Below are 71779 nucleotides of genomic sequence, written 5' to 3'. Positions count from 1 at the left end.
ATTCAAGAAGCAGAGCCGCAGCTGACTCACAGAGCCCCTGCTTATTGACCTTCCGTTCTCTACGCGCTCTCCAGGGGTAACCACTCTTCTGCTTCTTCAGTACTGTGGATTCATTTAATACGCTTTTAAATTCTGCAAATTTCAATCAGTCCATATGTAATTTTTATATCTTATAATATTATTTATAATTTTATATTTGAAATATTATGTTTATAGTATTCTATTTTTAATATTCCTCAATGTCATTCTATATAATTTGGCTCTCTGTATGGCAATTATCAATTATTATTATTACCATATAATAATAATTGATAGGATATAGAATATGTGTATTTTAAATTGTATTGTTAGAAATTGCCAAAAGGTTCTCCTATGTGAATGTACAAGTTTATATTATAACTGATTGAGCACAATAGTTAACAGTTACTCTAAATCTTTCAAAAAATTAATATTGCCTAAGTTTTCATTTTAGTTTTTAGTGAGTGTGTAATGACATTTTATTGAAAATTTTCATTTCTTTAATAATGATTTTTATTATCTCTTTAGATGTTTATTAGATTTTTTAAAATATTTTTTATCTTTAATTCTTTTTTCATTTAAGACTTTTGGGCATACTTTTGCCTGATTCTTAACATGCTAAATTAAGAGTGTTAGCCTGACTGAAGGGATTTGAGACATAATTTGGAGAAATCACTGAATATTAGCAGTTGTCAGAGATATTCTGGGCCAGATGCCAACTTTAAGAGTGAATACTTTTTGTTTTTTCTGGATAGTTTTTTAATTTTAAGCTTTCAGGTGAAAGTCCACTTAGAAGCAAAAGGATCCTATAGTAAAAGCAGACTTTTACAATGCAGAACACACTAGTCAGATAAAGGGAAAAGGTATTTTAAATTCTAAATCCTACTCTGACTCACTGAAGGGTTATACTTAAAGATATATTTTTTAAAAATCAGTTAACAGGAATAATGATTCTCTTTAAATGGCTACAGGTCAAAGAAAAAACAGATCAGGTCAAATTGCTTGGATTCTATGGTGAAAGACTTGAGAAATATTAAGTTAGATACTTATTCTTTTAAAAAAAATCAGTGCTTTCAGAATTGCCTGGAAAATGTTTGATAGGATGACTCAGGTGCCGAGGAAGCTCTGTAAATACCGTAAATAACTTAGAATAGTTTAAGAGCTTGCATCTCCTATGTTTCGTAGCATATAGAATCTTGAGTTCTGAATTAGGGACTTAGAACCCGGGGGACTGGGAGAAACCACTTTAGATGAGTGATGGACAGAATTTAGGGTCCTGAGTTCTTCAATCCACACATACACCCCTGAAAGACAACCCAATCTACAGAGAGCAAGCACGGATCAAGAAGGCAGCTGGCCTGGCTTTACCTCTCACTTCTGTTCCTTCCTTGCTGTATGACATGGGGTTAGCTAATTAAGCTCTGAATCTCAATGTCTTTAGCTATGAAATGAAGGCTGTAATAGCTGCCTCCAACAAGTGTTTTGCCATGAAGCAAAAAGACAAGTTCAATGTCTGGAACATGATAGGTTCTAAATAAATATAAATTATTTCTCCCAAAAGAACAGATTTGGTTACTGTGTCCAACATCTGCTATCAAGACCCAGAAGAACTGCCTCTTTGCCCATAGGGAAAAGCAGCCAATACAGATAGTTGTTTTCTTGGGAAAATAGACATCAGTCTGTTAAGAAGCAGTCATTAAAAGTGGCTTCATGTTAGAAGGTGCAGGATCATAGGCTCCATGAAAGAAATGATGCAGGCCTGAAACCTAAGGTCCCTCACTCCTCCCTGTTCCTCACCCCTCATCCCAGCAGCCACCAAACCCTTGCTTATGATATATTCTTAATTTGTTTGGTCTCCTTCACTGTAAATAAAACTAAACAAAAATATTTTCTCAATATCACTAGAGAAGCACTATCCAGGAGAAGCAGAATTTGAAGCACATATGTAATTTTAAATTTTCTAGCATTATGTTAAAATAATAAAAGAAACAGAAAAAATTAATTCTAATAATATATTTTACTTAACCCAATATTCCCCAAATATTATCATTTCATCATGTAATAAAAATTAAAAAATTAATGGTATAATTTACATTACTTTCACCAAGGCTTTGGAATTCAGTGCATATTTTAAACTCACAGCCCTTTTCAATGCAGACCAACCACATCAATAGTCATCTGTGGCTGCTGCTTTAGTCTGCCCTCTGTCATTATATCAATTTTAGCAACAATAACAATGTCAAAAATAATTGCTATTTTTATTTATTGATCACTTGCTATGTAATAGGTCTTATGTCTTTTGTGTATTACATTGACAACCCTGTCAGATATGTGTTATTACCACCCCATTTTATGAATGAGGATGCCGAGGCTTAGGGAGGTTAAGTGATTTGTCCAAGGTCATGCAAATGTTTAAGTGTAGATCTGGGATTCAAACCCAAGTTAGTTTGACCTCCATACCTATCACCTTGCTTTTCCTGAAATACTCAACTTGTCTCCTGACTGGTTGACTTGCCTTACAGCAGGACATTTTGCTATGGCTGTGTCAAAATAGCCGTTTCAAATTATAATACCAGTATTTTGTTATTTCTACCGACCTGTTAAGTCACAGGCGTCCCTGGGCTTCAGCTGTCTTTGAGCCTAAACTGACTTGTCACCACATTCATGAGGATCTTTCCATCCCTCATTGCATCCCTGAATCTCAACCGGGAGGCATGGGGTTGGGGTGAAGTGAGAAATGCAATCGGCATCTGGATGGATTAAGATTGTTGGAGAAAATGCCAGCATTGTCCCTAAAAGGAATAAAGACTCCTTAGGGAGAAGGCTGATTCCAGGTGTGGGGCAGGAAATATGGAAGATGAATTATACTAGATAGTGGGGCATCTAAAGACTATCAGGATTGCTTCAAAAGAGCTCGGGGGCCAACCTGAAGATGGAGCAAAGAAAGGGCAATCTAAGCATCAATCAGGTCAACAACTGAAATGGACAGAAATACAGCAAATGTATTTAACCCAGAATTTCATGGTGCTATTTAAAAAAAAAAAAAAACTAATTGGTCACCATTAGAAGATGCTTGAGAATCAACGTATTATATTGAAACCTGGTAAGTACAGGAAAAGAGTCTATCATTTATCCTATATTTCTTATATTTATTAAAGCACCGGGAAACTGAATAGCAGGTGAAGTAAAGTTTTTTCTTTTTTCTTTTTGGAGAGGTGTTTAACCTGGCTAATGACGATGGGATAGTAGAATTAAACTGTCTTCACTTCGCAACTCTTAGTGGGTTAATGTACTGAGACCGTGATCGTGAATGATTTTTATCATCAAAAAGAGAACAACTGCAATATCAATTATGATTTAGTCTTGCAAAGAAAACCCTCAACCTCAATATAATTAATCCCTTAGATCCTATGAACAATTTACAGAACGTAAAGAGGACAGAGGAATATGTTTTAAAATATTGTGGGGGTCAGTCATCAAAATTGATACTAAGAAACTCTACAGTACAAAGTGGAACCTTTAATAAATAAACTGAAAAGTCAAAAGGAGAAAGAATCTATAAATTCAATGTAACTTGAAGGACATATTGACTATGATGTTTGAACTTTTTCAAATTCTAATTTACAACCTATAAAAAAAAAAGTCATGTTCTCCCTTGTTCTCCTTAATTTTCATTTATGCCAGTACGATTCTTCTAGTTTACTTCTTTACTTATATCCACCAATGGCTTTCCAATATCTGTAAGTAAACCCAAGAAAGAGTTTGCAGCATCTCATTTCAAGGAGGGGATCATAAATACAAACTCTAGAGAGAGTCTCCTGGAAGAAGCGGAAATTGATCGCCAAAGAAAATGAGTCACAGTGGAAAGATTTTCTGGGAAAGGCCATCACATAGGCTCACTGAGATCAGCATTTTGGGTGAAGGCTGGGTGGGAGGCTGAGGTCTTATGTGCAAGGTCCATATCGTGCAGCTGGAGAATAACCCGCTGTGAAAAGTCCAGAGTTGGGCCTGGGAGGAGCTGGTACTTTGTACAGTGGGATTCGTCACTGCACGTTGCTGTTGCCGCTTGAGTATCGTTATGAGAGGATGCTTTCTTAATTCTTCCCCTCACGTTTCACATATTTTCTTGTATTTCATTTCATGGAATTTCCAGGTCCTAAAGATCAGGCCGCAGTTATGCATGACTTTACGCTGTGCCATTCATAGTCAGTCACAGCATAATATGTCTTAATACTGCAGCTGAAGTGGGCGATCGAATGACTAAATTATGTGCAGGTGGTGGTAAGGAACGCCCAGCAGCCAGGTGCCAGGAGTTGGGCTGGAGGGTGCTGGAGCCACAGGGAGGGAGAGCCTTGCTGACTAGTCCTGAGCCAGGGGACAAACCCAGGCAAGTGCAAGTGCAAACTCTAACATCAAATATTATATTCAAATCCAAAGACTGGCCGCGGCGTGTTCCTCGGGGTGAAAGATGTTTCAGGACTACAGAGAATAGCACAGTGGTTTCTCCTGCCTTCGAGATTTGAGACGTGCTTGGCTCTATGATGCAGGGAGTGAGCCTGGAACGTGTGTGTGAGAGACAGTGTGTGTGAGAGTGTATGTGAGTGTGTGTGTGACTGTGACTGTGTGCGTGACTGTATGTGAGAATGAATGTGTGTGTCATTGTGACAGTATGTAAAAGTAAGAGTGAATGTGAGTGCAAGTGTGCAAGTGTGTGTGGGGCTTAAAGGGTAGGAATCAGGCATATTTTTGACATCAGACTCACACGACTGACTCTGCTTTCCTCCTTATTGACCATGTGGCTTTGAGTTGATCATTAACCCCTTCTTAGCCTCCTTCCCTCCCTACCTCCCTCCCTCCCTCCCTTCCTTCCTTGCTTCCTTCTTTCTTTCCTTTCTTATTTCTTTTTCTTTCTTTCTTCTCTCTCTCTTTCTTAATATTTTATTGTGTTTTAGGTTTTGGGGTACATATGAAGAACATGCAAGATTATTGCATAGGTACACACATGGGAGTGTGATTTGCTGTCTTCCACCCCATCACCTATATCTGGCATTTCTCCCCATGTTATCCCTCCCCAACTCCCCACCCCCCACTGTCCCTCCCCTATTTCCCTTTGACAGACCCCAGTGTGTGATGCTCCCCTCCCTGTGTCCATGTATTCTCATTGTTCAACACCAACCTATGAGTGAGAACATGAGGTATTTAATATTCTGTTCTTGTGTCAGTTTGCTGAGAATGATACTTTCCAGGTTCATCCATGTCCCTACAAAGGACACAAACTCATCGTTTTTATAGCTGCATAGTATTCCATGGTTTATATGTGCCACATTTTCCCTGTCCAGTCTATCATTGATGGGCATTTGGGTTGGTTCCAGGTCTTTGCTATTGTAAACAGTGCTGCAGTGAACATTCATGTGCATGTGTCCTTATAATAGAACGATTTGTAATCCTTTGGATATATACCCAGTAATGGGATTGCTGGGTCAAATGGAATTTCTATTTCCAAGTCCTTGGAATCACCACACTGTCTTCCACAATGGTTGAACTAATTTACACTCCCACCAACAGTGTAAAAGTGTTCCTATTTCTCCACATCCTCTCCAGCATCTGCTGTCTCCAGATTTTTTAATGATCACCATTCTAACTTGCATGATATGGCATCTCAATGTAGTTTTGATTTGCATTTCTCTAATGACCAGTGATGAGAAGCATTTTACATATGTTCGTTGGCCTCATATATATCTTTGAAAAGTGTCTGTTCATATCCTTTGCCCACTTTTGAATGGGTTTGTTTTTTTCTTGTAAATCTGTTTTAGTTCTTTGTAGATTTTGGATATAAGTCCTTGGTCAGATGGATAGATTGCATAATTATTGGTACATAGGAATTCAACTGGGTAGCTCTTTCTAATGGATTTATCTTAAAGCTTCAGTGGTATTAAGGTCAAAAGATGACTCAGTTTCTTCATTTCTGAACTTTTCCACCTTCTTGAAAGTGATACATATGGTCAAAATAAACTCTCAAATTCTCTTTGCCATATTGCTTTCAAAACATGTTAAAGGAATGAAAAGAAACACTGCAAGCAAATTGTAGAGGTAAAAAACAGTCATTGTGTTTTTAAAGAAACTTCCTTGGGAACAAAAGGAAATGCAGCTGGAATAGCCAGGGATGGGCAGCACTTGCGAGCACTTGTCTAGGGTTGTCCGCGAGGACTCATGGAGCTGTGGAAATAATTTCAGATGATGTGATACAGCTCTAGATCTGCATTTTACCCATCACTGGGTAAACAGGGTTATTAAGGGCAACTAGATGACAGACCCACCTAAGCTTGTGCCATGAGTATTTATGCTTCGTGGACTTTGCTAAAAATAATTACTATAAACACCTATTTACTGTTAGGTGACATATCAAGCCCTTTGTCATCTGAAACTCCTAAGGCCCTTAGAAATCATTTTCCTCCCCTGAATTTTTTTGTATCAGTTTCTCTGACATATTGTAAATGAGGAGTTATCCAGCTATTGGTTAAATACCTTTAGTAGAGGGGAGCCCACTTCCTCTGGTGACAACCTGTCTTATCGTTAGACATTTCTGTTCGATAAAAAGTGTTTCTAGAATTTGAGCTGGAATTTGTTTCCCAAGAGTTCCACTAATGTTCCTGGTTCAACACTCTGGGTTACTTTCCAGATATTTTAGTACATCTTGCCATGTAATGTCTTGCTAACATTTCTTTGCTATTCACTGCGTAGAACTACAACTGTTCTTCACATGGCATAATACCAGAATAGTCACCTAGTCAGGCCCTGCTCCATTGGTTAATATCTCTCCTAAAGTATTATGGGCATTACAATAGTAACATGTTGCTTTGTATATTTTAATTAACTTAGTTGCCACAAACCCCTATAAGATAGGCACTTTTATTATTTCTATTTTACTAACGAAGGTTATGTAACTTGCTCAAAACTGGTAAGTAGAGGAGCCAGGATATAAACTCCACAGCCAACATTAACAGTCTACACTTTTAAACACCGTACAATTCTGTTTTTCTGAATACACAATTCTAGTGCCATCTAATTACTTCTGAGGATGGCAAAACTGTCACCTCCTTTTATTTATTTATTCTGCAATCATGTAACATTCCTGGCTGGCATGGTTGACTATGATACATACAGGAAATTGTGAGTCAAGGGTCAGATTCTGAAACTCACCAACTGCCTGGTGAAGCCATGCAGAGGGACCTAGCTTTGTCGTGAAAAGTGATAGTGTCACGTTAAACATTTAAATTATTAAAAAAAATTTTGAACTTCATCACACATTTTTAAGCAATGTAGTAAGCCACATGATCATATTTACATATTTGAAATGTCACTGTGAAGGTAATGTTGAGGATAAATTAGGGCAGGATGAAACTCTAAGCAGAGATTTGGATGGTAATGGCCATAGTCCAACCAAGGGTACGAGAGAAAAGAATGAAGAAATACAGGCAGTATTTTGAAGATGTAAGGTCAGGACGTGGTGACCAATTAGGCTAAAGGGAGTGAAGGTGATGGAGGGAGGAATTAAAAATGACTTTTAGGCTCTCTTTGGGGGCTGTGTGGATGGTGCCATTATTAACCTGTGTGGGAAATATGACAAAATAAGAGGTGCTTTGGAGCAGGGGTTGGGTGGATGGAGTTGTCAGGGAGGGCAGAGAGTGGTTGAGGAAGGTTAAAAAGTGACAAAGAAGGCACGCAGAGGAAAGTGTTACAGGCAGTCGGCACATGCCAGGACTCAGAATAAAGGTCCAGGATGCACACACAGACTTGGGAGTATAAGAATTTTTAAGAAAATTATGGAGGGTGAGAAAGGAAGGGGTGCTTGGATGGAACCCTGGGGAGAAGCATCAGTTACTGGATGCCTTTGAAAACTGTAAGTGAAAGTAGGGTCTGTTGACTTGAACCTTCCGGAAGAAGATCTGTCCCTCTAGGTAGAGACAGAGTGCCGCGGTTAGCTTCTGTTCTTGGGAGCCCCAGAGAGAGAGTCCCTGAGCTGTCCTTGATGACTTCCTGTGTCAAAACTTAAGCAAAAATAATTCTAATTTTCTTTATTGCTTTGTCATTTGTAAATGAATTTGCATTTAGATGGAGAATAACATGTCTGACAAGAGCCATATTCATTATATCAAAATGTTTCCTATACACACTGGAAGGGTGGCTATTTGATATGAAATGGACATGTTTTGCGTTATATATCTGAGGAGGGTAAGTGATTGTCAAGAAAAAGAACTCCTATTTTAAGAATCTAATACTTTCAGTGTGAAAATCGAAGAAATTTTGGTTTCAGTAAAATAATAGTTAAAATTCTATTTTATCTAGAATATAAGTGTTAGGGTGTTCCTCCTCAATATTTTCTCTAAAAAAAAAGTTAATCTCCTTGTCTTTGTCTTTTAAACAGTTTCTCTGGGCTTTTTATTTACTGATGCATTTATTTACATAACACTTTTTGTATAACACATAGTAGGTGTCAGGTATCACATAGATGTGAAGGATTAATTCCCTGTTTTCAGACAGTAACAGGAATATGGGAAACTTAAACCAAGTGTTTAAAAACAATGATGTACTTGATGATTTGGCAGTGAATATTAATTGGTAGGCTTGACAATTTTTAATAGACTTCTTATTTTTGTGTGAATCATATATTAGTTCTTGCTCCTGAAAGTCCAATTGCTACAATATGTCCTTGAATTTTAGAAGTGTTTCTGGAATTAGGATCTTAATATCATGTGGCATAAAGAAAGCGAATCTGCTCACTTCTTTATGTCACATATTAATACCTGCATTTGTGTAAAAATGGTTCTGGGAGGCTTGGTAACCTCTGGAAGCTGAATGCTTTTGCTACCTCACAGAAGAGCTTCTAGTCAAAACTAAGGTCAAAGCAACGAGGAAAATACCGAGGTATTAGATAGAAGCAATGCACAACGTTTAAAATTGTACTAAGTGTTAAAATGATATTAAACTCTTGGTATAATTTAGAGCTATTGTTCCTACTGTCTGCTCATATTGGATATCTCCTAAATTACAATGGGGGCAAGAAGGATAGTGAAGTCATTTCAAGTTTAAATGGAGAAAAATAAAGTTTCTGAACTTCCCAGAAGCGTTTCTTGGCAAGCCTAACACTTTTGCCTTCATTACAGTCCAGAACGTGGGCCCCTCAGTGTGTGCTTTTCCTGGCTTCCATTAAGCAGGTCTGGCCAGGAATGTCTGCAGTTCTGCTGGAATACAAATGAGAGTAGAGCACTCACAGCCCCCGTGGTGGGTCAGAGCCCATTTCCATGTCACTTCCCACACAGCCACTGTCTTAGACCACCTAATTCCTTGACTTCAAGTATTTTCTTACTCACCTGCTCCTGATGTAACAGATTCCCCAAAACCATGAGACAGAAACAAGGCAATATATGGAAAAGAAACCTGGGACATAGAAAAGGCTCTATAGATATGTTTTCTATCCTGTTCTTCTTCTTCTCCTCCTCCTCCTCTTCCTCTTCTTCTTCTTTTTTCACCTGATATCTTCCCAAGGCTCAGTCTGAAGAAAGGTGTAGACATGAAAAGTAGGACTGTAACTGGTATGGGCTGAATGCCCCTCTCCCCATTCACGTGATAAAACTTACTCACCAGCCTGATACTGGTGGAATGTGGGTCTTGATGCTATAACTATAATTGCAGATGGGCAATTATATCAGCAAGAAAAAAGGAGGTATCATAAATCTTTGGAAGAATATCCCTGGTGAGTTTCTGGAATCCCAAAAAGGAATAGGGATCTGGAGTCTGAGTTCGTGGGAAAAGTGAGGAGAAAGAGGTGAACATGCATATATGGTAATTCCCAAGATATGTACATTCTCCTCATTACATTCCAATAATGATTATCTTCTCTGTGTTATGGTGTCCCAGTCTGTTAAAAATACATTTGACAGAACATGGTGTTAGGAAAACTGGCTAGCCATATGTAGAAAGCTGAAACTGGACTCCTTCCTTATACCTTATACAAAAATTAACTCCAAATGGAGTAAAGATTTAAACATAAGATTCAATACCACAAAAACCCTAGAAGAAAACCTAGGCAATACCATTCAGGGTATAGGCATGGGCAAGGACTTCATGACTAAAACACCAAAAGCAATGGCACCAAAAGCAACGGCAACAAAAGCCAAAATAGACAAAAGGAATCTAATTAAAGAGCTCCCTCCTGCACAGCAAAAGAAACTATCATTAGAGTGAACTGGCAACCAACAGAATGGGAAAAAATTTTTGCAATCTATCCATCTGACAAAGGGCTAATATCCAGAATCTACAAAGAACTTAAACAAATTTACAAGAAAAAAACAACCCCATCAAAAAGTGGGCAAAGGATATGAACAGGCAGTGTCAAAAGAAGACATTTATGCAGCCAATAAACATGTAAAAAGCTCATCATCTCTGGTCATTAGAGAAATGCAAATCAAAACCACAGTGAGATACCATCTCAAGCCAGTTAGAATGGCAATCATTAAAAAATCAGAAAACAGATGCTGGAGAGGATGTGGAGAAATAGGAACACTTTTACACAGTTGGTGGGAGTATAAATTAGTTCAACCATTGTGGAAGACAGTGTGGCGATTCCTCAAGGATCTAGAACTAGAAATATCATTTGACCCAGCAATCCCATTACTGGGTATGTACCCAAAGGACTATAAATCATTCTACTATAAAGACACATGCACACTTACGTTTATTGTGGCACTGTTCAAAATAGCAAAGACCTGGAACCAACCCAAATGTCCATCAATGATAGACTGTTATCCAGAAAATGTGACATATATAACATGGAACACTATACAGCCATAAAAAGGATGAGTTCATGTTCTTTGCAGGGATGTGGATAAAGCTGGAAACCATTATTGTAAGCAAACAAGAACAGAAAACCAAACACAGCATGTTCTCACTCATAAGTGGGTGTTGAACAATGAGAACACATGGACCCAGGGAGGGCAACATCACAAACCTGGGCCTGTTGGGGGCTGGGTGGCAAGGGGAGGGATAGCATTAGGAGAGCGAAATACCTAATGTAGATGATGGGGTGATGGATTCAGCAAACCACCATGGCACGTGTATAACTATGTAATAAACCTGCACGTTCTACGTATGTACCCCAGAACTTAAAGTGTGTGTGTGTGTGTGTGTGTGTAGATATATATATATATATATACATACTTTATATATAAGATTGGGGATCAAGACTCTCCAAGCCTTGAATAAAGGGAGCAGAAAAAGGACTACAGGCCTCTCTACCTTTTCCCTATTCCTAACTCAGTAAGGATCACAGAGTTGCCATGACTGTGTGATCTGGGAACAGCCTGCCAGGGATCCCAGAATGCCCTAGTCCATGCCAGATTTCCCTTCCAAAGTGTGGAATATATAGGGGGATCCAAGAGCAAAAAGTAATAGATAACTTCTTTTTCAAACTGTCAACAGGAAAAACTCAGAGCTTTGAAGTCTTTGAAGTGACAGAGGCAAGCAGAATGAATACCACTAGCTTTGAGTCCAAAGAAACCACAAGGGCGGTTCAGGTTGAGCTAATTCCCTGATCGGGTGTAAGATGTGATAGTTGAGGACTACACTGAGCTGGGATGGAAATTAATTAATTGATCACCAGCAGTTAGACAAGACATCTGTCTACTCCTATGTTCTTTAAAACTTGTGCCAAACGAGTCATTTTTAAACAACTATTTATTGAATACCTGTTATAAGCAAGGCACTTTATTTGCATTAGGATATTTAGCAGTGTATAAAACAGATCATTTTAAAGCTACTGTATTAGTACATTTTCACACTGCTGATGAAGATATATTGCTGTCTTCAGCAATTGACAAATTACTGATGAGACTGGCAATTTCCAAAAAAAGAAGAGGTTTGTTGGACTCACAGTTCTGCCTGGCTGGGGAGGCCTCACAATCATGGCAGGTGAAAGGCACATCTCACATGGTGGCAGACAGAAGAGTTTGTGCAGGGAAACCCATGTTTTTTATTTTTTTTATTTTTTTATTTTTTTATTTTTATTTTTTTCTTTTCTTTTTTAAAAAATATGGAACGCTTCACGAATTTGCGTGTCATCCTTGCGCAGGGGCCATGCTAATCTCTGTATCGTTCCAATTTTAGTATATGTGCTGCCGAAGCCAGCACAACCCATGTTTTTTAAAACCATCAGATCTTGTGAGACAAGCACAGAAAAGACCCGACCCATAATTCAATTGCATCCCACCAGGTTCCTCCCATGACACCAACAGATAGCAATTCAAGAAGAGATTTGGGTGGGGACACAGCCAAACCATATCTATTGCTAAGTTAAACAAAATGAAATTATTGACATTTGACCTTTTTTTTTTTTACCTACATAGAAGGCAATTTCATATGGTTCAAGCTAATACACTCAAGTGGGATAAACAGATAAGGTTGTACATATAGCATGTTGGCTGGTACAAAATAAGGCTGTACATATAGCATGTTGGCTGGTGATAATGCCTTGGAGAATATTATTCAGGGTAAGAAGATACTGTGGGAGGAGGGGTTGATAGTTAATATATTAGTGACCTCACTAATAAACTGACATTTTGATGAGGACCTGAAGGATATAAAGGATTTAGCCAGAGGTGAGTAAGTAAGGAATTTAGCTATGGGGTGAGTAGGTAAGAAATTTAGCAATGAAGTAAGGAGGTCCGGGATCTGGCCGTGAGGTAAGGAGGTCCGGGATCTGGCCGTGAGGTAAGGAGGTCCGGGATCTGGCCGTGAGGTAAGGAGGGCTGGATCTGGTCATGAGGTAAGCAAGGCAGGAGAATGGCAAATGTAGACCAAAGGTGATAATGTACTTATTGTTTTTGAAGAACAGCCAAGAAGCTAGTGACACAAAGAAGCTAGAATGCTGACATAAGCCTCATGGGGCTGAAATAAAGGTGTCAGCAGTGATGCATTCCCCCAAGAGGCCTTCAGGGAAAAACGTTTCCTTTTCTAGCTACTAGAGGCTGACCACATCTTTAAGCTCCTGACTCCCTTCCTCCCTCTTCAAAGCCAGCAGCCTAGCATCACTCCGACTTTTCTCCCTTAGTCATGTCTCTCTCTGACCATAGCCAAGAAAAGTTTTCTCCGCTTCTAAGAACACGTTTAATTAGATTGGGCCCACAGGAATAATACCAGATAATTTCCCGGTCTCAAGGCTATTAACTTAATCACATCTGCAAACTTTATCTTGCCAAGTAGGGTGACATCTTCTCAGGTTCTAAGGATCAGGACACAGACATCTCTAGGGGCCAACCACTGGCCTACCACTGTGAGAGAGAGGATGGGAATAAAGGCCTTCTACATGGGGTGACAATTTATGTGAGTCCTAAAGGTGAAACTAAAATTATTCAGGTGAATAGGCGAAGGGGAAAAATGTGGGGAGAATCTTGACCAGATGGGGACTTCAGATTAGATGAGAGTGATAGGTACTGAGGCCAGCACATGGGTTCAAGAACACTGAGAGATAAAGTTGTTATTTTCTTGCTATTTCAGAAAGGTGTGTGGCTATTTTCTGTTACTTCAATACACACCTCAATAGCCGAGAGTTCTGCTATTATTAACTTACTTATTCTAATTTAATTAGCAGCCTGATGAGGGAGGTGCGTGGTTTTATTAATGAAGAGAGAGTTTCTTGTTTGTTTTTTAGGTCTCTAGCCAGGGCAATAATGAAGATGTGATCACAACAGGATGAAAAAATAAAATGAAAGAAGAGCTGAGACCGTAATGAAAGAGACAATATATCTTTTCAATAAATTAGGGAAGAAAGACTAATTAATACAAACAGTGATGGGTTGTGATCTTGAGCTACTCTGGCTCAATGTCTATATTTTCATAAGTAAACACTTCGTGTTTGCTATAGAAACTTTTCTACTTTGAAATCTTTATGGCAAGTCCAGAAGTGCAAATAAATAATGTATTTGCATGTCTATTTTATCATATACATTCTTATCATAAAAAGACAAAATGGAGCCATCTCTGGTCTATGAAAGCAATTCCAATGTGCTTCAGATTCAGTGTCTATTTAAAAAAATCTAAAGAATTATTTGAAAAAGACCCTGTCAACCCAGAATTCAATACACAGTGAAAATATTCTTCAGGAATGAAGGTAAAATAAAAACACTTTCAAGTCAAGTCAAGGAAAGCCAAAAGAATTTGTTGCCGCAGACCTACTCTAAAAGAATCAGTAAGGAAAATCTTCTGGCAGATGAAATGATACCGGAAGGAAACTCAGAACATCACAAATGAGGAAAGAGCAACAGAAATGGTAAACACAGCAGATTATTTTTTTCCTCTTGAATTCTCAAAGTATGTTTGATGGTTGAAAGTAAAAGTTAGGACATTGTCATATGAGGTTTTCAGTATGTGCAGATGTGATATATAAAACAAGCGTAAGATAAAGGGGGAAGATTAAGGAACCTGTCTGGTGGTATTAACAACATATATATACATACAATATATATGTAATATATGTAATCTATATATGTAGATTTTATATTATATATTGTTATATAACAATATGTAGATTGTTATATACGTAGATTGTTATATATATGTAGAATGTTATATATGTAGATTGTAATTTTTTTTTTTTTTCAAAGAGAATTAAGGTTTATTTTTTTTTTTTTTAATTTTTTATTGGATTATAGGTTTTGGGGTACATGAGCAGAGCATGCAAGACAGTTGCGTAGGTACACACATAGCAGTGTGCTTTGCTTTTCTTCTCCCCTTCACCCACATTTGGCATTTCTCCCCAGGCTATCCCTCCCCACCTCCCCCTCCCACTGGCCCTCCCCTTTTCCCCCCAATAGACCCCAGTGTTTAGTACTCCCCTTTATGTGTCCATGTGTTCTCATTTTTCATCACCCACCTATGAGTGAGAATATGCGGTGTTTCATTTTCTGTTCTTGTGTCAGTTTGCTGAGGATGATGTTCTCCAGATTCATCCATGTCCCTACAAACGACACAAACTCATCATTTCTGATTGCTGCATAATATTCCATGGTGTATATGTGCCACATTTTTCCAATCCAGTCTATTATCAATGGGCATTTGGGTTGATTCCAGGTCTTTGCTATTGTAAACAGTGCTGCAATGAACATTCGTGTACATGTGTCCTTATAGTAGAACGATTTATAGTCTTTTGGATATATACCCAGTAATGGGATTGCTGGGTCAAATGGAATTTCTATTTCTAAGGCCTTGAGGAATCGCCACACTGTCTTCCACAATGGTTGAACTAATTTACACTCCCACCAACAGTGTAAAAGTGTTCCTTTTTCTCCACATCCTCTCCAGCATCTGTTGTCTCCAGATTTTTTAATGATCGCCATTCTAACTGGCGTGAGATGGTACCTCAATGTGGTTTTGATTTGCATCTCTCTGATGACCAGTGACGATGAGCATTTTTTCATATGATTGTTGGCCTCATATATGTCTTCTTTCGTAAAGTATCTGTTCATATCCTTTGCCCACTTTTGAATGGGCTTGTTTGTTTTTTTCCTGTAAATCTGTTTGAGTTCTTCGTAAATTCTGGATATCAGCCCTTTGTCAGATGGGTAGACTGCGAAAATTTTTTCCCATTCTGTTGGTTGCTGATCTGCTCTAGTGACTGTTTCTTTTGCCGTGCAGAAGCTGTGGAGTTTGATTAGGTCCCATTTGTCTATTTTGGCTTTTGTTGCCAATGCTTTTGGTGTTTTGTTCATGAAGTCCTTGCCTACTCCTATGTCCTGGATAGTTTTGCCTAGATTTCCTTCTAGGGTTTTTATGGTGCCAGGTCTTATGTTTAAGTCTTTAATCCATCTGGAGTTAATTTTAGTGTAAGGTGTCAGGAAGGGGTCCAGTTTCTGCTTTCTGCACATGGCTAGCCAGTTTTCCCAACACCATTTGTTAAACAGGGAATCCTTTCCCCATTGCTTGTTTTTGTCAGGTTTATCAAAGATTGTATGGTAGTAGATATGCTGTGTTGCCTCCAATGCCTCTGTTCTGTTCCATTGGTCTATATCTCTGTTTTGGTACCAGTACCATGCTGTTTTGATTACTGTAGCCTTGTAGTATAGTTTGAAGTCTGGTAGTGTGATGCCTCCCGCTGTGTTCTTTTTGCTTAGAATTGACTTGGCTATGCGGGCTTTCTTTTGGTTCCATATGAAGTTCAAGGTGGTTTTTTCCAGTTCTGTGGAGAAAGTCGATTGTAGCTTGATGGGGATAGCACTGAGTCTGTAAATTACTTTGGGCAGTATGGCCATTTTCATGATATTGATTCTTCCTAACCATGAACATGGAATGTTTCTCCATCTGTTTGTGTCCTCTCTTATTTTGTTGAGCAGTGGTTTGTAGTACTTCTTGAAGAGGTCCTTTAAGTTCCTTGTTAGTTGTATTCCTAGGTATTTTATTCTCTTTGTAGCAATTGTGAATGGCAGTTCGTTCTTGATTTGGCTCTCTTTAAGTCTGTTACTGGTGTATAGGAATGCTTGTGATTTTTGCACATTGATTTTATATCCTGAGACTTTGCTGAAGTTGCTTATCAGTTTCAGGAGTTTTTGGGCTGAGACGATGGGGTCTTATAGGTATGCTATCATGTTGTCTGCAAATAGAGACAATTTGACTTCCTCCTTTCCTATTTGAATGCCCTTTATTTCTTTTTCTTGCCTGATTGCTCTGGCTAGAACTTCCAGTACTATATTGAATAGGAGTGGTGAAAGAGGGCATCCTTGTCTAGTGCCAGATTTCAAACGGAATGCTTCCAGGTTTTGCCCATTCAGTATGATATTGGCTGTTGGTTTGTCATAAATAGCTTTTATTATTTTGAGATACGTTCCATCAATACCGAGTTTATTGAGGGTTTTTAGCATAAAGGGCTCTTGAAATTTGTCAAAGGCCTTCTCTGCGTCAATTGAGATAACCATGTTGTTTTTGTTTCTGGTTCTATTTATGTGGTGAATTATGTTTATAGACTTGCGTATGTTGAACCAGCCTTGCATCCCCGGGATGAATCCTACTTGATCATGGTGGATAAGCTTTTTGATGTGCTGCTGCAATCGGCTTGCTAGTATTTTATTGAAGATTTTTGCGTCTATGTTCATCATGGATATTGGCCTGAAGTTTTCTTTTCTTGTTGAGTCTCTGCCAGGTTTTGGTATCAGAATGATGTTGGTCTCATAAAATGATTTGGGAAGGATTCCCTCTTTTTGGATTATTTGGAATAGTTTCAGAAGGAATGGTACCAGCTCCTCTTTGTGTGTCTGGTAGAATTCGGCTGTGAACCCATCTCAACCTGGGCTTTTTTGTGTGTGGTAGGCTCTTAATTGCTGCCTCGACTTCAGACCTTGTTATTGGTCTATTCATAGTTTCAGCTTTCTCCTGGTTTAGGCTTGGGTGGACACAAGTGTCCAGGAATTTATCCATTTCTTCCAGGTTTACTAGATTATGTACATAGAGTTGTTTGTAATGTTCTCTGATGATGGTTTGAATTTCTGTGGAATCTGTGGTGATTTCCCCTTTATCATTTTTTATTGCATCTATTTGGTTATTCTCTCTTTTCTTTTTTATCAGTCTGGCTAGTGGTCTATTTTGTTGATCTTTTAAAAAAACCAGCTCTTGGATTTATTGATTTTTTGAAGGGTTTTTCATGTCTCTATCTCCTTCAGTTCTGCTCTGATCTTCATTATTTCTTGTCTTCCGCTAGGTTTTGAGTTTTTTTGATCTTGCTCCTCCAGCTCTTTCAATTTTGACATTAGGGTGTCAATTTTGGATCTCTCCACTATTCTCATGTGGGCACTTATTGCTATACATTTTCCTCTAGAGACTGCTTTAAATGTGTCCCAGAGATTCTGGTATGTTGTGTCTTCGTTCTCGTTGGTTTTGAAGAACGTCTTTGTTTCTGCCTTTATTTCATTGTTTATCCAGTCAACATTCAAGAGCCAGTTGTTCAGTTTCCTTGAAGCTGTGCGGTTCTGAGTTAGTTTCTGAATTCTGAGTTCTAACTTGATTGCACTATGGTCTGAGAGACTGTTTGTTATGATTTCAGTTGTTTTTCATTTGCTGAGGAGTGATTTACTTCCAATTATGTGGTCAATGTTAGAGTAGGTGTGATGTGGTGCTGAGAAGAATGTATATTCTGTGGATTTGGGGTGGAGAGTTCTGTAAATGTCTATCAGGTTTGCTTGTTCCAGGTCTGTGTTCAAGTCCTGGATATCCTTGTTGATTTTCTGTCTGGTTGATCTGTCTAATATTGACAGTGGAGTGCTAAATTCTACCACAATATTGTGTGGGAGTCTAAGTCTCTGTGTAAGTCATTAAGAACTTGCCTTATATATCTGGGTGCTCCTGTATTGAGTCCATATATATTTAGGATCGTTAGCTCTTCTTGTTGTATTGATCCTTTGACAATTATGTAATGTCCTTCTTTGTCTCTTTTGATCTTTGTTGCTTTAAAGTCTATTTTGTCAGAGATGAGAATTGCAACTCCTGCTTTTCTTTGCTCTCCATTTGCTTGGTAAATCTTCCTCCATCCCTTTATTTTTAGCCTTTGTGTATCCTTGCATGTGAGATGGGTTTTCTGGATACAGCACACCGGTGCGTTTTGGCTTTTTATCCAATTTGCCAGTCTGTGTCTTTTGATTGGTGCATTTAGCCCATTTACATTTAGGGTTAATATTGTTATGCATGAATTTGATACTGCCATTTTGATGCTAGCTGACTGTTTTTCCCATTAGTTGATGCAGATTCTTCATTTTGTTGATGCTCTTTAGCATTTGGTATGTTTTTGGAATGACTGGTACTGGTTGTTCCTTTCTATGTATAGTGCCTCTTTCAGGAGCTCTTGTAAAGCAGGCCTGGTGGTGACAAAATCTCTGAGTACTTGCTTGTTAGCAAAGGATTTTATTTTTCCTTTGCTTATGAAGCTGTTTGGCTGGATATGAAATTCTGTGTTGAAAGTTCTTTTCTTTAAGGATGTTAAATATTGGCCCCACTCTTTTCTGTCTTGTAGGGTTTCTGCTGAGAGATCTGCTGTGAGTCTGATGGGCTTCTCTTTGTGGGTGACCTGACCTTTCTCTCTGACTGCCCTTAGCATTTTCTTTTTCATTTCAACCCTGGTGAATCTGACGATTATGTGCCTCGGGGTTGCTCTTCTTGCGGAATATCTTTGCGGTGTTCTCTGTATTTCCTGGACTTGAATATTGGCCTGCCTTGCTAGATTGGGGAAATTTTCCTGGATAATATCCTGAAGAGTATTTTCCAGCTTGGATTCATTCTCTTTGTCACATTCAGGTATACCTATCAAATGTAGATTAGGTCTCTTCACATAGTCCCACATTTCTTGGGGACTTTGTTCATTCCTTTTTGTGCTTTTTTCTCTAATCTTGGCTTCTTGTTTTATTTCGTTGAGTTGATCTTCGACTTCTGATATCCTTTCTTCTGCTTGGTCAATTTGGCTGTTGAAACTTGTGCATGCTCCACAAAGTTCTCATGTTGTGTTTTTCAGCTCCTTCAATTCACTCATATTTCTCTCTAAGTTGTCCATTCTTGTTATCATTTCCTCAAATCTTTTTCAAGGTTCTTAGTTTCTTTGCATTAAGTTAGAACATGTTCTTTTAGCTCATGGAAGTTTCTCATTATCCACCTTCTGAAGTCTTGATTCTGTCATTTCATCACACTCATTCTCTGTCCAGCTTTGTTCCCTTGCTGGTGAGGAGTTGTGGTCCCTTGTAGGAGATGAAGTGTTCTGGTTTTGGGTGTTTTCCTCCTTTTTGCACTGGTTTCTTCCTATCTTTGTGGATTTATCCACCTGTCATCTGAGTAGTTGCTGATTTTCCGATGGATCTCTGAGTGGACATCCAGATTGTTGATGATGAAATATTTCTGTTCCTTAGTTTTCCTTCTAACAGTCTGGCCCCTCTGCTGTAGGACTGCTGAGGTCCACTCCAGGCCCTGCTTGCCTGGGGCACACCTGTAGCAGCTGCGGAATGGTGAGGGTTGCTACCAGTTTCTTCTTCTGTTATCTTTGTCCCTGAATGATGCCCACCAAATGTCAGTCTGATTAGTCCTTTGTGAGGTGACTCTTTGGATATATGGGGGTCAGGGAGCTGCTTGAGGAGACTGTCTGTACTTTATACTTGAGGAGACAGTGTGTACTTTATAGGAGCTCAAGTGCTGAGCTGTGAGCTCCGTTGTTCATTCAGGGCTGCTAGGCAGGTATGCTTAAGTCTGCTGCAGCAGAACTCATAAAGCCCCTTTTTTTCCTCAGGTGCTCTGTCCTGGGGAGTTAGGGCTTTATTTATGAGTATCCCTTGAACTGTTCTGCCCAGCATTGAGGCAGTCTAATCACTGCCTGCCTGTAGTGGCTATGCTGAGCTGCCGTGGGCTCCACCCTGTTGCCATGGGCTCCACCATGCTTTCGTGGGCTCTGCCCTGCTGTCATGGGCTCTGCCCTGCTGCCATGTGTAATTCCCTGTAGTCCTGTTTATATGGGTGTGGTTAGAGCTGCCGTGGTGATGGTGGCCTGCCTCTGTAGTGTCAAACTCTCTATTATGGCGGGTTGCCTAGCAACGGCAGGCTGCATCAGCAATGGCAGAGTACCTCCGTAGGGGTCGAGTGCCTCGGTAGTGGCGGACACCCCTCCCCCACTGAGCTGCACCGTCCTGGGTTCAGCTGTGCTTGCTGTGAAACTCTCAACCCCGAGCGTATCCAATTGCTGTTTTGTTTGTTTTTGTGGGGGTGGGACCCGCTGAGCCTGATCACCTGGCTCCCTGCCTCAGAGCCCCCCCTTTTTATTTTTTAAGTTGAATGGTTGACTCTCTCCCAGGTGTTCTAGTCGCCTGCTGAAAGGGCACTGGGATCTATGTGATTTCCTGTGCAGTGACCCACTGCGCCAGCTGGAACAACATTGCTGCCTGGGAATCTCCTGGCCTGGCTTTCTGTTTAAGTCCCGTTTAATCAGATGAATGTGCTAATCTGCCTTCTGAAATCTCCAATTGCCGGTTTAACAGGGCAACCAAACCAGTGTATTTTGTACAGAGTGCCACTGTGCTGTGGCCCCGGCCCAAACAGCTGCACCAGCCCAAACAGCTGTGCTGGTGGCCCATGGGGCTCCTACACCTGGGAATCTCCTGGTCTGTAGTCAATAAAGATCCATCTGGAAATGCGGCATCCACTCACCCTCTGTGCTTTCACTGGGAGCTGCAATCCTGAGTTGGTCCTACAGCGCCATCTTCTCCCCTCTCCATATTATTGGATTTCTATAGCCTCTTTAAGGTTCTGTTTTTTTCATCTGTAGTAGCAATAGGAACAACAAAATCTTAATCAAGAGTTTGTGATACTGTTGTAAAAGATGATTTATGAAAAGAAATTTACATAATGCCTAGCACAGCACTACCATTTGCCCTATGAGAGCAGGGATTTGGGTTCATTACTTCATCCTCAGGTCTCTGACATTAGCCACGTCATACTAGTTATCATAGTAATGACAACAAACATAGCATTTACTTTGTACTAATAAATCAAAGAAATCTGTTGTGTTCTCTTCTTTTTGAGCTCATTTAGTCCTCACAACAAGACTGTGAGATGGGTACTATTACTATCCTCATTTTAACTCTGAGAAAACTAAGGTAAAGTAAAATTTAGTGACTTAATAAAGGGTCAGAGGGCTGAGTAGTACAAAGATTCTAACCCAGGCAGTCAGATTATTGAGTTCATTCTCTTAACTATTATACCTTATTAGTGCCTTTTTGCCTCAGTAAATACTTTTGACTACATGATTTTTAAATTTTTTTCTACATGAATTTAAAAAAATGTTTAACAAAAGTTGATTGTATCTTCTTTAATTGAATTATTTGCCCATTAGAAACTGTTGCCCTACTAAGTAATGCTTTCAAAAACGTGGACTGTAGAAATGTGATATATCAGATTTTTCTGTTGCTGTTTTAACATTTCTCTGGATTATGTAAAAACCTTTTCTAATAATTTTTAAAATTCTGGCTGCAGACCTTTAATACATACACCAAGCTTCTTTTTTTTTTTTTTTTTTTTTTTTGAGACGGAGTTTCGCTCTTGTTACCCAGGCTGGAGTGCAATGGCATGATCTCGGCTCACCGCAATCTCCGCCTCCTGGGTTCAGGCAATTCTCCTGCCTTAGCCTCCCAAGCAGCTGGGATTACAGGCACGCACCACCGTGACCAGCTAATTTTTTTGTAATTTTAGTAGAGACGGGGTTTCACCATGTTGACCAAGATGGTCTCAATCTGTTGACCTCGTGATCCACCCGCCTCGGCCTCCCAAAGTGCTGGGATTACAGGCTTGAGCCACCACGCCCGGCCCTACACCAAGCTTCTTAAGCTTATTAATACATAGGCTCGTGGGTTTCCTAGTGAACAATAATTTGTAACTCTTCTTCCTGAATGTGTGGCTTTTACCAACTTTAGTGATTAAGTCCTATTTTGTTAAATGAATGTACCTGGAAAATGTTCCACATATAATTTCAATTCAGATCCCAATCTCAACATTTTTGGTTAGATTATTAATATGAAGGCTTTCAGGATACTCCACAGGGTAAGGAAATGATCATGCCTCCCTTTCAGCATTTAGTATTGATCCTTTTTCCCTAATTAGAAAAGAATTTGGCATCTTAGAGAAATTATTGATTCAGTATATGGCACCAAAAGATCAAGAAGTAAATTGGGAATTGCAGGATTATTCCTAAAGGAAAAGAAATATCTCATTATGTTCTTAGAGTGATCAGTTCTTTACTTTAGGCATCCTGAAAATTCATGCTGCTTTTTGGCTTTCACCGGCTGTTTTTTCCTAACACTATTACTATGTGTTTTTGACAGTTTGTTGTTAAAAAAGTTAGTCTATTATGTATGTTTACATTTATTGAATATTTTACTTTTTTGATATCCTTTTCTATTTGTGATCCTTATAAGAGTAATCGTGTAATTTTTTTATGAAAGCAGCATTTGGTTTGTAATAGCTAATCTGCATTTCTTTCATCCTAAAAAATATAACCATAAATGTAAGGAAACATCTTTACGTTTTAAAGTTTGAGTTTCTATAACTATAAAAAAAGAGTTTGGGCTTAATATTATTCATAGATTGAGGATAGTTCACTCTTAGTCACCTCCTTACTCACTCTCCCTGTACCAGTCTGAGACCATTTTATGATTTAGAAAAGGCAGTAGCTGGTTGGGTTACTTGATAGTATAATAACCAAGAAAAATAATTTTAGAAGGAATTAAGTTTGAAACTACATGTTAACAAATTCTACCAAAATAGAATTTGCATGTAATTAAGATGTTGTCAACATTTTGGCCAGTAGTTATAATTTGAAAAATTTTTATGGCCAGTATATAATTTTTTAATTGAATATACAGCTTCATCTGTCTACTAGTGTTTCATTAAGTCTACAATGCAATCAGTGATTAGCAAACACCACTGTTTTATGCACTGCTAAGAAAGAATAAGAGGCTGCACACAGTGGCTCACACCTGTAATCCCAGCAGTTTGGGAGGCCAAGGCAGGAACATCAATGAGGCCAGAAGTTCAAGACCAGCCTGGTCAACATTATAAGACCCTGTCTCTACAAAAAAAAATTTAAACATTAGCTGGGTGTGGTGGCATATGCCTGTAGTTTCAGCTACAAGGAGGCTGAGGTTGGAGGATTGTTAGAGCTGAGGTGTTAGAAGCTGTAGTGAGCTGTGATCACATCACAGCACTCCAGCCTGGGCAACAGAGTGAGACCCTGTTTCTAAAAGAAAGAAAAGGGGGTTCCAGCTAAACAGACACACCATTGAGCTGATTTTTCCCTGATTTCAAAGACATGAAAATGTTAATCGTAGCCACCTTGAGTTTTCAGGCCTTTTCTACCCTGATTAACAGTGACATTGAACAATTCTTCTGTTGACTCCTTATCTTAAATACCCACAAAACCAGAATGAGTTGATATTTCATAAGAACAATGAAGGATTGCATTCCTTCACCATTGCTAGTACTGGTTAGAAATTGTATTTTATAGTTTTCAGATAATCTTTGCTAATTTGTGTATATTTCTGTGTATCACTTATATAGCACCTCAGGCAAGTTGGAGTGGCTGGGAAGTTTGTTGAGTGTTTTGGAAGTGGAGTTTCACAATTATCTATAGCTAATTGAACTACAATAGCAAGCATGTGTCCGGAATATAGTGCTATCCTCAGCTTTTTCCCTGTTGACATTTAGAACATACAGGTAAGAAGATAAAAGATCATTAGAATAAATGCGTTACATTTCCAATGTGTTTGATAATATTTTATAAATTACTACCTTATACATGTTATTTAGTATTCACAAAATTATTACATTTTGTTGAAACAACTGTCAAGTAAACATCAGATGTCTTTAAAGAGTGTTGTGTCCTCAAACCCTAGCTCTCTGTGACCCATTGAAAGCAATTTAAAGGAATTATTCAAACCATTTATCCTAACTTGACTGTTTCCCCATAATGATGGCTAACTCCACCTCCACTTAGGGGTCAGAGGTTGCAGTTTAATGGAAGTCAGCCTTAAACATATTCACAGCAGTTCCCTTCTACAACCAAGAGTAGAGGAGCTGTCAGACAAAGGGGATGTCTCAAGTTTGCTATGTCTCAAACTCCTGGAATCAGTCTTCTATCTATCTAAAGAAGCAGAAGAACAAAATTTTGCAAAAAACAGCATAGGACCACAGGTTCTAATTATTTTTGTAACCTGATTAACTAGGAATTTTTACTACTCATGTGTTGACTGCTTAGATTGAAATAGAAGGTACCTCCAAAACAGGATATGTTGATATTTCATAACGCTGCTATTTAAAAAGTAAGATCTTTTTAATCTCTAGTGGAGTGATCATTGTTGAGTTGCTCATTTCTAAGTTTCGATATGTATTTGGAGGATATATTCTAGTATTCTTCAGTGTGGGGGCAGATTATTATGTTAGTGAATCAAACAGCACAATTGATGAATGAGCCCCCAAACATGCAAAACTTCTGCATTTGAGTTGGTAGAACATTCAAAGTAGAAATGACTAGGACTGCCTCATTTCTTGCATGTTAATCTTGAGTTGAGGTTTTAGTGATCCTGTGTAACAAATTATCCTAAAAGTTAGTGGCTTGCACGAGCAATAATTATTAGCTCATGGTTTCAGTGGGTCAGTAATTCAGACAGGACACAGTGGGGACAGCTCATCTCTGTTTCATGTCTTGGGCCTCAGCTGCAAGATTTGAAAGGCAGGGCCTGGAATCGTGAAGGTTGTTCTGCTTGCATGTCTGACAGCAAATTATGAGCTGTCCGCTGGGGACTTCGGTAAGACTGTCAAGCAAAACAGCCTCCTGTGGTTTCTCTGGGTAGTCTGGGCTTTCTCACATGGTACAGTCTCAAGGGTTAGGAGAAAGAGAAATGTAAATGAGTATGTAAATAGTATTTGTTTCTTGCTCATCACTGGAATTCAGTACCCTTACCCCCAAAGATTTCAAAATTCCTTACTGGAGTCAGGCCCAGTGTCTCATACCTATGATCCTAGCACTTTGGGAGGTTGGGGCAGGAGGATTACATGAGAATCTTGTGAGCCCAGGAGTTTGAGACATAGCAAGACCCTCATCTCTACAAGAAAATCAAAAACTAGCCAGGTGTGGCAGTACACACTTGCAATCGAAGCTACTTGGGAGGCTAAGGCGGGAAAATGACTTGAACTCAGGAGTTCAAAGCTTCAGTGAGCTATGATGGCACCACTGTACTCCAGCCTTGGTGACAGCAGTGAGACCCTGTTTCTAAAAATAATAAATTTATTGGCAGGGTGTGGTGACTCATACCCCAAATCCCAGCCCTTTAGGAGGCCAAGGCAGGAGGATCACTTGAGACTATCCTAGTCAAATAAACAAGATCCTCATCTGTACAAAACATTTATAAAAAAGATTAACCAGGCACAGCGGTGTGCGCCTGTAGTCCCAGCTGCTTGGGAAGCTGACGTGGGAGGATGGCTTCAGCTCAGGAGGTCAAGGCTGAAGTGAGTTGTGATTGCAGCACTGCTGCAGCCTGGGCAACAAAATGAAACCTAGTCTGAAAAAAATAGTAAGTAAATAAATTTCTCACTGCATTTTGCTGTTGTTTTGTTCATCTTCGTTTTTGGTTCCAGCAAAGCCAAACTCGAGTCAATGGAAACATACCTTAAAGCTGTGAAATTGTTTCAAAATGACCAGAATTCTCCAGGAGAACCTGAATACTACCAGGTATTTGCAGAATAACCCACCTAGTAAAGAATGTAAATTGTGGGCCCGGTGTGGTATAATCCCAGTGCTTTGGAAGGCCTGGGTGGGTTGACTGAGGTCAGGAGTTTGAGGCCAGCCTGGGCAACATGGTAAAATCTTGTCTCTGCAAAACAATGTAAACATTAGCTAGGCACGGCTTGCCCCTGTAGTGCCAGCTACTAGGGATGCTGAGATGGGAGGATCACTTGAGCCTGGGGGGTGGAAGTTGCAGTGAGCTGAGATCATGCCACTGTACTCCAGCCTAGGTGACAGAATGAGACTTGTGTCAAAAAGAATAAAAAGTAAATTCCGTAGTGCCCGACCACCTGGGTGTGAATCCCAGCTCTAAGATGTGTTAGCTGTATAACCTTGGGCAGTTTATTTAGCCTTTCTGCCTCAATTTTCTCACCTCTTAGATACGACACTAATAGCTGCCTCTGAGGATTCTTAGATAGATTAAACACGAATTCATAGAATAGTTCCAGACACATATTAAGTGCTCAATAAAGGGTAGCTAATCTTTTTGTTTTGCTTTTTGAGACAGGGTCCAACTCTCTCACCAGGCTGGAATGCAGTGGCACAATCATGGCTCACTGCAGCCTCAACCTCTGGGTTCAAGCAGTCCTCCCACCTTGGCCTCCCAAAATGCTAAGATTACAGGCATGAGCTACCACCATGCCTAGTCCCCTTTTTGTTTTAATACTATGATTATTATTTAATGTTATTATTTTTCAAGACACTTGGCAGAGCCTCATTTTACTGCCCAGGATGGTCTCAAACTCCTGGCTTCAAGGGATCCTTTGGCCTTGACCTCCAAAAGTGCTGGGATTACAGGCATGAGCCACTGGGCCTGGCTAAAGGGGTAGCTATTATTATTATTTAAGTAATGTTATTGTAGCCCATTGCTTTTATTTGATTCATTAATTTTACATAGTGTTTTATTGTGAATTTTGTAATATTTTATGAGGCCTAGTTATAGTTTTGGGGATGTTTTTAATAGAGAGAGGGTTTTGCCATGTTCCCCAGGCTGGTCATCTTCTTTTTTTTTTTAAATTTAAGTTCTGGGGTACATGTGCAGATCATGCAGGATTGCTACATAGGTATTCACATGCCATGGTGGTTTGCTGCATCCATCCCCCCATCATCTACATTAGGTATTTCTTCTAATGTTATCCCTTCCCAATCCCCCACCCCCTGCTGTCCCTCCCCAACCCCCTAACTCCTCCATCCCCCAACAGGCCCAGTGTGTGATGCTCCCCTCCCTGTGTCCATGTGTTCTCATTGTTAACACGCACTTATGAGTGAGAACATGTGATTTTGGTTTTCTGTTCTTGTGTCAGTTTGCTGACAATGATGGTTTCCAGCTTCATCCATGTCCCTGCAAAGGACATGAACTCATCCTTTTCTATGACTGCAGAGTATTCCATGGTATATATGTGCCACATTTTCTTTATCCAGTCTATCATTGATGGGCATTTGGGTTGGTTCCAAGTCTTTGCTATTGTGAGCAGTGCCACAATAAACATACATGTGCATGTATCTTTAAAGCAGAATGATTTATAATCATTTGGGTACATACCCAGTAATGGGATTGCTGGGTCAAATGTTATTTCTAGTTCTGGATCCTTGAGGAATCGCCACACTGTCTTCCACACTGGTTGAACCAATTTACACTCCCACCAACAGTGTAAAAAAAGCATTTCTATTTCTCCACATCCTCTCCAGTGTCTGTTGTCTTCAGATTTTAATGATTGCCATTCTAACCGGTGTGAGATGGTATCTCATTGTGGTTTTGATTTGCATTTCTCTAATGACCAATGATGATGAGCATTTTTTCATATGTTTGTTGGCCATATAAATGTCTTCTTTTGAAAAGTATCTGTTCATATCCTTTGAATACTTTTTGATGGGGTTGTTTGTTGTTTTCTTGTAAATTTGTTTAAGTTCTTTGTAGATTCTGGATATTAGCCCTTTGTCAGATGGGTAGGTTGCAAAAATGTTTTCCCATTCTGTTGGTTGTCAGTTCACTCTAATAATAGTTTTATTAGCTGTGCAGAAGCTCTCAAGTTTAATTAGATCCCATTTGTCTATTTTGGCTTTTGTTGTTATGCCCAGGCTGGTCTTCAACTTCTGGGTTTAAGCAATCCCTCCTGCCTTGGCCTCCTAAATTGCTGGGATTACAGATGTGAACCACCCACCCCCAGCCTATGAAGTCCAATTTTTTAGTGTTTAAAATGATCATAGTGACTGTTATTTTTTTGCTCTAATTTATTTCTACTTTATGATAAGAGTCTTATCTTCCTCCAGAATAGTCAGTTTTGATGTTACCTGCATCTGGTTTACGTATATATTTTGTAAAATTCCATTATTAATGATATATACACCATTATGCAGTCTTGCATGTTAAATATATTTTACAATCTATGTAAATATTTACCTGAAATTAGCCAGGAGTAGTGACACACTCGTGTGGTTCCGGTTACTCAGGAGGCTGGGTGGGGATGATAGCTTGAGCCCAGAAGGTCAAGGCTACAGTGAATCATGGTCGTGCCACCACACTCTAGCCTGGGTGACAGAGTGAGACCCTGTCTTAAATACATACATACATACATATATATATAATCTGTTGGAAATTTATATCAAAATAGGTAGAATTCACTTCCAGGGAAGTCTTAATTTTAATAAAATTCATTTTCTAGGAGGGTGTCAGTGATCTCTAACAACATGGTTTCACGGGTTTGGTTAACTGTTAAGCTATTTTTTGTGGGGAAATGTATTGTCTTGCCCATCTTCACTTTTCCTCATAGCATGCTCCTGTCTGGAATTATTTATTTATTGGTGTACTGTTTGTCTAGAATACAAGTAAGTAAACTCCATGAGGACAGGAACTTTGGTTTGGTATTGTATCCCCAGCTTCTAGAAAAATGCCTGGTACACAGTAGATATTCAGTAAACATGTTAGGTGAATAAATGAATGCATGCAATCATATTGAAGGGCCAGCATAGGACCTATAGAAATGGAATTTGTGTGCTACATTGGGCAAATCTTTTTACTTCTGATCATTTTTAATCACTTTCACCTTTATTTGTTAAATCTAGTGCTTTGTCCACTTTTTTTTTCCTTGTTCACATTTTTTTTTTTTGAGACAGTGTCTTGTTCTGTCACCCAGGCTGGAGTACAGTGGCATGATCTCTGCTCACTGCAACCTCCACCACCGGGGTTCAAGCAGTTCCCTGCCTCAACCTCCTGAGTAGCTGAGATTACTAGCATGTACCACCATGCCTGGCTAATTTTTGTATTTTTAGTAGAGATGGAGTTTCACCATCTTGGCCAGGCTGGTCTTCAATTCCTGACCTCGTGATCCACCTGCCTCGGCCTCCCAAAGTGCTGGGATTACAGGTGTGAGCCACCGTGCCTGTCCTCTTGTTCACGTTTTTTGTTTGTTTGTTTGTTTGTTTGAGACGGAGTTTCGCTCTTGTTACCCAGACTGGAGTGCAATGGCGTGATCTTGGCTCACCGCAACCTCCGCCTCCTGGGTTCAGGCAATTCTCCTGCCTCAGCCTCCTGAGTAGCTGGGATTACAGGCATGCGCCACCATGCCCAGCTAATTTTTTTTTGTATTTTTAGTAGAGATGGGTTTCACCATGTTGACCAGGATGGTCTCGATCTCTTGACCTTGTGATCCACCCACCTCGGCCTCCCAAAGTGCTGGGATTATAGGTGTGAGCCACCGCACCTGGCCTCTTGTTCACATTTTAAAAAATACACAAATGGAACGAATAAGAAAAATGGGAAAACTTAGTTGGTAGAATAAAATGGAATAAATGTGCCTGTTAAAAATCCTTGGCCAGGTGCAGTGGCTCACGCCCATAATCCCAGCACTTTGGGAGGCCAAGGAGGGCAGATCACCTGAGATCAGGAGTTCAAGACCAGCCTGGGCAAGATGGTGAAACCCTTTCTCTAGTAAAAATGCACACACACACACACACACAGGCCAGGTGCTGTAGTGGGTGCCTGTAATCCCAGCTACTCAGGAGGCTGAGGCATGAGAATCGCTTGAACCCAGGAGGCAGAGATTGCACTGAGCTGAGATGATACCAGTGCAGTTGAGCCTGGGCAACAGAGAGAGACACTGTCTTTAAAAAAGAAAAAAAAACCTCACCAGGCCAAGTGTGGTGGCTCATGCCTGTAATTAGAACCCTTTGGGAGGCCAAGGTAAGAGGATTATGTAAAGGCCAGAAGTTCAAGACCAGCATCATAAAGAAGGACCCATCCCTACAATAAAGGGATGGATGGCTTGAGTCCATGAGTTTGAAGCTGCAGTGAGCTATGAGCCTTGGGGGATAGCGAGACCTGCCCAGGCTGGAGTGCAGTGGTATGATCTCGGCTCACTGCAACCTCCACTTCCCCAGCTCAGGTGATTCTCCTGTCTCAGCCTCCTGAGTAGTTGGGATTACAGTTATGCACTACCATGCCCGGCTATGTTTTGTATTTTTAGTAGATATGGGGTTTCAGCATGTTGGCCAGGCTGGTCTCAAACTCCTGACCTCAAGTGTTCCACCCACCTCAGCCTTCCAGAGTCCTGGGATTACAGGCATGAACCACCACACCTGGCCAAAGACCCTGTCTCTAAAGAAAAAGTGAAAATAAACCTGACTGTATAAATAAATAAAACTAAAATCATTAGAATATTGATTTCAAGAGAAACTTCTTAAATTCATAATTATGGGCAATGAGCAGGATCGCCTGAATCCATTAAATTAAAGCATAAGTAATCCCAACACTTTGGGAGGCTGCGGTGGAGGATTGCTTGAGCTCAGGACCAACCTAGGCAACCTAGTAAGACCTTGTCTCTACTAAAATTCTATTAGCTAGGCATGGTGGTGCATGCCTGTAGTCCCAGCTACTTGGGGTGGAGGATCACTTGAGCCCAGGAGGTTGAGGCCGTAGTTAGCCCTGATTGTGCCGGTGTGCTGCAGCCTGGGCAACAGCGTGAGAACCTTTCTCAATAAAAGTAATAATAAATAAACGTAAGTTAGTTGGATCAGTCAGCATAAACATGGATATAAAATAATGATGAAAGCTATGATGAAAAGTTTCAAATTGGTTATATTCACATAAATGCATGAAGGAAATGGTAGAAATACCAGAAGAAATAAAATAGACATCTAGCTGGGAGGTGGGATTGTTAACAAAATATCATATAGTTTCTTAACCAAGGAATAATAGCCTGGGTTGTAGCAGGCTGGGCAGTGAAACCCTCTGCAACTCTGCTGTGTCCCTTCAGCACCATCTAGTGACTAGTCTTCACATTGTGTGCTGACAACGGAGAAATGTTTCCTAACCGTTTACCTCTGTGATCACGGAGCTGGCAAAGGAGGGTGGATTTGGAGCTCAGGGGCAATAAGTTGATAGCTGACACACGCGTCTAGCTTATCATTGGACATCTGTTAAGACAGTGTTTATCTTCATGGGAAAACACACTTGGGAAACCACAGGTTTTATATATACAGTACAGTTACTGTTGTGGTAGTTTAATTGCATTCTGGTCTAGTCTTTTAGCAAATTTTCATGTTTCATACATTTAAATGGGCTTTTTTTTGTTTTGTTTTTGAGACAGAGTCTCACGCTGTTGCCCAGGCTGGAGTGCAGTGCCACAATCTCGGCTCACTGCAACCTCTGCTTCCTGGTTTCAAGTGGTTTTCCTGTCTCAGCCTCCTGAGTAGCTGGAACTACAAATGCATGCCACCACACCTGGCTAATTTTCTATATTTTTAGAAGAGATGGGGTTTCATCATGTTAACCAGGATGGTCTCAATCCCCTGACTTCAAGATTCACCCACCTCAGCCTCCCAAAATGCTGGGATTACAGGCATGAGCCACCATGCCTGGCCATGGGCTCGTTTTAAGATCTTTATTTCTTGAGGTTGAGTTGATCTGTTACACCATTAAAATAAATTGCATTAAAATAAATATGAGTATACTCATTCTGCTTTAGAAAGTAATGCTTGAGGTTGGGCAAAGTGGCTCACGCCTGTAATCCCAGCACTTTGGGAGGCCAAGGTGGGCAGATCACAAGATCAAGAGATTGAGACCATCCTAGTCAACATGGTGAAACCCCGTCTCTCCTAAAAATACAAAAATCAGCCAGGCATGGTGGTGCATGCCTGTAGTTCAGCTACTCAAGAGGCTGAGACAGGAGAATCGCTTGAACCCGGGAGGTGGGCGTTGCAGTGAGCCAAGATTGTGCCACTGCACTTCAGCCTGGCGGCAGAGTGAGACTCTGTCTCAAAAACAAAACCAAACCAAAGTAATGCTTGAACTGGAATTTATAGTAAGAAAATTTCTTGTCCTTTCTCATTTCCTAGGTGATCCAGATTAATCTGGATTCAATAGTTCCATCTGTTAGTGGTCCAAAAAGATCTCAGGATAGAGTTGCTGTGACAAATATGAAAAGTGATTTCCAGGCTTGCTTAAATGAAAAGATAGGTTACTTTATTGTTATCCGTGTTTGTCTACATGTTCTGTGCTAAGTAGTAAAGAACTAACAAAGTGACCCATAAACTCACTTCACTGCTGTGCTTTATATATTATGGCACACACCAGCAGCCCCTTATTCTCCTTCTGGCTGATGTGCAAGTCAGTCATCTGGTAAGCTTACTCCCAGTTCCATTGTGAGGATCAGAGATTGATTGTGTCTATTTATATTAAAATTACATAAAATTTAAAACTGAGTTTCTTAGTCACCGTAGTCTCATTTTTAAATGCTGAATAGCTATATATGGCTCTTGTATTGACGAACAGCATAGATAAATGAATATTCACATCATCACAGAAACTTTTTTTTGAGACTGAGTCTCACTCTGTTTCCCAGGCTGGAGTGCAGTGGTGCTCACTGCAACCTCCCCTTCCTGGGCTCAAGCGATTCTCCTGCCTAGAATTTGACTTTCCTTTCAGAGCCTTTCTTTTTATGATTTCTTGACTTTTTGCTCAAAGTGTTAAACTTGTATAAAAACAAAAGACAGTGAATTGCCATATACCTGTCGCTTAGCTCAATAATTACCAATCTCGTTTCATCTGTACTGCACTCATACACATAGGATCCCTTTGGAGCTAATCTTCAGGATCATTTTAACAGAAAAAAGTTAGTGCCATCTCTTGAGAATTACTGTAAGCAGGGATGATGAAGAAGAACAAAGCCAAATAAGATCTGGATCGTGGGTGGGTGGCTGGCCTCGCTTAGTAGATCAAAGTTTTGCTTGAGAACATCACCAGACTCCTATCGTGCCTATGCAGATTCATGCTTCAGCTGAATTACAACTACTGAATGTTATGGGCCTTCATCATCACTCACAAATAAGATTTTTAATGTTAAATCATCAAATGTCAGGTGTCTGCTGTGTTTTCTGTCGGTCTTTTGTTCTGTGCATACCCAGAATATTTAGTTTATATTTTTGTGGAAATTTGTACAGGTTGGATTTAAAGGCTTCCCAATTGCAGCTGAAAAACAAAAGGATATTGTCTCCATTCATTATGAAGGAAGTGAATAGAAGCTGTCTCCTGGATCCGTGGTCATTGCTGCAGTTACCAGTTGTACCAGTAATTGCAATCCAACTGTCATGCTTGCTGCAGGCAGGTTGTGGTTTGTGGCCATATATTTTTTTTCCAAAATTATTTTAGCTTTCTGTTATATTAACTTTCTGTTTCTTAGATATGCATAAATATCAGTGTCTGCATTTGATATTGAGAGACTTTCTAGTATTTTAATTAGGTCTTAAGGAGTCTGAGTTTAATTTATGTTATTAATTTTGTTTTTATTACACAGAAGGTAAATTTACTGTTTACTATAACTTACCTATCAATTAATTTTAGGTTGTATTTGCTTCTCTTGTTATTTAGAAGTATAGTTAATTACAGGTATTTCTTGATTATCTAGAAATTAGCCATAACCGTGTGGTGGATTTCATTAAAAATTATAACGGTAGTAAAAGATCATTGTCTTGGCAAGGATTGTAAATGAAATCAATTCATATTGATTTGGAAGAATTCCTTAGTTGTATAAAACCATGTGTAATGTGGTATATTGCCCTTAGCATATTGTGATTATGACTTAAAAAATGGTTCAGTTCAGAAAAAAAGAGAAAAAAAGAGAAGAAAGAGAAAAAAATATTTTGTTAATGTCTACTTAAATATGCATCATTTGTTTCCATTTGCGTGAATGTCATCTGCCTGTATCTTAATAATTTTCAACATAAAGACTAGTATATTTACTGCAATTTTAAATTTGTCATAAATGAAGAAATTAGTAGAATAAAGTGGACAAAATAATGACAATAAGTTTATAAGTTCAGACTTTTTCTCTAATCTGAATTGGAGATGAAATCTGTTAAGTTATTTCTCATCTGCTACTTTGAGTGAGAGAGGGAAAGAAACATTGCCATAATAAATCATTGTTTGTTGGCCGTGCAGGTCTTTTGGCTAAAAAGGCTGTGGAAGCTTGTCTGCATGTTAAACCTTACATAAGAACAAGTTTATCTCCAGGCGGTGGGATGGTTACACATTACCTCGGTTCAAGTGGAGTATTACCATATCTCAGCAAGCTTGGGTAAGTGGCAGCTGTCTCTCTATACTGATGTTGGTGTTCAGTAGGTACTGAAGCTGCTTGTTTGGGCCTTTCATATACAAAGAGAAGACACAAAAAATATGCTTTAGTTTTACTTGCTACCTTGCCATTACCATACAATTTTTGAAGCCTTATCACTCAGGAAACACTTATTGGGCATATCAACTGAGCAAAACACCACGCTCAGTTGATATGTAGAAGTAGGAGATGTGGTCTTAGCTTCAGGATACTTAGTTGGAAAGACAAGACAAACAAGTACCAAGTAACAGTCGCAGTGTGAGAAACGATACCAAGTATACACAATTTCTGTGAGTTCCGTAGGTCAGTTCTGAAAAGAAAGAAATCTTGGCCGGGTGCTGTGGCTCAAGCCTGTAATCCCAGCACTTTGGGAGGCCGAGGCGGGTGGATCACCTGAGATCCGGAGTTCGACACCAGCCTGACCAACATGGAGAAACTCCGTCTCTGCTAAAAATACAAAATTAGCCAGGCATGATGGTGCACACCTGTAGTCCCAGCTACTCAGGAGGCTGAGGCAGGAGAATCGCTTGAACCTGTGAGGCGGAGGTCGCAGTGAGCTGAGATTGAGCCATTGCACTCCAGCCTGGGCAACGACAGCAAAACTCCATCTCATTTAAAAAAAAAAAAAAAAAAAAAGAGGCTGGGCACGGTGGCTCAAGCCTGTAATCCCAGCACTTTGGGAGGCCAAGGTGGGTGGATCACGAGGTCAAGAGATCGAGACCATCCTGGTCAACATGATGAAAACCATCTCTACTAAAAATACAAAAAATCAGTTGGGCATGGTGGCACGTGCCTGTAATCCTAGCTACTAGGGAGGCTGAGGCAGGAGAATTGCCTGAACCCAGGAGGCAGAGGTTGTGGTGAGCCGAGATCGCACCATTGCATTCCAGCCTAGGTAACAAGAGCGAAACTCTGTCTTAAAAAAAAAAAAGAAATCTTATTGTTTGCATTAGCTGAAAATTGTCTTAATTTTAGTTTTATGAGGTTATTGGATCTGTAATACATAAGTTTAAATTGTCCCTGAACTTTGGAGAAAGTAACGTGTTTTTAATGTAATCATAAACAATTAATGCTAGTTGTGTGGGGATTTTATTGTTTTGGGGACAGTGTCTTGCTCTGCACTGGAGTGCAGTGGTGCAATCACAGCTCATTGCAGCCTCAACCTCCTAGGCTCAAGCAGTCCTCCTGCCTCAGCCTCCTGAGTAGCTGGGACCACAGTTGGGCACCACCACACGCAGCTAATTTTTGTATTTTTAGTAGAGACAGTTTCGCCATGTTGGCCAGGCTCGTCTCAAACGCCTTTCCTCAAGTGATCCACTCGTCTCAGCCCTGCAAGGTCTTGGGATTACAGACCTGAGCCACCACACCCAGGCTAGTTATGTTTTCAGTGTGTATTTTGAAACATATGAGTCATCAATTCCTGTGCAAAACTGATGAATTTTAGATTTTTTGCTTTTAGAATATTATCTGTAAGTAATTTAGAGGATTATACCCGTAATCTTTTAGTTACATCATCTTGGATTTATTGTCAGGGACTCTTCTTGGGTTTAATTGGTTGATAATTGAGGGATTACTCCTATCAGAGTGCCCGATTATAATACCTCTTTTGGGACCTTTGGTCAGGTTATTATCAGGTATTATCAGGTCCTCTGATACTTTACACTTTAAACCCCTTGGATGTAAGTACACTATCAATTGTTTTAAAAGGTCATGTTATATTCCTAGCAAGTAGTATTTGAGCAGTTTTCTTGTACAGTGCTAAGTGCTGTTAAGGCTCTTCAAAGGTTTACATTCACTACAAATAGTATGCCTGAGAGTTAGACTTGATTGCTCAGAATATTGTGAAAGGAGTATATTGATGAAGGTTAATCCATGCGTTGTGAATAGTCTTTTAAGTAATCTTATTACAGAGGTGGAAATAGAAGAGAAAACTTGTCCTTTCTCTATAAATGTTGTGCTGTGCTATTCAATCACTTCTTTTAAATGCAGATTTGAAATAGTTGGCTATGGATGTTCAACATGTGTGGGAAATACAGCACCCTTATCAGAAGCAGTTTTGAATGCAGTAAAACAGGTAAAATGTTTGGATTGGCAAGATGTCTAAGTGATTTTCTTAATTATGTTTTGTTATAAAATTATAGAAAATATATATTGATGTCTTTGTGTTTCTGTATCCTCTGTACTTGGCAATAATAACCTGTGAATTTTTAAATGATTCAAAGACTCATTTGTAGGTCCTTGAAGTAATTCCTTAATAATGTGAGGAACTGATTGAGTTTATTCATAAGATGGATAGTTCTGTATGTAAAAATCAGTAATATGTTTTTTGGTTAATCTTGACCTTAATATTTAAGATTGCTTACATATGATTATCCAGATTTGTACCATCTTTAGAATTGAATGTATTTGTGTGCGTGTGTGTCTATTTTTTTCAGGGTGATTTGGTTACCTGTGGAATTTTATCTGGAAACAAAAATTTTGAAGGTCGTCTTTGTGATTGTGTTCGTGTCAGTTATCTTGCCTCTCCACCCTTAGTGGTAGCTTAGGCTATAGCAGGCACAGTGAATATAGATTTCCAGACAGAACCTTTAGGTATCTTTTTCTTTATGTATATGTGTACCTACACACACTTTTCCCCACAGAAGTTGTTATATTCTTTAAATGTTTCTTAGACCATCTGTTCTTTAAATTATTTCAGGAAAACTTATGATAATGTATAGATATTAATTTCTGTGTTTACAAGAAGAAAATAAAATGTGCAGGTAATTAGTTCTTCCAGCCACTTAAACCCGCAGCACCCTGTTGAATCATTTACTTGGTTTCCATGATATGTCTTTGAAAAGGTATGAACATTTTCAGAGAGTTGTTTTTTGACTGAGTATCATGTTCAAAACTTTCAACCAGGCACTGACCCTACTGGCAAGAACATTTACCTGAATGATATTTGGCCTAGTCGAGAAGAAGTTCATCAGGTTGAGGAAGAACATGTTATACTATCCATGTTTAAAGCATTAAAAGAGAAAATAGAGGTAAGAGTCTTATGTGTTTCTTAAATAGTTTAATCAATTTGCAGTGTTCTTTTATTTCATATATCTTGTCTTATGAATAGAATAAAAATTAAAATTACATTATTTTGAATGCAGTTTTTAATGTGTAATAGTTTATATCTGGAATCTGTAATTAAAAAGAAGATTGCTTAGAGTTATCAGAATTGATTAGGTGTTGATTGAATGATCCATGCAGCAAACCACTGTGGCATGCGTTTACCTATGTAACAAATCTGCACATCCTTCATGTACCCCAGAAGTTAAAATAAAAGCTTAGGGGGAAAAGAAAGAAAGAATTGAATAGGTGTTTGAATATATCAGTGAACAAAACACAAAATTCCCCTGGGGAGAGGCAAATAAACTTACAGAATAATTAGATAAATTATGCAATATTTGTTATTTTTTTTCTGGGAGATAGCACCCTACTCTATCACCCAGGCTAGAGTACAGTGGCCTGAACCAGCTCACTGCAGCCTCAACCTCCTGAGCTTAAGCAATCCTGCTGCCTCAGCCTCCCAAGTAGCTGGGACCACAGGTGCTCACCACCAACCCCAGCTGATTTTTTTATTTTTTGTAAAATAAAAAATAAAAATGCTCAGGATGGTCTCAAACTCCTGGACTCAAGTGATCGGCCCGCCTCAGTTTCCCAAAGTGTTGAGATTACAGGCATAAGCCACTGTGCCTGGTCTGAGTAATGTTGAGTCTGTAGTTTGAAGGCTTTGGTGTGGGACAAATATGTTGAAGACGTGGAGGGCTTTCTCCATTATAATATTCTTAGATGTTAACAGCATACCTCATGCATGCTTAGTCCCTCCTTAGTAATATATAGAGATCTTTCTAAATTCTTTTCTCTTTTGGACTCTGTAAAGTCTTTATGTTCAATTTATATTGAAACTTGCCTCTTAGAGTATTCATGAAGATCTGGTATGCTAGAATTTGAGGAGCAAATTTTTAATCATTCTGACCAAAATATGTGATGATTTTTTTTAGAATACACTGTTTTGGCTGGGCGCGGTGGCTCATGCTTATAATCCCAACACTCTGGGAAGCCAAGGTGAGAGTATTGCTTGAGCTCAGGAGTTTGATATCAGCCTGTGCAAAAATAAAAATTTTTAATTTAAAAAAAAGAGTACACTTTAATTTTCCTTTCAGATGGTTAAGATTTTGTTGTTGTTCTGAATGATTTTATTCCCTTGATCATTTTCATACGCCTCTTCTTCTGAGTCCTTTTATCTTTGCTTTGGTTCATCAACCAAAACAATATTCACAGATGGGGAATAAATGGTGTAATTCCTTAGAAGCACCGGATTCAGTTTTGTTTCCTTGGGACTTAAAGTCTACTTATATCAGATGCCCTTCATTTTTTGATAAACTCATAAGTACCATTTCACCATTCGATCTTTCAAAGATTATTATAAACTAAGAAGTCTTATAAAGAGTTAATGCCTTGAACTGTTACCTTCTAGACCAAAGAGCCAGTTGCACTCCAGTCTCTTGAAAATGCCCATGTCTTATTATATTTGGGAGACTCTGTCACAACAGATCATATATCACCTGCAGGAAGTATCGCTAAAAATAGTGCTGCCGCTAAGTATTTGATGAACAGAGGGTATGTGTACATGGCTTTAAAATGCTTTTGTTTTTTTCTTGTTTCTCACTAAGAGGCTTCTATTGGTCATGTTCATTTTTCCATTAAATACACATTATCGTAGGTATCTGACTGCCAATGCTGTTTGTCTTAAGCAAGAATGGAGAATGGCGGGAGAACCTGTTGCACCTGTCTTTGCTTGTGACTTTAGAAAATGAAACTGAAATTTTAAATTAAGCCCTTATAGTCAAAATAAACAACCGATTGGAAATAAGATTTTTTTTGTTTCAGTGCTACTTTATTGAAAAGTCAGCTTGTTTGACCTACCACGTGAAGCCTACTCATTTGGTTAAAACCAACTTCCCATTGTTGGAGTAAGACATTTAAATGTGTATTTTATGGGCTATAAAATGTATATGTGTGAGGCTGGGAATAATGTATATCAAATAAAAAGACAATTTTCTGCTTCATGAGCCTAAAATTTTATAAGAACAATAAATGTAAAGGCCATTTATATTGGAGATATAAATTTAAAACTGGTAAGATTTTATTTCATTTCTACATTATTCATGTAGAGTTGCTCTGTTATCAAAGCACTGTTTTCACAACAGAGACAAAGTTTTGCTAAAAGCAGAATTTGTAATACTGATACCTGATTAGCTTATTGGATGGATGCTTGTTTGATGCTGGAGTAATTAAAATGACAAGCTTTTTCATTAAAATGTTTTTTGTTGTTGTTTTGTTTTGTTTTTGAGATAGTCTTGCTCTGTCACCCAGACTGGAGTGCAGTCATGCAATCTCAGCTCACTGCCACCACTGCATCCCAGGTTCAAGCGATTCTCCCACCTTAGCCTCCCAAGTAGCTGGGATTACAGGCACGTGCCATGAGCCTTGGCAAATTTTTGTATTTTTAATAGAGATGGGGTTTCACCATGTTGGCCAGGCTGATCTACCCACCTCAGCCTCCCAAAGTGCTGGGATTACAGGCATGAGCCACCACGCCCAGCCAAAATGTCTTATAAATATCAATACAATATAGCTTGTCTTGACATGTGATAATACTGCATAGCTTTCATTATAGAGTGGTGAGAAATAAGTTTTCACTCCCATAAACGTTTTTTGTTTTGATTTCCATCTTGGTCATAATTGTGACATACTTCCAAAAAAAAAAAAAAAACCAGTCAACATTTCTCTCAAATGTACAATTTTTGTAATTATTATGCAAAACAAGATCATGTATTTTGCAGGAACATGGATGGCGCTAGAGGCTGTTATTCTTAGCAAACTAAGGCAAGAACAGAGAACCAAATACTGCATGTTCTCACTCATAAGTGGGAGCTAAATGATGAAAATTTATGAACACAAATTAAAAAACAGGCCAGGCATGGTGGATCATGCCTGTAATCCCAGCACTTTGGGAGGCTGAGGCAGGCAGATCACAAGGTCAGGAGTTAGAGACCAGCCTGGCCAACATGGTAAAACCCCTCTCTACTGAAAATAGAAAAAATTACCTGGGCATGATGGCGAATACCTGTAAGCCCAGCTACTCAGGAGGTTGAGTCTCCTCTCAGGAGGAGAATCACTTAAATCCGGGAGGCAGAGGTTGCAGTGAGCCAAGATCCCGCCATGGCACTCCAACCTGGGCAACAGAGCAAGGCTCCATTAAAAAAAAAAAAGGAACCAACAGACACACACTGGGTCTACTTGAGGGTGTAAGGTGGGAGGAAGGAGAGAAGCAGAAAAGGTAACTATTGGGTACTGAGTTTAATTCCTGCGTGATGAAACAGTCTATATAACAAACCCCTGTGACATGAGTTTATCTATATAACAAACCTTCACATGTACCTCTGAACCTAAAAGTTTAAAAATAAATATATAAATATGGCTGGGTGTGCAGGCTCACACCTGTAATCCCAGCACTTTGGGAGGCTGAGGTGGGTGGGTTACTTGAGCCCCGGGAGTTTGACACCACCTTAGCCAACATAGAGAAACCTCTCTCTACTAAAGATACAAAATATTAGCTGGGCATGGTGGTGCATACCTGTAATCTCAGCTACTCAAGAGGCTGAGGCACAAGAATCGCTTGAACCCTGGAGGTAGAGATTGTGGTGAGCCGTGACTGCGCCACTGCACCCTGGGTGGCAGAGCAAGACTGTCTCAAAAGAAAAAATAAATAATTTTTTCCCCTACAGGGAAGCAAAGTAAATTTTGTGAGTTGAAAAGTACTAGGAGCCAGGTGCCAAAAAATATATATATATAGTTTTTTTTTTTTGGGAGTCTCACTCTTTGCCCAGGCTGATGTGCAGTGGCACGATCTCAGCTCACTGCAACCTCCGCCTCCCAGGTTCAAGTGATTCTCTTGACTCAGCCTCCAGAGTAGCTGGGACTACAGGTACATACCACCATGCTCGGTCTAAGTTTTTATATTTTTAGTAGAAACAGGGTTTCACCGTGTTAGCCAGGAGGGGGTGCCAAAATATTTTTAGGTGATTTTGAAACCATCACAAATCGAAATCTTTAATTTATTTAAGATTATTCAAAGAAAAATGTCAATATAACAACTATAATTCTAGATTGGATCATACCATGTTTCAAAATACATAAGTAAGGCCAGGTGTGGGGCTTACATCTATAATCCCAGCACTTTGGGAGACCAAGGCAAGAGAATCGCTTAAGCCCAAGAGGTTGAGACCAGCCTGGGCAACATAGCTCATGAGACCTTGTCTCTACAAAAAAATTAAAAAATTAGCCGGGCATGGTGGTGCCTACTTGTAGTCCCAGCTACTCAGGAGGCTGAAGTGGGAGGACTGCTTGAGCCCAGAAGGTCAAGGCTGCAGTGATCTGCTGTGATCATGCCACCACACTCCAGCCTGGGTGACAGAGTGAGACCTTGTCTCAAAAAAAAAAAAATGTAGAAATAAATGATTGTGAGCCTATCAACCTGATTATTCTGGAAGATATATGTTCCAAACAATCCTAGATGAGATAACAGCTCCAAGTCCTCCCTTTAATATCATAAAATGTCATAAAAAGCTAAACAAATGGCTTAGATTTTAGGATCGTTATTTCTTTTTTTTTTTTTATTTTTTATTGGATTTTAGGTTTTGGGGTACATGAGCAGAGCATGCAAGACAGTTGCGTAGGAACACACATGGCAGTGTGCTTTTCTTTCCTTCTCCCCTTCACCCACATTTGGCATTTCTCCCCAAGGATCGTTATTTCTTCATGGTCTGCCTGGCTTAAGAAGTAGCTGGAAAGGTAAGCAGCTAATGTCTCCATTTTTGGGTCTGGGGTCCTGAGAGGGAGGAGTGGGGCTACACAAGAGCTCCTTTTGCGGTACAGAGTTGGGAAGGGGCCTTCAAGCCATGGTAGTGACCGCTTCTAAATTAATGAATTTTGGGGAGAAAGGGAAGCAGTTTAGAAGGTGGTTTATGAGATCTTTCCTCGCCTAGGTGAGTGTGACTTATTTAAGGGGAGGTAACTTACTCCCTACCTATTGGCGATGATTCTTTGTTTTGACTTTTCTTTCCAGCTTAGAAGAACTTCCTAAATATTGCAAATCAGAACCCTCTGCATACTTAGATCTAAAAAAAGAAAAAAAGGTATGTTGAGCACTTTAGCAAATCCCACACATTTCAGATGGCCATAGTTATGCCAGAAGGAAGGTAAGGACATAGAGGCTCAGCATGTAGTTTAATATCAATTCTGATCAAAGAAAAAAGGCTGGCCGGGTGCGGTGGCTCACACCTGTAATCCCAGCACTTTGGGAAGCCAAGGCAGGCAAATCTCCTTGAGCTCATGCATTTGAGACCAGCCTCGACAACATGGCGAAACCCCGTCTCTACCAAAAATACAAAAAATTTGCCGGGCGTGGTGGCGTGCACCGATGGTCCCAGCTACTCGGGATTCTTCTTCCTCGGCCTCCTGAGTAGCTGGGATTACAGGCGGCCACCACCACACCCGGCTTTCTGTATTTTTAGTAGAGACAGGGTTTCACTATGTTGGCCAGGCTAGTCTCAACCTCCTGACCTCGTGATCTGCCCTCCTTGGCCTCCCAAAGTGCTGAGATTACAGGTGTGAGCCACTGTGCCCAGCCTTCATCATTATTCTTAAAATGTCTTTAGGCTGGGCACGGTGGCTCACACCTGTAATCCTAGCACTTTGGGAGGCTGAGGCAGGTGGATCACGTGGTCAGGAGTTCAAGACCAGCATCGCCAAGATGGTGAAACCCCATCTCTACCAAAAATATATAAATTAGCCAGGCGTGGTGGTGGGTGCCTGAAATCCCAGCTACGTGGGAGGCTGAGGCAGAGAGTTGCTTGAACCTAGGAGGCAGAGGTTGCAGTGAGTCGAGATTGTACCACTGTACTCCAGCCTAGGTGACAGAGCGACACTTGGTCTCAAAAAAAAAAAAATGTCTTTAATGCAGTTTTCTCTGTAGTCATGCTTTCAAACTGGGATCCAGGTTTTTGAAGCCAGGCGCTAGGAACTGAACAAAGCTATGGGATAAATATGGAAGGTGCACCTTCTTGTATTACCACTTTTTTTTTTTTTTTCAAAAAAGATTTTTAGGGAGGTAAGAGTTAAATGATTTACTCAATAAGTCATTTGAAATGGCTTACATTTAAACACACATTGCATCTGTGTAATGTAGGTAAATCATTTAAAATTTTGAAAAAGATATCATGTAAGACATGCCTTTGTCCCTCCTTGCAAATTTTTTTTTGAAAAAGAAAATAAACATTAATAAAATGTGGGTTAGGCTGGGCTCAGTGGCTCACACCTGTAATCCCTGCACTTTGGGAGGCTGAGGGGCTCAGATCACAAGGTCAAAAGATCAAGACCATCCCAGACCAACATGGTGAAACCCTCTCTACTAAAAATACAGAATTAGCTGGGCATGGTGGCGTCCACCTGTAGTCCCAGCTACTCAGGAGGCTGAGGCAGGAGAATCGCTTGAACCCAGGAAGCGAAGGTTGCAGTGAGCTGAGATTGTGCCATTGCACTCCAGTCTGGGTAACAACAGTGAAACTCCATCTCAAAAAAAAAAAAAAAAATCTACAATTGGGCCAGATACAGTGACTCACACCTGTAATCCCAGCACTTTGGAAGTCTGAGATTGGAAAATCACTTGAGGTCAGGAGTTTAAGACCAGCCAGGGCAATGTGGTAAAATCCCATTTCTACTAAAAGTACAAGATTAACTCGGCGTGGTAAAGGGTGCCTGTTATCCCAGCTACTTGGAAGGCTGAGGCAGGAGAACCACTGGAACATGGGAGGCAGAGATTGCAGTGTGCTGATATCACCACACTGTACCCCAGCCTGGGTGATGAGGAAAACAAGACAGAACAAAACAAGTCTGCAGTTGTAAAAGTGCCAAAGTAAAGTGTTTTACATATTTTATTTTCTTTGACTGGGTCCTTACAGTAATCCTATGACTGGGGTCTCCATTCAGGATTAGCACCATGAAGATTGGATCACTAAAACAAAATTAAATATTTGTTAAATGCAAGTTATGTGTCAGATGACAGGGTAAACAACACAGATTATCTGTCCTCATGGAGCTTATAATCCATCAGGATCTTTTTTGAGTATGTCTGACATTTTGTGTTTCTATCTTGATATAATACTAAAAGTAGGAAGGAGCTATTACTGTCAATATCTATAGTTAACCTGTTAGAGTATTCCAATAATGAGACACTTTCAGGTTGACTGGGCTGTTTTCTGGAGATATATGAGAGGAATAATATAAACACTTTTGTTAGAGCTGGGGAGAAGTTTATTTTCTTTTAGCCTAAGAACATAGAACTTTAAAAAATGGTGACCACGGCCGTGTGTGGTTGCTCATTCCTGTAATCTCAGCACTTTGGGAGGCTGAGGTGGGTGGATCACTTGAGGTCAGGAGTTCCAAGACCAGCCTGGCCAACATGGTGAAACCCTGTCTCTACTAAAAATGCAAAAATTAGGCAGGCATGGTGGCAGACACCTGTAATCCCAGCTTCAGGAGGCTAAGGCAGGAGAATTGCTTGAACCCTAGAGATAGAGATTGCTGTGAGCTGAGATCCCACCCCTGCACTCCAATCTGGGTGATTGGGTGAGACTGCATCTCAAAAAAAAAAAAAAGATGACCTTTCAAGTTCAAGTTGATCTGGGAATGGAGAAAGAAGTGAATGTTGTTTGGACTGAGGGAAAAAAAACCTCTGAATGAAGGCATAGCTTTAGAGGTGGTTATGATAAAGCTTCTTTAAGGCCTCAGACGTATATAGTAGCAGTATTAATTTTACGAGGCCTTATACATAATAGAAGCCCAATATGTATTTGCTGTCCACAGACTCCTTGACACATTCTTCTCACTTGACTTCGTATTGCTACACTTCTGATTTCCTTTCTACATATTTGGCTTTTCTGTCTCCCTTGCAAGCTCATCCTCCATAACCTGGGCATGGCAGTGACTCTCAAATTTCTATATCTAGCCCTGACCCTCTGCCCTCTGGATGCAAATATCTAATTGCCTACTGGACAATTCAAAGTCTCCTCCAACTCAGCCTATCTTAAATCTAACTCATTATCTTCACCCCACTCCCAGAACCTTACCCTCTTCTTGCATTTCCTGCCTCCATCAACTATATATCCATCCTTCCATCTGCATAAACCACAAACTTAGAAATCATTCTTGACACCTTCTTCCCTTTCACTTTTTATGTTCACTGCACTCCATGGCAGGAGTGCAGTGGCATGATCATATCTCACTGCAACCTTGAACTCCCAGGCTCAAGGAAGAGATCTTCCTGCCTTGGCCTCCTACGAAGCTGAGAATAATAGGCATATGCCACTGTGCCCAGCTAATTTTTAACTTTTTTTTTTTGAGAAGGAGTTTTGCTGTTGTTACCCAGACTGGAATGCAATGGCATGGTCTCGGCTCACTGCAGGCTCTGCCTCCTGGGTTCAAGCAATCTCCTGCCTCAGCCTCCTGAGTAGCTGGGACTACAGGCACGCGCCACCATGCCCGGCTAACTTTTGTATTTTTAGTAGAGACGGGGTTTCACCTTGTTATCCAGGATGGTCTCGATCTCTTGACCTCGTGATCCACCCGCCTCGGCCTCCCAAAGTGCTGGGATTATAGGCGTGAGCCACCATGCCCGGCCAACTTTTAAAATTTTTTATAAAGACAAGGTGTTGCCCAGACTGGTTTTGAACTCCTGGCCTCAAGTCATCCTCCTGCCATGGCCTCTCAAAGTTCTGGTATTACAGATGTGAGCCACCATGGTCCTACTGGCATGATGTTTTTACAGTACATTTCACTTCATGTCACTCATTATTTTGCTCTTAGGATAAAGACCAAATTTCCTAATCAGGCTTAAAAAAAAGCCTTGCATGTAGGCCGGGCACAGTGACTCACACCTATAATCTCAGCACTTTGAGAGGCTGATACAGGTGGCTTTCTAGGTAAGGAGATCGAGACTATCCTGGCTAACATGGTGAAGCCTGCCTCTACTAAAAATACAAAAAGTTAGCCGGGCATGGTGGCATGTGCCTGTAGTCCCAGCTACTCAGGAGGCTGAGGCAGGAGGATTGCTTGAACCCGGGAGGCGGAGGTTGCAGTGAGCAGAGATCACGCCACTGCACTCCAGCCTGGGCGACAAAGCAAGACATGTTTCAGCCCCTGTTTTTCCTCTTTAGCTTCTTCGTTTTTCTCTCTCCTATTTGCTCCTTATACTCCTGCTACTTTGGCCTTTTCTTAGTTCCTCGTGTGTGCCAGGCTTCTTCCCTCAACAAAGTGTTTGCATATGTCTATAATATTACCTCTCCCTCCTTCACCCAATTTACTATTTATCTGTCCACTCTGAAATTCTTTTATTTTTGACACAGAGTCTCGCTCTGTCATCCAGGCTGGAGCGCAATGGTGCGATCTCGGCTCACTGCAGCCTCCGCCTCCTAGGTTGAAGCAATTCTCCTGCTTCAGCCTCCCGAGTAGCTGGGGTTACAGGTGCCCACCACCATGACCCGATGATTTTGTATTTTTAATAGAGGTGGGGTTTCACTATGTTGGTCAGGCTGGCCTCAAACTCCTTACCTCAGGTGATCCACCTGCCTCTGCCTCTCAAAGTGCTGGGATTATAGGTGTGAGCCACCATGCATGGCCTCTCCATTTTTTCTACAAAGAAATGTGGCTCTTCTCAAAGGATATTAAGGTTTGCAGGACTTCTGTGAGGATTATAACAGTAGCATTTTTCACAACTTGCTTGGAGTTACAAGACAGTAGAGGACAGACATCTTTTTGCCTAAGGCTGACTCCCTTGAACAAATATTTTGATAACTAGGCCAATAATTCTGGTGTAATATTGAAACTGGGACTTGGGAAGATTTATGAGCCACTTAAGATTCTGTGGGCTGGGCGGCCGGGTGTGTTGGCTCACACCTTTAATCCTAGCACTTTGGGAGGCTGAGATGGGTGGATCATGTGAGGTAAGGAGTTGGAGACCAACCAGGCCAACATGGCGAAAACCCGTCCCTACTGAAAATACAAAAATTAGCTCTGCGTGGTGACATGTGCCTGTAATTCCAGCTACTTGGGAGGCTGACGCAGGAGAATCCCTTGAACCTGAAGCAGAGGTTGCAGTGAGCCGATATCACGCCACTGTACTCCAGCCTGGATGACAGATCCAGACTCTGTCTCAAAAAAAAAAAGACTCTGTGGGCTGGCATGGTGGCTCCATGCTTGTAATCCTAACGTTTTGGGAGATGGAGATGGGCTGATTGCTTGAGCCCAGAAGTTTGAGCCCAGCCTGGGCAACATGGTGAAACTCTCTCTCTCTACAAAAAATACAAAAATTAGCCAGACATGGTGGTGCGTGCCTGTAATCCCAGATACACAGGAGGCTCAGGTGGGAGGATTGCTTGACCCTGGGAGGCCAAGGCCACAGTGAGTTGTGATGGTACCACTGCACTCTAGCCTGAAGAAGGCACTGCTAGTCACATATCTTCTGAAATGGACATTTTGGTTGTATTTGGTGGTAATAGCAGTATAGTTCACATACATCACCTTTTCTCTTACTTGAGTTGTTCCACCAGATTTCTTTTTTCTTTTCTTTTTTTTTTTTTTTTGAGACAGAGTTTCCTGCTGTCACCCAAGATGGAGTGCAATCACACGATCTCAGCTCACTGTAACCCCTGCCTCCAGGGCTCAAGCGATTCTTGTGCTGCAGCCTCCCAAGTAGCTGGGATTACAGGCGTGTGCCACCACATATTTTTGTATTTTTAGTAGAGACAGGCTTTCACCATGTTTGCCAGGGTGGTCTCGAACTCCTGGCCTCAAATGATCCACCTGACTTGGCCTCCCAAAATACTGAGATTATAGGTATGAGCTACTGCATGCATCGAGCCCTCCAACCAGATTTCAAAGTATGTTTTATTTCACAAAACAAAATATTGGTAATTCATAGATCATACATATACATATATTAGATAAACTTATTTGAAAAGGCAAGTATGTAAAAATCAAACTGATAGACTGTCAAAGCATCAGGCAGAACAAGTTGTCTGCTTGCATCGCAGAATCTCCCACCTCCTTGTCCCAATATTCTTTTCGCCCCATCTAAGACACTTCTATGTTCTCAGTTGTTGCTTAACAAGATTTTTATTTTTATTTAATTATTATTTATTATTATTTTTTTGAGACAGAGTTTCGCTCTTTTCACCCAGGCTGGAGTGCAGTGGCACGATCTCAGCTCACTACAGCCTCCACCTCCAGTGATTCTCCTGTCTCGGCCTCTCAAGCAGCTGGGATTACAGGTGCCTACCACCACACCCGGCTAATGTTTTGTATTTTTAGTAGAGTTGGGTTTTTGCTATGTTGGCCAGGCTGATCTCAAACTCCTGACCTCAGGTGATCTGCCCGCCATAGCCTCCCAAAGTGCTGGGATTACAGGTGTAAGCCACCGTGCCCTGCCCAAGATTTTAAAACAGTTGTTTTTAAAAGAGCATTATTTCTTCCTGTTGTAAAGATAGAAAACTGTGAGCTTGAAGTCAGTAACAAGGAAAAAAAATTATAAAACTCTGGCTAATATATTTTGGCAGAGGAGAAGATACCAGAAGAGTCCTTCTGTAAGATAAAAGATGTGGGAAATTAGGGTGGTTCTAGTGTGATCTTGGAAAGAAAATTGAAGAACACTGTTAAACTCTGTAACTCCAATTCTAATTTGTTTTTTTTTTTTTTTTTTGGTTTCAGGGGAGGTTTTTTGAGGCGGAGTCTCGCTCTGTCACCCAGGCTAGAGTGCAGTGGCATAATCTCGGTCCACCTCCCAGGTTCAAGAGATTCTTCAGCCTCAGCCTCCCTAGTAGCTAGGATTACAGGCATCTGCCACCACATCTGGCTAATTTATATATTTTTATTAGAGATGGGTTTCACCATGTTGGCCAGACTGGTGTCAAATTCCTGTCCTCAAGTGATCTGCTTTGTCCTCCCAAAGTGCTAGGATTAGAGGCAGGAGCCACAATGTCCACGTGCTTCATTCAAAATTAGAATTGGTGTTATGCAATTGTTCTTTCAAGTAAGAGTGATCATTGCTGCATATTTGAAAGAGAGCGTTTTGTATATAAGCTTGACACTTCTGACTGATAACCTGTACAGAGATTGGATTTTCAGATGTGTAGACTGGATTTTCAAAAATAATTTTACCAAATTTCATGTTTTCAAACTTATTCAGATTACATGTACAGCAGCTTGTTTAACTGCTCAAGAAATTGGTGTGCACCTGCTTTCGCAGCTGCTGGGGGAGGTGAAGCAGGAGGATCCGCTGAGGCCAGAAGTTTGATAACTGCCTCACCCCAGCCTGGGCAACAAAGCAGGATCTTGTCGGAGTGGGGAAGGGGGGATGAAAAGAAAAAAGACACCATAGTGACATCATTAGCGCAAAACCTTGAAAGGCAGGAGCTGGTTTATGTTCTTTACCTTTTAATCTGTAGGGTGTCTTTAAGTTTTATTTCAGTTGTGTCACCAAGCGTACTGGGAAAGGACATACTGAATGATATCACCAGAAGGGGTGTGGAGTATGTAGATAAGCGTGGTGACTGCTGGTTATTCATACCTTAGGCTTATATTTTCTAAGATTTTGAATAGCCAGATATTAAAAATTTTGCACTGGGTTATTGTAGTTTGAAAAAATTTTTATTCCAGAAATTAGGGGTTCTACTGGTCGCATCAGAAAAATGACCCTATATTTAGAGTGGTTTGAATCTAAGGGTAAGTTCTCAGGCATCCTTAATAGCTCAGGCTTAACTAACAGTAGTAATATGAAAATCAAGAAAGTTTTTTTGTTTGGGTTAAGTTTGTCAGTTGTACTCTAAGTATGGGGGTGTGGTTGGATAATTTGTGGTAGAGGTAGGATTATGGTAGCTGTCTTCCCTGGCCTGGCTTTGTTGTAGAAGTTTTCAGTGGGTTATGGTGGCTTGTACTTGTGATTTTGGTACCCATGTGAAGTCGGCAGTTTGAAACCTGCTTGAGCCCGTCTCTACTAGAAATACAGCAATTGGGTGGGTATGGTGCGCTCCAGCCTGGGTGACAGAGCAAAAAAAGACATTGCATCTTGTGTCTTCCACCACAATCTCCTGTTTTGGAGTATCCAGAGGTTTATGTTTCTGAACAGTCATTTTCTCCTTCACACATATTTCTGGTCTCACCCCACTTCACTTGTTGGTTGGTGCTATAATTGGGTACTACAGTGATTTGCTATTACAATCAGAAGTCTTCAGTTAAATTTGTCAGGAGGCTCTAAAGGAATGCTAACTCTCACACTTTCCTTGCTTGTAGCCCTTTCATTTTCCAAGCTAGCAATTTAGCATCTTCTGACTTTTCTTCTATCTTTGTTATCTTTTTGTGAACCTCCAGAGTCCTCTTTTTTTTTTGGAGATGGAGTTTTTCTCTTGTAGCCCACGCTGGAGTGCAATGGCGCTGTTGGCTCACTGCAACCTCAGCCTCACGGGTTCAAGGGATTCTCCTGCCTCAGCCTTCTGAGTAGCTGGGATTATAACATGCACTGCCATGCCTGGCTAATTTTTGTATTTTTAGTAGAGATGGGGTTTCACCATGTAGAGTGGTCTCGCACTCCTGACCTCAGGTGATCCACCGGCCACAGCCTCCAAAAGTGCTGAGATTACAGGTGTGAGCCACCGCACCCGGCTCCAGTGTTCTTCATTTTAAGGACCCTGTGATTACATAAGGTTCATCTGGATAAGCTTTTCATCTTAAATCAATCACATCTAAAAACTTCCTTTTATAATGGAAAGTGTTACAGGTTCCAGGAATTAAGATGAGGACATTTTTGGTGGGCCATTATTCTGCCTTATTCTACCACCACCACTACAAAAGCCTCAGATTTGTCATCTTGGCTCACTGCAACCTCCACCTCATGGATTCAAGCAATTCTCTAATTTCAGCCTTCAGAGTAGTTGGGATTACAGGGGCCTGTCACCACACCCAGCGAATTTTTATATTTTTAGTAGAGACAGGGTTTCACCATGTTGGCCAGGATGGTCTCAAACTCCTGACCTCAAGTGATCTGCCCACCTGGATCTTTTAAAGTGCTCGATTACAGGCATGAGCCACTGCACCCAGCCACTGTTTCTTTAGTATGCTTCTTTTCCCACTGTCATTATCTATTTCAGACTTCCATCCCTCACTTTGCATAAACTCTTAACAGATGACTTTACCTCCAACTTTATAGAAAAAATAGAAGCCATCAGACGGGAATGAACTCAGCTGCCTGCCACCAAACCAAAACTACTGACACGGCCACATCTACCTGTGTAGAACAGAACAACATAGTTGTAGGTGAAGCAGTCTGCCCTACACTAGAGATGGACCTCTCTACACCTATTGTTTTCACTTTCCTTCCTGTTATACTGAAGAAGGTGTCCTTCCTATCCTTGGCCAATATCATCTTTCATCCACTCAGTTATCCTTCCCAGGTTATCATTTCTCTTTTCAGTAGCTTCAAACTACCCCTCATTTTTTTTGAGACAGGGTTTCACCATGTTGCCCAGGCTGGACTCAAACTCCTGGGCTCAAGTGATCCTCCCACCTCAGCCTCCCACGTAGCTGAGACTACAGGCTTTCATTATTGAGCCTGGCTTCTTGTCTTCTCATCAGCATTGACATACTTGGATTTTCCTATCTTTAAAAAGTGTTTCCTGAATCTCACCTCCTTTTCCAGCTACTGTCTCATCCCTCTCCTCCCACTGCAGCAAGAGTTCTTGAGAGAGTTGTCTACACCTGCTATCTTTACTGCCTCATCTCCCACTCCTCAGCCCATTAGAATGTGAATTTACAAGGAAATATTGTTCTCGTTCTCCATCTTTTAGCTTTCTCCCTTTGTCTCATAACCATGCCCACCAACGAGAATGCACATACACCTGCTGCCCGTCTTAACAGATTCAAGAACAAGAGAAAAGACAGTACAGTGAGTACCTTCTGTTGCTTTCCTGTGGTGTTATTTACATGGGAAGACATTTGGAAAGGGGTAAAAATGTAGGGATTTTTTTTTTAAGAAAATGGCCTCACTTAGCAACAGAAACTGATGTGATAGGTGAAACACCATGTTATCTTTTCTCAAGGAAATGAGGCGTCGCAGAATAGAAGTCTGTGGAGCTGAGGAAAGCTAAGAAGGATGATCAGGTGCTGAAGAGGAGAAATGTAAGCTCATTTCCTGATGATGCTACTTCTCCGCTGCAGGAAAACCGCAACAACCAGGTAAAAAATATGTTTTAGTGTATGAGTTACATTAAATTCAGAAAATCAGTAGAGACTTTTCTGAGAAATTCAAGTAAACTTAACGTTTCTAGTCTTTTTTTTTTTTTTTTTTTTAAATAGACAGGGTTCACCATGTTGGTCAGGCTGGTCTTGAACTCCCGACCTCAGGTGATCCGCCCACCTTGGCCTCCAAAGTAGTCCTTGGATTACAGGTGTGAGCCACTATGCCTGGCCAACATTTCTAGTCTTATGACTTTGACTATCTGTGAAAATCTTTTTCTCTGATTGAAATTAGTAATTTTCTTCTTTCCTGCCTTCTATAATCCACTGAAGCTGTTTTTAAGATCTTCCTTTAGCTCTGACCTTCCTTCAGACTTCCCTGCATTTCTAGCTACTAGCTGGGTACCTTGATCTGACCAGTGTGTCCAGAACTAGTTTCTGGATTATATTTCTCTCTCTCTCTCTCTCTCTCTCTCTCTCTCTCTCTCTCTCTCTCTCTCTCTCTCTCTCTTTTTTCCCCTGAGACAGCAGTGGCACGATCTCGGTTCACTGCAACCTCCGCCTACTGGGTTCAAGCTATTCTGCCTTAGCTTCCTGAGTAGCTGGGATTACAGGTGAGTGCCACCATGCCTGACTAATTTTTGTATTTTTAGTAGAGACAGAGTTTTACCATGTTGGCCAGGCTGGTCTTGAACTCCTGACCTGCCTCAGCCTCCCAAAGTGCTGGGATTACAGGCATGAGTCACCACACCCAGCCCGTATCTGGTTTATTTCTGCCTTTTTTGGTATTCTCTATTTTTTTGTAAATGTCACCGGCTTTGCTCAGGATTTTCCTCCTGAAATATTTACAGTGGCTTCCTAATTTATCATCTTCTTCTTTTCGTGCCATATACTATTTTCCTGAAATTTTTCCTGAAGTATTGCTTTAGATATGTGTTTTCTCTCCTCAAAATCCATACTCCAAATTGCTTGAACCTGGGAGGGGGAGGTTACCCTGAGCCGAGATTGCACCATTGTACTCCAGCCTGGGCAACAAGAGTGAAACTCTGTCTCAAGAAAAATAAAAATAAAAAAATTAATACATACTCCAGCTGGAGTTCACACCTGTAATTCCGGCACTTTGGGAAGCCAAACTGGGAGGATCACTGGAGGCCAGGAGTTTGAGCCCCGTCTAGGCAACATAGCAAGGCCGTGTTTCTACAAGAAATAAAAAGTTAGCTGGGTATGGTGATGCAGGCCCTTAGTCCTAAGTATTCCCGGGGCTGAGGCAGAAGGATCACTGGAGCCCAGGATTTTGAGGCTGCAGTGAGCTATGATTGTACCATTGCACTTCATCCTGGGTGACAGAGTGAGACCCTGTCTCTAAAAATAAAAATCCATACTCCAGGAAGGCCTTCCATAAAGTAGGTGCCTTAGATTTTCAGATTTATCTTTCATAACTGAGCACTTGCCTACATCTTTTTCTCACAATATGCTGCTGCTTTTTTTTTTTTTTTCCCCTCGTGGCATAGTCTTGTTCAGTTGCCCAGGCTGGAGTGCAGTGGCATGATCTCGGCTCTCTGCAACCTCCACCTCCTGGGTTCAAGCAATACTCGTGCTTCAACCTCCTGAGTAGCTGGGATTACAGGTGTATGCCACCATGCCCGACTAATTTTGTTTTTGAGACGACTTTGCTCCCATTGCCCAGGCTGGAGTGTAATGGCGCGATCTCGGCTCACTGAAACCTCCGCCTCCCAGGTTCAGGTGATTCTTTTACCTCAGCCTCCCAAGTAGCTGGGATTATAGGTGTGCCACCATGCCCTGCTAAATTTGTATTTTTAGTAGAGATGGGGTTTCTTCACCTTGGTCAGGCTGGTCTCGAACTCCCAACCTCAGGTGAGCCGCTTGCCTCAGCCTCCCAAAGTGCTGGGATTACAGGCATGAGACACCATCACCATGCCCGGCCTATTTTTTTTTTTTTTTTAGTAGAGATGAGGTTTCACCATGTTGGCCAGGCTGGTCTTGAACTCCTGACCTCGTGATCTACCCATCTTGGCCTCCCAAAGTGCTGGGATTACAGGTGTGAGCCACTGCGCCCAGCCACGTTATGCTTGCTTTAGCACTCCACATTTATCTTTCTTTTTTTTCATTGAATACTGTCTATGTTCTATTTCTAGGGTATTAATACTCAAAACTCAGCTTCTCCTTGTAGCACTCATTAGTCTAGCAGGAAAGACACCCCTTTCACAGGATTCTCTAGCGCCCTGGTTCTGTACCCAAAATGGGGGGTAATACTGTGTACCGCCTCTACTTACCACTGGTTTTATGCTGTTTGTCTACTGGTCACATTTTTTCTGTTAGATTGCAAGCTCCTAGAAAGACAGGAATACTGACTTTTTGAATTTCTGGAAGCATTGATTCTCAAACCTTATTTCTACTGTGATTCCTAACATAAAACTTTTTTTTTTTTTTGAGACAGAGCTTCGCTGTTGTTGCCCAGGAGTACAATGGCTCGATTTTGGCTTGCACCAACCTCCGCCTCCTGGGTTCAAGCGAATTTCCTGCCTCAGCCTCCCATGTAGCTGGGATTACAGGCATGCGCCACCCCACCCAGCTAATTTTGTATTTTTAGTAGAGGCAGTTTCTCTATGTTGGTCAGGCTGGTCTCAAACTCCTGACCTCAGGTGATCCACCTGCCTTGGCCTCCCAAAGTGCTGGGATTACAGGCATGAGCCACTGCACCTGGCCAACATTTTTTTTTTTTTTGAGATGGAGTTTCACTCTTGTTACCCAGGCTGGAGTGCAATGGCGCGATCTCGGCTCACGGCAACCTCCACCTCCTGGGTTCAGGCAATTCTCCTGCCTCAGCCTCCTGAGTAGCTGGGATTACAGGTGTGCCACCACCATACCCAGCTAATTTTTTGTATTTTTTAGTAGAGACAAGGTTTCCACCATGTTGGCCAGGATGGTCTCGATCTCTGACCTCGTGATCCACCCGCCTCAGCCTCCCAAAGTGCTGGGATTACAGGCTTGAGCCACCGCGCCCGGCCCCCAACATTTTTTTTTAAGGGGAAATGGATCTTGCTCTGTTGTCCAGGCTGGAGTACGTTGTGGCGAAATCTCAGCTCACTGCAGCTTCTGTCTCCCAGGTTCAAGCAATTCTCCTGCCTCAGCCTCCTGAGTAGCTGGGATAATAGGGGCCCACTACCATGTCTTGCTAATTTCTTTTAAAGACAGGGTTTCACCATATTGGTCAGGCTCCTCTTGAACTCCTGACCTCATGATCTACCCACCTCAGCCTTCCAAAGTGCTGGGATTACGGGTGTGAGCCACTGTGCCCAACAGTCTTGCTAATTTTTGCTTTTTTTTTTTTGGGAAACTGTGTCTCACTCTGCTGCCCAGGCTGGAGTCCAGTGGTGCGATCTTGGCTCACTGCAGCCTCCACCTCCCAGGTTCAAGCAGTTCTCCCGCCTCAGCCTTCCGAGTGCTGGGACTAGAGGCACCTGCCACCACGCCCAGCTAATTTTTGTATTTTCAGTAGAGATGGGGTTTTACCGTACCGGCCCATCTGCCCACCTCAGCCTTCCAAAGTGCTGGGATTACAGGCGTGAGCCACTGTACCCTTCCAAACAGAAAACATTTATATTTGCAACAACACTCAACTGTGGAAATACATAGGTTATAAAATTAGATATGTAAATCCTCAGCGCATTGCTTGTAACCATGTCTTTCTCCCTCAAAGTATATCTGAACGCAAGTGATTGAGACTAATGTAGGAATAATCTTCAGTCTGCTCTGATTATTATTATTATTTTTTTGAGAAAAGGTCTTGGGTGGTGACAGGTACACACCACTATACTTGGATATCTATATATATCAATTTTTTGTAGGTGGGAAGGTCTCACTATGTTGCTCAGTCTGGTCTTGAACTCCTGAGTTCAAGCTATCCTCCCTCCTAAGCCTCCCAAAGTGCTAGGATTACAGGTGTGAGCCACCGTGCCTGGCCTTCTAGTTCATTTTTTAAATTGTTCAAAGCTGCCTTTTTTTAGTGACAAAACTCTTGGATACTCCATAACTCGAGACTCCAGTGAGTCATACACCAAGTTTGGAAACTGTTCTACATATAAAATAATGAATATTTAACAGGTAAAATTAAATGTAGGGCTAAGTTTTTAGTGGCTGGCTATAAGCCTAATTGATGTTTATACTTGCCTTCTTGCCTTCACAGTGGTAAGTGTAGATTTTATTGTTTGCATTTATTTTTAATGTGCAAAATTTTGTTATTCTTTTAGGGTACTGTAAATTGGTCTGTTGATGAAATCGTCAAAGGCATAAATAGCAACAACGTGGAAAATCAGCTCCAAGCTACTCAAACTGCCAGGTATGTCTTATCTGCCAATAGCACAGGTTACCTAATAAATTAGTGTTTTTAGATTTTTTTTTTTTTTTGGCAGGAAGGGACAGACAAGATAGTGTAAGGAAAGATTACACCAGCTAGCCATAAACCAAACAGTGTTTTTTGTTTATTAATTTTTATGAGTGGGAGGCCTTGCTATTTTGCCCAGGCTGGTCTTGAATGCCTGGGTTCATGCAGTCCTCTCACCTCAGCCTTCTGAAGTGCTGGGACTACAGGTGTGTGCCCTTGCACCTGGCCATAAAGTTTTTATCAAAGTAATGTTTCAAGTTACTGGCAGTGAAAGGAAGAAATGAATAGTAACTGGGATTGAGACATCTGTTTAGAATGATAGATCCATTTAGGAAATAAGCATAATTTGACTTTTATCTCCCACCATACACAAATATTTATGATTAATAGAAAGGATTAATAATTTCTGTAGCTTGACAGTGTGCAGAAGAACAAATTTCAATGGTAAATAATCATTAAAAAGTTCTAGGCTGTGTGCAGTGGCTCATGCCTATAATCCCAGCACTTTAAGAGGCCAAGGGGTAGGTTACTTGAGCCCACGAGTTTGAGACCAGCCTGTGCAACAGGATGAGACTGTCTCTCAAAAAATAAAAAAAAATTACCCTTGTGTGGTGGTGCACACTTTTAGTCCCAGCTACTAAGGAGGCTGAGGTGGGAGGATTACTTGATCTCACTCAGGAAGTCGAGCCTGCAGTGAGCCGTAATCGTGGCATTGCACTCAAACCTGGGTGGAGTAAGATCCTGTGCTTAAAAAAAAGGTGCTTCACCACAACGGTTAGGGAGATGCAGATTAAGTTAACAATGAGAGTATAACCCCGTCATATTGTCAAAAGTTTTTTTAAAAAAGAGACAAGATCGGGCTGGATGTGGTGGCTCATGCCTGTAATCCCAGCACTTTGTGAGACTGAGGCAGGTGGATAACAAGGTCAGAAGTTTGAGATCAACCTGGCCAATATGGTGAAAATCCAGTCTCTATTAAAAATACAAAAATTAGCTGGGTGTGATGGTGGGTCTCTGTAGTCCCAGCTACTCAGGAGGCTAAGGCACAAGAATCACTTGAACCCAGGAGGCAGAGGTTGCAGTGAGCCAAGATCAAACCACTGCACTCCAGCCTGGGCGACAGAGCAAGACTGTCCCCGGCCAAAAAAAGGGACAAGATTTGTAGTAGATTTCTGCAGTGATGCAGAGGAGGGTAATCTGTATTATTTTAGGGAAAAATGGTAGTTAATTATACCACATGTATAGCACCATGCAAGTAAGCTGTTCAGCTTCTCTTAGGTTCCAGAATGTCTCAGCATTTAGTGATTTACATAAAAGGTTGTCTGAAGTTGTAAAGTCTTGAATTGCATTGTATTTATTTATTTATTCTTTTGAATTGCATTTTAAATTGGTTTTTACACAAACTCCTTTTGTTAATCACTTTCAACTTTTATTTCTCTTTTTGTTTCCCTTTAGGAAACTACTTTCTAGAGAAAAACAGCCCCCCATAGACAACATAATCCAGGCTGGTTTGATTCCAAAATTTGTGTCCTTCTTGGGCAGAACTGATTGTAGTCCCATTCAGTTTGAATCTGCTTGGGCACTCACTAACATTGCTTCTGGGACATCAGAACAAACCAAGGCTGTGGTAGATGGAGGTGCCATCCCAGCCTTCATTTCTCTGTTGGCATCTCCCCATGCTCACATCAGTGAACAAGCTGTATGGGCTCTAGGAAACATTGCAGGTACTTGGACTTGAAGTTCTTTTGACTGAATGTAAGTGTAATGAGTTGGAAGAAAGGCCTTGTTATAGGTAATAGTGACTTTGTCAAGTTTTGAGCTTGCTTTCAAGCCGTTATTAAGAATGAAGGTGGTGCATTCAGTCATTGAACGTTGATAGTGCTGGACAAGGTAATAGAAATCAATCGTGCCTTCTTTTTTCAGGTGATGGCTCAGTGTTCCGAGACTTGGTTATTAAGTACGGTGCAATTGACCCACTCTTGGCTCTTCTTGCAGTTCCTGATATGTCATCTTTGGCAGTAGGTTACTACCATAAGTAGTTACTCTCTTTATTCTAATTTCCCCCATCTTCTCAAAAGACAGAATCTCTCATTGCTGATTTCTTTTTCCCCAGTGTGGTTACTTACGTAATCTTACCTGGACACTTTCAAATCTTTGCCGCAACAAGAATCCTGCACCCCCGTTAGATGCTGTTGAGCAGATTCTTCCTACCTTAGTTCGGCTCCTGCATCATGATGATCCAGAAGTATTAGCAGATACCTGCTGGGCTATTTCCTACCTTACTGATGGTCCAAATGAACGAATTGACATGGTCGTGAAAACAGGAGTTGTGCTCCAACTTGTGAAGCTTCTAGGAGCTTCTGAATTGCCAATTGTGGTAAGTTCCTTTCTTTTAGATTAGGACAAAATTATAAGAAGCATGATCAGGGCTGGGTGCAGTGGCTCATGCCTGTATAATCCCAGCACTTTGGGAAACCAAGGTGGGTGGATCACCTGAGGTCAGGAGTTAGAAAGCATGGTGAAACCCTGTCTCTACTAAAAAAAAAAAATTAGCCGTACATGGAGGCATGTGCCTGTAATCCCAGCTACTTGGGAAGCTGAGGCAGGAGAATTGCTTGAACCTGGAGGTGGAGGTTGCAGTGAGCCAAGATCACACCATTGCACTCCAGCCTAGGTGAGTCCGTCTCAAAAAAATTTTAAAAAGCATAATCAGTTGATACAAATACTGAAATATTGCCTATTTCAGGCCATGATGGGCCTCTTACCAAAACTGTTAGGGTATAGAATTTCTGAAGTGCTGGGAAAAAAATACGGTAACCAGCATCAACATTTTTTTCTTTTCAGACTCCTGCACTACGAGCCATAGGGAATATTGTGACTGGTACAGATGAACAGACTCAGGTTGTGACCGATGCAGGAGCGCTTGCCATCTTTCCCAGCCTGCTCACCAACCCCAAAACTAACATTCAGAAGGAAGCTACATGGACAATGTCAAACATCACGGCTGGCCGTCAGGACCAGATACAGCAAGTTGTGAATCACGGATTAGTCCCATTCCTTGTCAGTGTTCTTTCTAAGGTAACGAAGTCTTAGGGTTTAATCATGGCATATTTTTAGTGTTTATTATAGAGAGCTCTGCTTGATAAAGTTTTTAATATGCAAGAATCCTGGGTTCTACTTGGAGTCCTCTGCAGAAAAATACCCAGTAACCCCTTTCACTTAAAGTTTCACTTGGTACTTTTCAGTCATTGTTTTTGTGAAAAGTACTCTTGGAATCTTATTTGTGCAACTGTTCTGAAATAAAACCATTTTCTTATGTTTAATAGGCCGATTTTAAGACACAAAAGGAAGCTGTATGGGCTGTGACCAACTATACCAGTGGTGGAACAGTTGAACAGATTGTGTACCTTGTTCATTGTGGCGTAATAGAACCATTGATGAACCTCTTAACTGCAAAAGATACCAAGATTATTCTGGTTATCCTGGATGCCATTTCAAATATCTTTCAGGTAAGTCCTATCATGGTGGCTTTGTTTGAATTTGGGCTTGTAATCAGTTTACTATTTAGACCTGGAAGGAGGGCAGCTGTAAGTTTACTCACTAGTAAACCACAGAATCAGAAAGCCTGTTTATGTGGGCCACACCTTTGATTAGAAATATGGCAGGTATTGTAAAAGGTATAAAAGAGATGACAAGTGGATGGATGATGTGACCTGAATCAAAGTCAGGCCCTTATGTGAACTCATCACACCTATTTACTTGGTTGATTTAATTTCCCAATTTCATACTGAATTTTGGCGAAATTAAATTTTTTTTTTGAAATTAAATTTTTTTTAACTTTTTTTTTTTTTAAATAAAGACGGGTTTCACTGTGTTAGCCAGGATGGTCTTGATCTCCTGAATTCATGATCTACCCTCCTCAGCCTCCCAAAGTGGTGGGATTACAGGGGCGTGAGCCATCGCACCCGACCTTGTGAAATTAAGTTCGGCAGGGTTTGGTGGGTCACACCTGTAATCCTAGCACTTTGGGAGTCCAAAGTGGGTGGATCACCTGAGGTCAGGAGTTCGAGACCAGCTTGGCCAACATGGCAAAACCGTATCTCTACTAAAAGTATAAAAATTAACTGAGCGTAGTGGCTGGTGCCTATAGTTCCCACTGTTGAGGCTGAGGCAGGAGAATCACCTGAACCCGGGAGGGCGAGGTTGCAGTGAGCCGAGATTGCGCTACTTTACTCCAGCCTGAGTGAAAGAGTGACACTCTCTCAAAAAAAAAATTTTTTTTGAATGACTTAATTATATTTTTCTTCTGGTTCCATCTCTAATTGATTCAAGCATATCAGCATATGATACTTTGTCATAGTAGGTAGGTGGTAGGTAAGCCCTACTCATCAACTTTGGATTCTAGAGATTTTTTACATATAGAAGTCGAGCCTACAGTAATGGATGCTGGCATATCTGTCACTGCGTATAAATAATTTGTCAATATGTGGCCAGTATTTCTTCTTCTCTTTGTCTAGTCCCCTAAATTATTTTGAAGGAAATTTGTTATTATATTTATAGATATTTATGTATCTTTTTTTTTTTTTGAGACAATCTTGCTGTGTTGCCAGGTGCCAGGCTGGAGTGCAGTGGCGCAATCTCTGCTCACATCAATCTCCGCCTCCTGGGTTGAAGCAATTCTCCTGCGCAGCCTCCCAAGTAGCTGGGACTATAGGCACGCGCCATCATGCCCAGCTAATTTTTGTATTTTTTAGTAGAGGCGGGGTTTCATCATGTTGGCCGTCTTGATCTCTTGACCTCGTGATCCGCCCACCTCGGCCTCCCAGAGTGCTAGGATTACAGGCGTGAGCCACCGCTCCTGGTTTATGTATCTCTTAAAAGTTGAGAAGTTAAAAACTAATCTGCATACCATTCCTTATGCCCCGCAAATCCTTAGTACCAACACACATTCTGGTTGGGGACATTTTAGTGTAGCACTCCATAGGCCATCTTTGCCCTTAAACACCTTGACTAACTAAACCTTGTGATGACACATTATTTTGATATTTCCCACATTATTTTGACAAAGATGGAAAAAGTTGAGAGCTATTGATGGTAAGATCTCTGGTTGAAGGCTCCAGTTGAAGCAGTGCTAAGAGTAGGTATAGATCCAATCATATTGAGTTTCAACAAAATATAAAATGGACATAAAACTATGATATGCTTCTTGAAGGAACTGTTAGGTGCTTAATTCTGCCTGATACATCAGTGTTCAATTTTTGATGTCATTTTCTTAAAGTAAAACATTCAGAGTATATGCTAGTAAACTTGAAATTTTTTTTTTAGGCTGCTGAGAAACTAGGTGAAAATGAGAATCTTAGTATAATGATTGAAGGATGTGGAGGCTTAGACAAAATTGAAGCTCTACAAAACCATGAAAATGAGTCTGTGTATAAGCCTTCATTAAACTTAATTGAGAAGTATTTCTCTGTAGAGGTGAGTAATGGATGGTAATGTTACTAACAACTTGCAAACATGTAAAGTCAAGGCCTTGAGCCTTTTTTTCCCTCACACTTTTTTTTTTTTGAGACGGAGTTTTGCTGTTGTAACCCAGACAGGAGTGCAATGGCATGATCTTGGCTCACCGCAACCTCCGCCTTCTAGGTTCAAGCAATTCTGCCTCAGCCTCCCTAGTAGCTGGGACTATAGGCGGGCACCACCATGCACAGCTAATTTTTGAATTTTTAGTAGAGACGGGGTTTCACCTTGTTGACAGAGATGGTCTGGATCTCTTGACCTCATGATCCACCCGCCTCGGCCTCCCAAAGTGCTGGGATTATAGGCATGAGCTACTGCGCCCGGCCTTTCCCTCATACTTTTAAAAATGAGCGTTGAGGTTACACTGAACTGAGATCATGCCACTTCACTCCAGCCTGAACAACAGAACAAGACTCCGTCTCAAACAAACAAAAACAAAGCCTCATATCTTTGTTAAATATAGCAAAATATCAGCATGTGTAGGACACAATGTACTTATTTGCTCCTTTGGTGGTAATAAACTTTGGCTTGGTGGTAATAAAATCTTTTTATTCATTTATTTAATTTTATAAAGACAGGGTTTCACCATGTTGGTCAGGCTGGTCTTGAACTCCTGACCTCAGGTGATCCGCCCACCTTGGCCTCCAAAGTGCTTGGATTACAGGTGTGAGCCACCACACCTGGCCAATAAAATCTTTTTAAACTGAGATTTTAAAAGTAACAGGATTAGTTTCAAATGAACAGTCTTGAGAATCGTAGAATATTTTGAGAATAAGTTTATGGATGTCATTGTACGAGTTGATAGAGAAGTAGGCCAAACCCACCACCATGCTCTGGGCCTAACAGGCACTCGTTTCCAACTGAAAATTGACAGTTGGAGAAGAAAAATAATCTCAGCCTTTTTCTGTTACTGTAGTAACAGATAAGCATTCCTTATCCCCGGCCCCCACAACTCCCCAGGCACTCATGAATTGGCAGAGTTTCAGAGACCCTCCCTCCCCTGTGTCAAATATTAGAATATCATACAGGATTAAAGGTATAATATGCAGATCAAGATCTAAATATTAAATATAGACTTCTAGGTAGGCTGCTGCTTGGAATATTTATATTACTTTTATATTTATTTTTTAATATATTTCCAGGAAGAGGAAGATCAAAATGTTGTACCAGAAACTACCTCTGAAGGCTATACCTTCCAAGTTCAGGATGGGACTCCTGGGACCTTTAACTTTTAGATCATGTAGCTGAGGTATAAATTTGTTGTGTACTATGTTTGGTATTTTGTCTTCCTGTTTCTCTACGAAGAACTCTTTCTAAATGTGGTTTATTATTGTAGCACTTTTTACACTGAAACTATACTTGAACAGTTCCAACTGTACATACTGTATGAAGCTTGTCCTCTGGCTACATTTCTTATTTCTATGTGGAATTTCATATCTTGCAGCCTCCTGTAAATAAACATTAAAACCCACCCTTTACTTCACCATGCCTATGTATTGCTTTCTAATTTGGGACCTTTAATGTTGCAAGTGAAGGATAACCTATCCAAACCGATGCAATTAACCAGAGGCAGTCCAGGTTGCAGCTCTTTGGAAGAATGAATAAAATTTTCCAGAAACCCTCAGCCAGTGTCTCTTTAAGTCTCCTTGGCCAGGGAGATGGGCTTAAAAATGTTAAATTGAATCATAAATTTGTTCTGAAGCTATAAGTGGAATTAATTCCTCCCAAACTTGAAGGCTGAATGGGGTTCCAAGGTAAAATAGTCACACATTGGCATCACCTGGGAAAGTAGCCAGTTCTGTTTAGTTGGTGAGGGTCCACATTATTGTGTTTTTTTGTTTGCTTGTTTGTTTCTGTTTTTAATATGGAGTCTCGCTCTGTTGCCCAAGCTGGAGTGCAGTGTAACAGTCTTGGTTCACTGCAACCTTTGCCTCTCAGGCTAAAGTGATTCTCCTGCCTCAGCCTCCCGAATAGCTGCGATTACAGGCATGCCTGGCTAATTTTTGCATATTTAGTAGACAGAGATGGGGTTTCACCATGTTGACCAGACTGGTCTCGAACTCCTGACCTCAGGTGATTTGCTCGCCTCGGCCTCCCAAAATGCTGGGATTACAGGAGTGAGCCACCATGCTTGGCCATGACATCTTTTCAAGTCAGTAGTAATATTACTGCAACAAGTCTCCATTTACCTTCTTGGCTGCAAATGAGGATTTTCTTCCCTTAGTTCATCAACATGCATAGAAATACATTTTTGTCTTTTGCAGGTAATAGTTGAGTTTTAAAATCCTTCCATGGAACAATGTTTAATCCTTACCCTGTTTAGGTATAGAGCACTAGATAGTGCTTATATGAAGTACCCTCTAGAGCCAAGTTACTAAAATGGGACACTAGGCCTGGCGCAGTGGCTCACGCCTGTGATCACAGCATTTTGGGAGGCCGAGGCAGGCAGATCACTCAGGTCAGGAGTTCAAGACCAGCCTGGTAATATGGTGAAACCCTATCTCTACTAAAAAAAAAAAAAAAATTAGCCGGGTGTGGTGGCATGTGCTTGTAATCCCAGCTACTTGGGTGGCTGAGGCAGGAGAATTGCTTGAACCTGGTATGCGGAGGTTGCAGTGAGCTGAGATTGCGCCATTGCACTCCAGCCTGGGTGACAGAGCAAGATTCCGTCTCAAAAGAAAAAAAATAATGGAATAGTAAACCTCTGTGTTAACACGTGACCCTTGTAATAGACTATTTTGTTTGGAACTGTGGATCAGTTTCTCAGCTTTTCCTCTGCTATCCTAAAGGGGAGGGGGAAGAGACATCAACAGTACAGACTGCCTTTCCTTTCCTACTTACTTGATCCTCTCTTCCTCTCCCCAACTCGAGTTCCTTCTTGGATACTGAATCCAAAACTCTTCAGCTTGAGAAAAGGTGATGGGGAAGTAAACCTGGACATCCTACATTTTTGCTTTAAGGTGGGAGAGTTTTAATGGCTTCAGAGGGACGAGTGTAAAAGGATAGAAAGTGTAAGGTCTGGATTTGTTAAAGGCATGACTCAATAGTGAGGTAATGAACAGGAGATAGCTGGTTTCCAAAAAAGTTTCTTTTTTATTGTATTTTAGATAAAATGCTTAACATGCTAGTTTCCTTGGAGTTGTTAGGTCCATAGAGACATTGGGAGATTTTTAATTTATTGTGTGGGTAACTTAATATCTTTGAAAATGACAGAATGACTTTATTTATGTTTTTTTTTTTTTTTTTTTTGAGAGAGTTTTGCTCTTGTTTTGTTGCCCAGGCTGGAGTGCAATGGCACAATCTCCAGTCACTGCAACCTCTGCCTCCCGGGTTCAAGCGATTTTTCTGCCCTAGCTTCCCAAATAGTTGGGATTACAGCCACCATTCCCGGCTGATTTTGTATTAGTAGAGATGGAGTTTCTCCATGTTGGTCAGGCTGGTCTCGAACTCCTGACTTCAGGTGATCTGCCTGCCTCAGTGTCCCAAAGTACTGGGAATACAGACGTGAGCAACCGTGCCTGGCCTGACAGAATGACTATAACCAGCTTGATTTGTAAAAGTCATGATAAAAACACTATGTAGCCACCAGCTTCTCCCTCTTGCAGTGTTACTGTCTAAATTGCTAGTGATTTATTTATTTTTTTCAAATTTCTTTTGTTTTTCTCCTAGTGATTTATTAATGCACCAACATTTTTAGTTTCCTAGTAGTTTGAAATCTTTTTCTTTTTTTGAGACCGAGTCTCCCTCTTGTTGCCCAGGCTGGAGTTCAATGGTGCAATCTTGGCTCACTGCAGCCTCTGCCTCCCAGGCTCAAGTGATTCTCCTGCCTCAGCCTCCCAAGTAGCTGGGGCTACTGGCTCTTGCCACCACACTTGGCTAATTTTGTATTTTTAGCAGAGTTGGTGTTTCATTCTTGTTGCCCATGCTGGAGTACAGTGGTGTAATCTCAGCTCACTGCAGTCTCCGTCTCCCAGGTTCAAGCGATTCTCCTGCCTTAGCCTCCTGATAGCTGTGATTACAAGTGCCCGCCACCATGCCTGGCCAATTTTTATGTTTTTATTAGAGACAGGGTTTTGCCATGTTGGCCAGGCTGGTCTTGAACTCCTGACCTCATGTGATCCACCTGCCTTGGCTTCCCAAAGTGCTGGGATTACTGGTGTGAGCCACGACGTTCGGCAGCTGAAGTAACATTAAAAGATTGAACATCAGTGTTAAACATTTTACAAAATATTGATTCTTTCATTGCTATATTGCATTTTGGCTAAAAATCATCATGATTTTTAGAACAAAGGTAATCAACATTCTGTTTCCTATGGTTTTTTTTTTTCCTCTCATCGTCTATCTTTCTGTAGCTGTATCATCAATGAAGAAAAAACTCCAGGATACTGTTTTGTTCCTGTAAATCTTCATTGTTAATTAAGATTTTTATGGCCAGGCGTTGTGGCTCATGCCTGTAATCCAAGCACTTTGGAGGCCAAGGTGGGCAAATCACGAGGTTGGGAGTTCAAGACCAGGAAACCCCATCTTAAACAAAAATTTTTTTAAATTTCAGCATTTGGCTCTTTAATTGCATGACAGCATTAAGAGCAAAATCCATTTTGTTCTTATGGGCAGCTGGAAGCCTTGTCAGATACAGGACCCAAGTTCAGAAGGCCATTAAGGGAAGTGTAGCTGGCTGCTCCTTAGCCCTCTCCACCCTTGTTGGAGCTTGCCAAAACCCGGTGGACTGAGTTTGGAAAGCCCTTGAAACATGTCATTTCATTAATGGTGCTTTCTTTTGGGATTGGGCTGTTCACCTAATTTGTGATGAACAAAAACCAGCCAAATCATGCAGCCTTCCCCCAACTCCCCATGGGAAAGTGTTAGAAAAGAGTTTTAGCAACGTCACCCATTTAACTTTCATAACCCCAGCTAATAAAGATGATAAGAAACACTCAAGCTATCAAGTAGGGTTTCTTGAGGGCAGAAGTGCAATTTGATTTTGAGCACTTGTATATTAAATGATGTGTTGTTGGCTTAGTTTGAAAGCTAATTCTAGTGTCTCTAAATGCCCAGTTCCTCCTAAATATGTAAAACTGTTTTGTAACACTGTGTAGGAGGTGTATGCATCAAACCCTCTTAAATTGATCAGCTCATGCATTCCAGGCTTTTCACGATTGTAAATGTCTTTTCCCATCCTAGTTGCGTTAGGTGTCATGGTACAGTGAAATAGACTAGTATTTAAGAGCCAGATCTGTCTGGATTCAAATCCTGCCTCTTTATTATGTCAGTTAATGACCTTTGGGTGGGTCAGCTAAGTGCCTGGCATAAAAATATAGATATTTCGTTATAAAAGTTTTGTTTTTAATCCATTTGATTTGGGTAGAAAAGTTAAAAAAGTATGGATGCTAATTCCTACATAATAGAAATACCCAGGTAAATATTACAGCTATTCTAAACCTTTTGTTAGGAAGAGGTGTAATAACTGAAGAAACAAAAGTCTGCTGGGCGCGGTGGCTCATGCCTGTAATCCCAGCACTTTGGGAGGCCGAGGTGGACGGATCACAAGGTCAAGAGATCGAGACCATCCTGGCCAACATGATGAAACCCCGTCTCTACTAAAAACACAAAAATTAGCAGGGCCTGGTGGTGTGTGCCTGTAGTTCCAGCTACTTGGGAGGCTGGGGCAGGAGAATCGCTTGAATCTGGAAGGCGGACGTTGCAGTGAGCCAAGATCATGCCACTGTACCCTCCAGCCTGGCAACAGAACAGGACTCCATCTCAAAAAAAAAAAAAAAAAAAGTCTCCCTATGTTGCCCAGGCTGGTCTCAGATTCTTGGCCTCAAGCTATCCTCCTGCCTCAGCTTCCCAAAGTGCTGGACTTACAGGCATGAGCCACTGCACCCGGCTGTCTCCAACCTTTTAACACCAAAGATTTCTGTTTGTTCTTACATAGACACTTGTTTTCATATATTTTACCTTCTGGGCTAAGTTTATTACTACTCTTCTCTTTTTTTTCCCCTTATCAATCAGATACAAATCAACATGAGATCACCATACTGGATTGTTTATACAGTTAATGATAGGATTCTACCCAAAAGTCATGTTTTGTCAGCCTTTAGGTCTTTTAGGGGGCTTGGCATAGCTCTCTGAACAGTGGAACTAGCTCAAGGAGGGCACACTGGGACTAAGTGCCTACTGGCTGTTAGCCTTTGCAGTATCCCAGGGAGAGATCCAGCTCTGTTCCTGTGCCCACTGGTTCTCTTTCTCTTAATTCTATTGGACAGAACAGTTGGAGCACCTCCTCATCTAACTTCTCATTGGCCATGAGAAGAGGACTGAACCACCCAAGTCAGACTTGGTGATGGAAGCTTGTCAGTATTAATACCTGATAGGCCCCTAATAACTAGTGTTAATGAAGTTTCTCGAATGAGCAAACACTTGACTGTTCAGAAAACAACCACAAAGCTATATTTTCTACTATGAAGACACTCATGTTTAGAACTTGAACAAGTTTAGGCAGAAATAGTGGAAGCTTATTCATAAAACCAAGGAAATATGAGGAAAGATTGGATGAATCAGAAAACTTTGGATCAATTCAAAATTAAAATTGACAGTCAAGATATGATACCAGAAGGCATCTCCTGATTGTGGCTGCAAAAAATACATTATTTTAAAAGCAAAACTGTTGAAATACAGGAGAAATGTAGAAATGGGATGGTCTTTTTCAACTCTTTGGCTTAGACTATAGTTGTAGGTGACCAGTGACTGTCACACTACTCTGTTCTTGCAGCCTTTCAACCAATGTCTCAGCCACTCAGCAAAGATTAACTTAGGGAACACAAAGCTAATTCATTTTCTTTCTTTCTCCTTCCTTCCTTCCTTCCTTCCTTCCTTCCTTCCTTCCTTCCTTCCTTCCTTCCTTTCTCTCTCTCTCTTTCTTTCTTTTTCTTTTTCTTAACACAAAGCTAATTCATTTTCTTTCCTTCCTTTCTTTTCCTTCTTTCTTTCTCTCCTTCCTTTCTTTCCAGAGATGGGGTTTCACCATGTTGGTGAGGCTGGTCTCGAACTCTTGACCTTGTGATCCACCCACCTCGGCCTCCCAAAGTGCTGGGATTACAGACATGAGCCACCACCCCTGGCCCCCACTTCCTTCCTTCCTTCCTCGTTCCCTCCTTCCCCCCCCCTTTCTTCCTTTCTCTTTCTCTCTCTTTCTTTCTTCCTCTTTTCTCCTTCCTTCCTTCCTTGTTTCTATTTCTTTCTATCTCTTTTTTCCCCTTCCCTTCCTTCTTTCCTCCCTCCATCTCCTCTCTCTCTCTCTCTTTCTTTCTTTCAATGAGCCAAGACTGCACCACTGCACTCCAGCCTAGGCGACAGTGAGACCCTGTCTCAAATTGAAAAATTAAAACAATGCCACAGTTATTAAATTATAACCTAAAATTCTACCATTGGATCGTACATTTTGGCATGACTAAGAATTCTTAACCTGTGTAACCTGAGACCCAAGATAGGTTATGGGCACCTAACCAAGATAGGTTTCCTGTACCTCTGAACTGTATGCAAAGTTTACTGTTAAATACATGTGGGTGCTTTTCAAAGAAAGGGGATCATAGCCTGGCAAAAATTAGGTTCTCAAAGGCAGAGCTACCTTCAAATATTATAAGCTTCAGGTGTACTTCCTTTCCATTTATTTATTTATTTTTTTGTTTTTCTCTTTTTGTTTCTTTTGAGATGGAGTCTCACTCTTTCACCCAGGCTGGAGTGCAGTGGCAAAATCCTGGCTCACTGCAATCTCCATCTCTCACATTCAATCAGTTCTCCCATTTCAGCCTCCCAAGTAGCTGGGATTACAGGTGCCTACCACCATGTCCAGCTAATTTTTATATTTTTAGTAGAGACAGTTTGACCATGTTGGTCAGGCTGGTCTTGAACTCCTGACCTCAGGTGATCCACCTACCTCGGCCTCCTAAAGTGAAAGTGTTGGGATTACAGGCGTGAGCCACCACACCCAGCCTGATTTCTACACATTTGTAGATGAGCTTTTTTTTTTTTTTGAGACGGAGACTTGCTCTGTCACCCGGTGGGCTGGAGTACAGTGGCATGATCTCAGCTCACTGCAACCTCTGCCTCCTGGATTCAAGCCATTCTCCTGCCTCAGCCTCCTCAGTAGCTAGGATTACAGGCCCACACCACCACACTCAGCTAATTTTTGTATTTTTAGTAGAGACGGGGTTTCACCATGTTGGCCAGGCTGGTCTTGAACTCCTGACCTTGTGATATCTGCACACCCTGGCCTCCCAAAGTGCTGGGATTACAGGCATGAGCCACTGCAGTAGGCCACTTTTTTTTTTAAATGTCGCTCTCTGACCTAAGTAGTTTAAGACCTCAGATCAATGAATGTAGCTGCAATTTGACTAAAGAATTCTAGTCAAACAGGCATTTTAGCTGCTGTCCCCAGAAGATGGCATTTGGTTGACATTCGTTCCAAAAGCATGATGAAACACACTAAAAATCTGGCGCCTTTGCCCCTGA

At 40.8% G+C, this 71779-nt stretch overlaps 2 protein-coding genes and 1 non-coding gene across 4 annotated transcripts; 2 read left to right on the top strand and 1 right to left on the bottom strand.

Moving 5' to 3' along the window:
• Positions 1-12100: 12100 nt before the first annotated feature.
• LOC118154207 (U6 spliceosomal RNA) lies at positions 12101-12204 on the bottom strand. The gene has a single exon (XR_004744099.1). It is a non-coding gene; the product is annotated as a U6 spliceosomal RNA (small nuclear RNA).
• An 11958-nt stretch (positions 12205-24162) lies between these two features.
• LOC144582611 (iron-responsive element-binding protein 2-like) lies at positions 24163-42858 on the top strand. 2 transcript variants are annotated; one of them, XM_078373559.1, is made up of 8 exons: positions 26126-26305; positions 33797-33960; positions 34794-34929; positions 36955-37039; positions 37870-37994; positions 39003-39066; positions 39479-39621; positions 42702-42858. In XM_078373559.1, the coding sequence occupies exons 1-5, from the start codon at positions 26268-26270 to the stop codon at positions 37900-37902; spliced, it is 456 nt and encodes a 151-aa protein (XP_078229685.1). In that variant the 5' UTR covers positions 26126-26267; the 3' UTR covers positions 37903-37994; positions 39003-39066; positions 39479-39621; positions 42702-42858. The 2 variants fall into 2 exon arrangements, with proteins under 2 accessions (XP_078229686.1, XP_078229685.1); XM_078373560.1 differs by lacking the exons at positions 26126-26305; positions 39003-39066 and adding an exon at positions 24163-24291.
• Positions 42859-52931: 10073 nt separating this feature from the next.
• LOC100400878 (importin subunit alpha-1) lies at positions 52932-64749 on the top strand. Its single transcript, XM_035300472.3, is given in 11 exon segments — positions 52932-53056; positions 53211-53236; positions 53238-53346; positions 57618-57706; positions 59207-59475; positions 59675-59769; positions 59865-60128; positions 60596-60829; positions 61078-61260; positions 63077-63226; positions 64411-64749. Coding segments are annotated over 11 exon segments (1587 nt in total). The 5' UTR covers positions 52932-52981; the 3' UTR covers positions 64504-64749.
• Positions 64750-71779: the final 7030 nt, after the last annotated feature.

This window comes from Callithrix jacchus, chromosome 5, assembly GCF_049354715.1.
Source record: "Callithrix jacchus isolate 240 chromosome 5, calJac240_pri, whole genome shotgun sequence".
Classification (NCBI taxonomy): Eukaryota; Metazoa; Chordata; class Mammalia; order Primates; family Cebidae; genus Callithrix; species Callithrix jacchus.
Note: the sequence above shows the minus strand (reverse complement) of the source record. Positions and strands in the feature narration are given on the sequence as shown.

What these genes read in the sequence shown, in the direction of transcription:
- LOC144582611 (XM_078373559.1), top strand. Translation starts at nt 26,268, where the DNA reads ATGACCAGAATTCTCCAGGAGAACCTGAATACTACCAG. An exon ending in GAGAACCTGAATACTACCAG is followed by an intron (nt 26,306 to 33,796) that starts GTATTTGCAGAA and finishes AAATTTGTACAG; the next exon opens with GTTGGATTTAAAGGCTTCCC. An exon ending in TTTTGAATGCAGTAAAACAG is followed by an intron (nt 37,040 to 37,869) that starts GTAAAATGTTTG and finishes ACTTTCAACCAG; the next exon opens with GCACTGACCCTACTGGCAAG.